Source organism: Mercenaria mercenaria, chromosome 15 (genome assembly GCF_021730395.1).
Source record: "Mercenaria mercenaria strain notata chromosome 15, MADL_Memer_1, whole genome shotgun sequence".
NCBI classification, from domain to species: domain Eukaryota; kingdom Metazoa; phylum Mollusca; class Bivalvia; order Venerida; family Veneridae; genus Mercenaria; species Mercenaria mercenaria.
The window spans coordinates 55,997,625-56,069,713 of NC_069375.1; the positions used below are offsets into that span (position 1 = coordinate 55,997,625).

Here is a 72,089-nt window from a genome sequence, read left to right on the forward strand (position 1 = left end):
TGTTGAAGGAGATGATGAGATTAAAGGTATCTTATTGGAAGACAAAGAAGTCTCGGATATACGAACATGTAGATACAGCAAACATATTATTGAATAAAAGAATATGGCTAAAGGCGACTAGCTAGTAAAAACAGAGTCTTCGTTGGGTTTTCGATCTCCCAAATGTCTTATATATTTCATTGTCATTCACAATCATCATCAAGTGTCATGTGACGTCCTTAAATTGTCGCCTTGTTATCATTCTGCTTTATTCATGTATGACCTTTAGGCAAGAAGGTAAAAAAGCGATTAGTCCAAAAGAGGGGAATTTATCTCATAATCAAATTCCTGAGCATAAAAAGCAAAATGAAAAAAAATACAACAATAAAACGAATGTATGAATTTTGTTATTTTATGTTGTCAATAATACCAAATATAAAAATATATACTTTTCGTAACCTACGTATCAGATATTTGTATCCAAGTTTACGCCAGTCACGATTTATTAAGGCAAAGTCTTGAAAATTTCGGCTGTAATGGTACAGCAACTATATATATATGAATGATTATGCAAGTATTATTTGTTGCATAATCTTATTGATTTTATTCACAAAAGTCGAGTAATGTGTGCGAGATGTGTGCGTTATCAATACGAGGAAATAAACAATATAGGATTGTTTTGCAAAAAATGTGCACGATTCAACACACGAGAATTCTACAATATACCAGTAACTTTTTTATTACATATATTACAAATCATATTAAAACGAAATTCTCTCCAGGTAGAAATCTGCGTTCTGATTTTGCAAAACATCACAAAAACATGTAACACATTTGTAGCTGTTTTCATAACTACAAAATGTAAATTGTTATGACACATACGCTTTTAGGAAGTACTGCGTACTATTTAATATAGAAATACAGAAATATACTTAGGCATATTTGAATAATATAAGTGAGAAAACGTCACATGAGAAAACAAGTATGCACATAGTAACAACATTTTAGGAAAATGCAATTTATAGATAAGATAAAACATGCTTTTAGATTGAAGATTATTAGTGCTACTATGATACATCAAAGATACAAATTATTTTGATGTAATAGAAAGAGCATTGAAACACGAGGGTAAACGATGTGTACGAGGGGGCGTAGCCCCCGAGTATATATCGTTTACCCGAGAGTTTTAATGTTCTTTCTGTTTTGTATCATAGTCATCCATATATCGTAGTTCCACATTGCCATATACAGCAGTTCAGTGAGTACTTAAAATCCTTGTTTTACAAATGTGTAAAGCCCAGCTAAAATAAACCAATGCTATAGCAGAAAATCAATAAAATATACTTCGATGTCTTCTGTTCCAGACACGCTGGCATACTTTCCTATCCAACAGTGCGGTAACTAGCGTGCGGGTATTAAATACCTGCACACTTTTAGTACCGCACTCTGTACTCAATGTATACGAATTACCTGCACCAAATTTGTTAAGAAAAAACACCGAGATATGATACAAATATCATTTAAACAAACAATAAAGTGATAACTACACAGGATTTGTCATTTACATACATTTGATCTCTGTTAGGAATATGTTTTCTCTATTCGAAAGCTTTTAGTTTGTATCAGCTCATTGTGTGCTTGATAAACTATACAGAATCTGATATTATCTTATGTGATTAATTTCGCCTTTGGTTGACCGCTAACAATTATTATAAGCGTAGCAATTAATGCTTACAATGACCAGAATATTACCCACTGATTCCCATGATATCACAGTATCACTAATCTGTGTATGAAACATTGTTTAATACTCACACACGGAAGTCATTCATTGTATATTCCGTGGTTTATATCTTCTGGTGGAGTTGAAATGGTAATATTTTTTCCTTTATAGTTTACGAACCTAGCAGAATACATAAATTGAAAGTTGACAGTTAAAAATCGAGTAATTGACCGTAATACTGGTCTGCGTAACTAACCTAAACTACTATTCCTCGGAGCGATACTGGACTATCCAAGTAGTCTTTTATTGATTAAATGTACCTGGTTATCCTGAGCCTCTTGTAGAGATTACATGTTATGGGCCATTCTGGCCCTGTGTCATTGGCCATCCTGAAAATCATGTATTAATCTCATGTTATTGGCTATTATATAAAAGGTAAGAATATTAGAAAGTAAGGAACCAAATTTAGGTTGATATATTGATTTAGCAATTGAGGTACACATGTATGTGCATATAGTATTACGCAAAACCACTACAAACATAAAAGGTCGTTTTTATTATAACTGGTCCCTGGGAATGTCTGTTTTCATAAAATCTGAAGCTTTGTAATATAAAAACCTATGAAACATTCCACTGACAGTGCGTGTGATAATTTGCGTTGAAAAGTAAGATTAACAGACGTTGAAAATCTCCAAAACTATATTTTGATGTAAATATAAGATATCCACACGCACTTCTGTGTAAAGTTTATGTTTAATGTTCAATGAGACAGGTATTCATACTTAGTCTAGTACTATCCAAAAGCGATAAAAATATTATAGAGTACATGAAAACCAACTCATTTAATTACTTTCTAAACTAATAAATACGCCATATAAAGCATGAATAGCATTAATATACTTATCTGTTAAAGTGCTGTATGTAAGTAAACTATTAAATTACAATAACATATCAGAAAGACCTAGGATTAACTTCTAGAAAATTAAAGAATGTATTTCAAGGGAAGGAGATTTTTTTTTCTAAAAAAAAAAAAAGAAGTTCGTCACTGTGAGAGATATCATATGAGAGAAATATCTTAACGAAAATTTTAAGCATATTACCAGTTAGCTTAAAATAAAGTCAGACAAGGCCTAGGATAAATTTCTACCTTTAAAGTCATAAGAATCATTCTGTATTTCATATTGAACATAATGTCACATTTTTGCATGCAACAAAATGTCACATTTATGAACTGGAGTTATTGTAGTACTCCAATGGTACGATCAGTAAAATTTGATATGCAATTGCATTGATCTATAGAAGCTATGGCTATGTCATTCTTTCATGGGTTGACCTTCCCTTTCTTCGCAAGAACTTAATTTAGTAATCAAGGTTGGTTGATGACGTCATTCTCTTGAACATATAAACAAATATTAGTTGCATAGATGGAGATTTATTTACTTGATCTGATATTCCATAAACCGTTAGAATCATATATTTACTTTACATGATGAGATTATAGATCATGTCTGACCTCTCCTATTTAAAACGTTAGTTTTGTTATGCTTAAATGTAGCACGGTATCTAGAGACTGTTGCTATCGAAACCCGATATTATGTCCACAAAATAATATTTCAAAATGAAGCAACTATTGTTCAGTTGTAGCAGACGATACATAATTTTAAGGGATATTATAGCTGTAAAAATGATAGTTTTGCACGCACTCAATTAGATGACACACCATTAATTGAAAGCGACTTTTTCAACATTGTTTTCAGTCATATAAACGATGGTGTCTTTTGTCTACTTGAAACAGTGAGGACTATGCCCAACTTTATAGCGATGCCTAACTGCAATATTACTAGAAGACACGTAGACATAATACCCAACCTGGTCACATTATACTGACACTAGGCATGACACCGGGCAGACCAGTCCAAGAACTTATCCTGTAAATAATGAGCGGTTGGCAAGGGAGCTACTAGTACAGTTTTTAGATCTTTTGTATATAGTGGCCAGGGACTGAACACACGTCCTTCGAAACTATACATTTTAGTGGGTTATCTACTTCTAAGCTATTTGAAATGAGTATAATTTTAGTGCTGGACTATAATTGGTCTAAAAACTACCATATTTATTTGAACGATACTTTCAACCCAATTATTTACTGTACTTTATTTTAAGGCCATACATACTAGAACATTGACGCCAGACAGTGCTTAGTCTGTTATTTGTTGACACTGTCTCAATGACTCAAATATTTTAGTCAATCAAAACATGAGCTCCAAAGGAGGCTGATCGATGCATATCAAAGTTATGGCCGTGACAGGTTCTGGAATGACATGTTCTTCATTTATGACTACTTTGATTCTTGATAAAGGGACCTGGAGTTTGCGGTACTCATTCTATCTCATTGAGGTTACACATTTATGCTAAGTAAGAAGCGATTGCTCCGTACATATCAAGATTATGGCACGGACAAGAACTGACATGTTTTTACCCCTAGCGTGAACGTTACCTTTGAGATAAGGATAAGAGGTTGCACGCGACACGCCGTCTCATTAAGATTAACATGTATGCCAAATAAAGTAACGAATGAGGCATACATATCAAAATTATGGCCGGGAAAAGATCTGACATGACCTTTGAGCCCAATGTGTGACCTTGACTAAAATCTTTCACAAAGGGATCGAAAATATTTTTTTGTAAAAAGAACTAACTTTTGGCCAAAAATGCTATACCAGGAGTTTTTCTGTAATGCTTTTTGGGGCTATTAAGAGGTACATTTAAACTTTCTGTAACAATATAATTAATATTATGTCCTATTCTGGATGTTGGTTCTTCTAATAACTAAGAGCCGATTATGATAAAAATAACAGGCACCCCTTTCCTGTATCTTACTTAGATCACTGCATCTCTTGCATACTCTTCTAAACTGTGTACTTTACAATTATAATTAGGACTTGGACGACTGGTTTACAAAGGTAACAGTTGGAATTATTATAGGCAATTATTTGACAGCACAGCAAGCTCTCGCGCTAAGATATTTAATTTCACATATACTTGTAAATGTACATATTCGGGTCTCTATTGAAACCATAGTTTTCTTACGAAAAATCAAGGGGAAGTGACTCATAAGTCAACTACTTTCTGCCCTGAACACAGTACTATACAAAATTATTCTTTCACTGATGTATAGCTATTGCTTAATCTCTCTTGAAGTGAAAGAATTACTCAGCTTTCATTTATTCGTTTGTTATTATTTTTTGACAGGATATTCTAATCAGTGTTTCATGTCATTGAAATTGCGAAATAAACGTTACCTTAATCAGGGATATTGCGCAACTTTTTCTGAGGTTGGAGGCAGTAAAATAATTTTCTGTGATTTTGCGTTATCACCGTGCCAAGGGAGATAATTAGGAAGTATCTTTTACCAATGATGTTGGCTAATGGTTACAGAAATAGTCAAATGCCGTTTAAAGTTCTTAATGAAGTGGTGGTATATGTATATGTTTACACCAGTGAAACATGCAAGTACCGTATAGCGGGTTATTTCTGCGGTCAAAATATTCTGCGTTTTGGTCCAAAAAATTGTGAAAGAAATTTCTGCATGTTTAAATTTTGCGTTTTCATATAAAAGGAAGTGAAATTTCTGCGTTTTCGATATCAAGGAGGAGGTTGTTCCCCACATGATCGAACGACGTGAGAATGATAGCGTATGAAAACAATAAACTAAATTAACGGTAACTGCTGTTTAATAGCTTAGCTTTTAATGAATACATTGTAGGATATAATCATATGTGAATTGAATAATCATATGTGATTTGAACAAATATAAGTAAACAACAATTGTACATACTACAACTGCACACGACGGTATATCGGCATAACAGTTACACAAGTATAAAGGTTACTAAGGTATAGCTCGGAAGATTATCATAAGGAATTAATAAGAACAACTCAAGTGAAGTTCACTCAGTTTATTACATTCACACAAAAAAAATCAAACAAACAAACAAAATTACAAAAAAAAAGAAACGTTTTCTGAGGGGTTAACAGTTAGGATTTTGATTGACCATCACACCTAATTATACCATTATCGGTAATTGTTAGATGACGACGGTAATTTCATATAACTAGACCATGCCATTGTGAACTTATGATTATCTCGGGTAACATATCGTGAAACAACCATAATGAAAAAATGCAGATATTTTTGCGTTTTAATTTTTTGCTGGATGAATATTCTGCTGGTAATATTTTTGCGATTCTGCCGAGACACCGCAGAAACGCAGAAATATTCCCCCCGCAGAAATAACCCGCTATACGGTATGCACTTAATGAATTGCTTTTCTTTGTAAATGATGTGTCTTTCTAATCTGTTGCTTGTTTTTAAATAATAGGGTATGGGGAAAAGCCGATTGCAGCTGAAAAGAAATCCTAAAATTGCAGGGAAATTAATATAACAATGGGTGCATGTAAGAAAATGATAGTGTTTTTGCTGTTTCTCAAAAAGTAGGTTTGCCGGCTGAATACCACAACAATATATAAGTACATTCTTATTACAAATAAGGACAATTAAGCAATTTTCGATGTTTTCTTTTTCATACCCCTAAAGAATTAACAATCTTATTTTCGAAGTAAACGTACATAACATGCATAGATAAAAGACCTTAATTTCATATTGATATTTATATGGAGGAACGGGGCCTCCGTGGCCGAGTGGTTAATGTCGTCACTTGTCCCTCATCGATGCGGGTTCGAGCCTCACTCGGGGCGTTGAATTCTTCGTGTGAGGAAGCCATCCAGCTGGCTTACGGAAGGTCGGTGGTTCTACCCAGGTGCCCGCTCGTGATGAAATAATGCACGGAGGGGCACCTGGGGTCTTCCTCCACCATCAAAGCTGGAAAGTGGCCATATGACCTAAAATGTGTCCAACCAAAAAAGACCAAATTGTTAAATGATGATGTCATGACACGACAGCAACCATTTACCTTGTATTGCATACATGTTGATATAATACAAGAAAGTGATCAGTGCCTAATGGCCTGACAAGTTAACCGAAACCGCAGTGTCACCCCTCAAAATGTAGATCAGACCAATCTCATCAACAACATACCTTCAGTTGTAGAGAGGTGCAAACAGAAAAGCCACAGCAGCCGGATATTAAAACATGCTTGTAATGCGATATCTATATCAAAATAATGCAGCGTATAGTAACATTAGCTCTGTAAATCTTAAAATTTCTCCATATTGATACCGTCACCCTGTCCTGACCAGTGAACCGAATCGGCAGTGTGCCCCCTCAAAATATAAATCAGACAATACAATTCAAAGACATATCTTCAGTGGTAGAGAGGTGCAAACAGAAAAGCCACAGCAGCCGGATATTAAAACATGTTTATAATGTGATTTATATATCAAAATAATGCAGCGTATAGTAACATTAGCTCTGTAAATCTTAAAATTTCTCCAGATTGATACCGTCGCCCTGGCCTGACCAGAGAACCAAAGCTGCATTATTCTGATATAGAAATCGCATTACAAGCATGTTTTAATATTCGTCTGCTGCGGCTTTTCTGTTTGCACCTATCAACCATTGAAGATATGTCTTTGAAGTGTATGGTCTGATCTACATTCTGAGGGGTAACACTGCCGATTCGGTTTACTGGTCAGGCCAGGGTGACGGTATCAATTTGGAGAAATTTTATGATTTACAGAGCTAATGTTACAATACGCTGCATTATTTTGATATAGAAATCGCATTACAAGCATGTTTTATTATCCGGTTGCTGTGACTTTTTCGTCTGCCCCTCTCCATTATTGAAGATATGTCTTTAAGGTGTATGGTCTGATCTAGATTTTGAGGGGTCACACTGCCGATTCCGTTCATTGTTCAGGCCAGGGTGACGGTATCAATCTGGAGAAATTTTAAGATTTACAGAGCTAATTCGCTGAATTATTTTGATATAGAAATCGAATTACAAGCATGTTTTAATATCCGGCGGCTTTGACATTTCGGTTTGCACCTCTCTACCATTGAAGATATGTCTTTGAAGTGTATGGTCTGATGTACATTTTGAGGGGTCACACTGCCGATTCGGTTCACTGGACTGGCCATGGTGACGGTATCAATCTGGTGAAATTTTAAGATTTACAGAGCTAATGTTACTATACGCTGCATTATTTTGATATAGAAATCGCATTACATGCATGTTTTAATATCCGGCTGCTGTGGCTTTTTTGTTTGCACCTCTCTACCAATGAAGATATTTCTTTGAAGTGTATGGTGTGATCTACATTTTGAGGGGTAACACTGCCGATTCGGTTCACTGGTCAGGCCAGGGCGACGGTATCAATCTGGAGAAATTTTAAGATTTACAGAGCTAATGTTACTATACGCTGCATTATTTAGATATAGAAATCGCATTACAGGCATATTATAATATCCGGCTGCTGTGTCTTTTCTGTTTGCACCTCTCTACCATTGAAGAAAAGTCTTTGAAGTGTATGGTCTGATCTATATTTTGAGGGGTAACACTGCCGATTCGGTTCACTGGACTGGCCATGGTGACGGTATCAATCTGGTGAAATTTTAAGATTTACAGTGCTAATGTTACTATACGCTGCATTATTTTGATATAGAAATCGCATTACATGCATGTTTTAATATCCGGCTGCTGTGGCTTTTCTGTTTGCACCTCTCTACCAATGAAGATATGTCTTTGAAGTTTGTGTTGTGATCTACATTTTGAGGGTCAACACTGCCGATTTGGTTCACTGGTCAGGCCAGGGTAACGGTATCAATCTGAAGAAATTTTAAAATTGACAGAGCTAATGCTACTAAAAGATGAATTATTTTGATATAGAAATCGCATTACAAACATGTTTTAATATCCGGCAGCTGTGGCTTTTCTGTTTGCACCTCTCTACCATTGAAGATATATCTTTGAAGTGTATTGTCTGATCTACATTTTGAGGGGTCACACTGCCGATTCGGTTCACTGGTCAGGCAAGGGTGACGGTATCAATCTGGAGAAATTTTAAGGTTTACACAACAGAAGTAAAACCCACTTATATTTCTTCCGCAATATATAATCTTAAAAGTGAAAACAAAATAGAGAACTGATACAGCATATAATTCAGTATTTTTTGTCTAACTCTACCCCTTCTGTTTCAGAGGTAATTTCACCTTGAACAGCAAGAAAATGGCTTATCAAATGAACCTTTTCCATTTTTGTACAATAAAACAATAATAAGTCTTGTAAGAAGTAACGACTTACTAGATGAAAGGAAAAAAGAGGGGAAAAAATGGAATCTACTCCCCCTCCCTCCAATCCCTCGAAAATTGCAGCAAAAGTAGGTTTATGGAAGGAATTGAATACTCTTCAAAAACGGAGGTACTCTATTAAGGGTCTACTACCTTATTTATAGAAAGATCCAAATTATTCGGTATAAGTTATCGAGCAGATTATGGCAATAGAGACGCAAAAACAAAACTTTTAAAAGTTGTCGTCAAAATTCGTACAATTGTTTTATTAGGAAAATCGGTTGAAAATAAAAAAAATGAAGATACATTTTCGCATATGCTGCACGCGAAGTTTAGTAAAATATATAAAATACCATCTGAAATCATCATCAGGCATCAAGTAGGTAAAGGTATGGTTGCAAATAAACGAGAACAATTAGATGTTTGAATAATTTATGTAACTGCCTGGATAACAGGTAGATTCATATTCTTGCGAAAGATTGTTTTTGTTTTGTTGTCTTGTTGTATATGGAGGTCATAAAACTTAAAAAGTAAGCTAACAGGAAAACATTATGTATAGATTCCAAAAATAAAATATCTCTTTAACTCCTGTAATTATTTTTGTTTCTTTTTCATAATATCCGTTTTAATAAAGGATTATTTTTCGGAAATATTTTTAAAATCAATCTTTTAACTTGTATATCCTGATAGATCTTTAGGTTAAAATGACATTAAAATTGGGGAATGGAAGAGACAATATTGCAGATAGGAACACGAACGGAAAGCTTGTTTGCACGTGATTAAATCATCACGGAGAATTATGTATGGATTCCTTGTCTTAGTAGTTCTAATGGACTATTTTACACATTCTTATATTTCACTAAATTTTTACTAAATCAAACAAATTAAATTAACAGCTACATTGTCAATAAGAGTGTTTACTAACAACAAATGAGGAAAATTAAAGAATATAGAATGATTGAATGGCAGATTTAAAAGCTACATCTAGTGAAATACATTCTTATAATTTACAATATTCGTCTTCTGTCGAAATTTTCATTGTACTTTTATTCACTAGTCTTTTGTGTGTATAAATGCATTAAAGAGTAAATCGGGTTATTTATCCCAATTCGTGGAATAAAAACAATAATTTTTCTAACATTATGTAAAACAAATTAGTAAACAAATAAAATTTTAACGAGTATCGCATAGATTTAAGTATTGATCAAATATTCTATAAAAAATATTATAGACACAGACATGTTTTATCAAGTGCTATTTACCTATTGCGATAGATGTCTGACCTCAATTGTCTTCAATATCAATGTCGTTAATGGGAAAAACGGCATTTATGAGCTGCTGTTGCGTAAAGCGTAATCAGTACTTGAGAAAATAACCTTTCCCAAAGCTGCACCTATCGTTCAGCTGCAGAAAATAAACATTGCTGCAATTGTACGAATCCAACTTTTTGCTTATCGGGGTATTGTCGACTTTGCTGAAGGGGATGATGAAATTAAAGGTATCCTATTTGGAGACAAAGCAGTCTCATATAAGAACATGTGAATGACCGTAAGCGACATAACAACAAAAACAATTTAGAACGACAGAATATATCTAAAGGTCACTAGCATTTAATTTACTCTCATGTAAAAACTCAATCAAACAGAGTTTGTAATTATATTTCTTCGTTGGATTCTATCCTTCTAAAGGTCTTCTTAAATATGCTATTTTCCATTACAACATCAGTCATTCAGCGTCACGTGACGACTGTAAGAGGTCGCCCTACTAAGATTCTGTGTTGTTATCATTTCTTGTGTCTTAGTTATTTGTTATAATCAATTTACAGTTGCAACTTCCGTCCATGCACCTTTGAGGTGACCCGGTTGGGTTGACGAGTGGTAGCACGCTTGACAGTGCATTCAGAGGTCTGGGATTCGAATCCCGGTCCAGGAACTGGGAATTTCTTAGATGCTCTTTAATGTCTCCTGCTGAGAAGCCAGCACTAGTTCTTCTCAGGTAAGAGGTTTCACGTGTATCGATACTATACATCGAACACGTTAAATATTTGCAAAAAGCTAGGCTAAGTAAGTTGGACAGGCTTGTATCTGCAAAAGGCTTTGTTTCTCTCTGTCCCTCCGGTCAGATGGCTCTGTGTTTGTACCAGTAGAGGATGTACTAGTTTAGATGGATGATCGGGCGTCCATCTCCGCTTTAGTTTTATAAAACTCAAAGGGGCACATAATGTCGAGAGACTTGGACAGGATCTTTGTTTTTTTTTTTTTAAATAAAAATTGTAGATGACATTGTTTTACATGTTATATATAAAATCGGGTCGAGTCTTTACATAACAAAGTCACAATTAAAACTGAGTATAGGTTAAAATCATAGGAAACCATTGTGAACATTGAAAATACCTTATCTTCTACATAATTTGTCATGAAATTTGGTCAGAATATTTGTTGTCTTAAAATCTGAAAGATATTTAAAATTTAGCTAATATGAGGTAAAAACCTAGGTCACTAGGTTTACTCTTAGATAAACTTCCTTAACACTTAAAATGCCATTTTTTCCTTGATCAATACGAAGCCTTTTTTATGAAATATAAACCTTTTTTTTTCAAAAATACGCTTTATTAAACCAGGTTGTTTATCGGGATAACATTATGTCCATTTTCAAATAAAAAACTAGGTCTTTAGCTAAAACCATATAAAAAGGTTTATTAACATTGTAGAAGCAATATTTACGCCTTATTGAAACCTGGTGTTTTTATCATATAGGATTTACGTCACTATGTCACTAAATCAAGTCATAGATTAAATGACTGTTAGCACTCTTTCTTTATTTTTTTACCGTTTTGGATGAGGTTTTGGGAACAAAGTTCCCGATATTTATAATGTAGAATTAATAGCTGTATCCTGTGGCGGTTTATTGGCAGTTTGATGTTTATAAATCAATTGACAAGAAGCTACATAATTTCCCAGTCACAAATTCAGAAGGGAACACAGCTTGTAAGGTGATTTGATTTTGCTGTTGATAGACAATGCCGCTGTGTCAGTGTTTGCTCAAATGCTATGCTATCACTGAAATGATTCAGAGGTAACTTCCGCAACTGGTGCTTTGTTGTGGTTAGTTCATTGTCAATTTAATACTTCCCAAAGGAAGCACATAATTACTAGCAACAATAATTGACATTTTTACGTCTGTTGCAAATACTAGAAACCTTAACAGTTTACTTAAAATATTCACGGTTGCCATGCTCTTTCAGGAAACCTATATGAAACTATTGTAACACTGTTCCATTTATGAAATCTTTGAAGGACAGCTCATGTGATGTACGTTTGGGGTTAGATTGACAGCACTTTAAGAAACAGTTTTAACTGTAGATAACATATATAATAATGTAATAAAAGTTTCCACTTAAAACGTGAATATCGTAGTAACTAATACATGACTATACTTACGCTCTTGGATTAAACTGTTGCAGTACAATTTAAATGAAAGTAATTAAATAACAATAATATCTATAAGCGTATCATAAAAACCTCGAGTTAACTTCTAAATTCATAGTCACATGCATCATCATGAGCATATAGAAACAAAAAATTAAGCCGATATATTATTTCCCAAAGTAGAAGATGTGGAAACTCCACAGGTCGCTCAACACGACAAAAAAGGAAATGTAGGAGACTCGATTTGTTTGAGCCTGTTTATGGAAGGTGGTGTAAAGGCATGCTAACATCTAGGCCCTCTAGCCTCGAGTTGAGCAGAACTCAACATTTACACATGCTACAAGTATAAATCGAATTTAGAGACATCCGCAGTCGCGTCCAAATTCTTCGAAAAACCAAAACATATTTTTGTAAACGTAAAATTAATATCACCCTTGTTTATATTAGAAATTTATTATTTTTAGATATTTTATATACATGTGTTCGCAAAGAATGAGAATCCTTGCCTCAAGTATGTAGGTATTCATCATGCATTTACAGTGGTATAGTTATGTCTTACTTTTTGTCCTTGCACTTTCGCCATCGATAGGAAAAAGAAAATTGTTTGAGACATAATGTAATATTTTTCCATAGAAAGACAGTACGAATATATTGATATGTGTATCACATGTTTTTGTCAGCTCATTGCCAAAAAGTAACTTGAAACAGTTCGACAATTAAGCGAAAAGTCACTTAGTACTTCAAAATGAAGATGATGTCACATTTTGCTTGTAGCAAAACGTCACATTTATGAACAAACTTTATAGTACTCCGCAAGTGAATTTAGTTAATCCGTAGAACGTATGGCTACGTCATAGCTACAAACAGACCATCCCTGTCAATGCAAGAAGTTATTTTAGGAGTTAAGGTTGGTTGGTGACGTTATTCTTTTGATCATGTAAACACATATAAATTGTATAGATGGAGATCTATTTATTTGATCTAATATTCTATAAACCATTACGAAATCATATATTTATTTTACATGATGAGATTATAGATCATATCCGACCTCTTCTGTTTATAACCTTAGTTATGTTAATGCTTAAAACAAGCACGGTATCTAGAGACTGTAGCTATCGAAGCCCGATATTATGTACACAAAATAGTATTTCATAATAAAGCAACTATTGTTCGGTTGTAGCAGACGATACATAATTTTAGTGGATATTGTAGCTGTAAAATTGATAGTTTTGCACGCACTCAATAAGATGGCACAACATTAACTGAAAGCCACCTTTTCAACATTTGTTCAGTCATATAAACGGATGTGTCTTTTGTCTACCTGGTCAAATTATACTGACTCTGGGCATGCCACAGGGCAGACCAGTCCAAGAATTTATCCTCTTAATAATGAGCGTTTGGCGAGGAAGCTACTATTACAATTTTCATATCTTTTGTATGTAGTGGCCAGGGACTGAACACACGTCCTTCGAAACTATAGTGGGTGATGTACTTTTGCTATTTGATATGATCGTTTCGAGGTATACTGTTCAGACACTGGAAAATAGCCGAACCGAGAATTTTGCGCGTTTGATATTTTCTTCCAGCAAGGTGTTTTTGAGCCTCGGAAATAAGAAAAAGTCACAAAGGGCAAGATCTGGCGAATAAGGAGGGTGAGGAAGCTCGACAACTTTTTCCTGTTTCAGGTATTCGCGTACAATGGCCGCTTTGTGTAACGGAGCATTGTCATGCAACAACCTGACACACCACGGAGACCAGTTGCTGGTCGACAGTTTGCGAAATATTTCTTTAATTTATGAAGGACCTTGCCTTTGTAAAACTTGGCAATTGCAGATTTACACTTTCGTACGACAATTTGAATAACAGGACATTGATTTGTAAAGAAATTTACATACATTACCTTTTTGACGCTCATAGTGCATTTTTCTATGCAAGGTCTTTGGTTTCATTTGGTTGCCCATATTTTGTTCTGTATCTTTCGCTTGGGCTCATAAAAGTGAACCCACGTCTCATCGCCAGTGATGATATTTGCCAAAGATCGATTGCTGTACTGTTTCAACAAATGTTTGGCGATTCTCACCCGAGCAAGTTTTTGCTCTTTTGCAAGGAGATGTGGTATCCATCTGGCACTTATCCTTCTCATTTTAAAATCACGTCTGAGAATTGTATGGGCAGCTCCTATGAGATACAAACGCATTTAGCTATATGCTTAGATGCAAATCTTGCACCGGTAGCAATCAAATCCTTTACATTTTCAACTATTTTTGGCGAAGTTGCAGTTTTCAGACGGCGTGCATGAGGCGCATCTTTTACTGAATCTACACCACTTTTAAATTTCTTACACCACCGTGTGACAGATGAAAAAGGAAGATCATTGTTCTCATAAACACGACATATGTCATTAGAAATGTCTTTCGCCTGTAATACCAAGAATACAGCGGTTCTTGATATAGGACCGTATTTGGTCAGTGAAGGGAGACCTTTCCCAATCAGTTTAGCTTAAGTGTACTCGAGTAGATAGTGTTAATCGAGCTATTGTCAAAACTGGGCTGAAAAGATTTTAACATGTATTGTATCAATGGAGAGCTTACACAACCCTCTATGCAATACATGTACCTATTTCGTGCAAATCGTCGTTTAAAACGAGATTTTGGTCTAGTTGCATTCATATTTGAACACCCTTCGTACCAGGTGTTTTTCTGTGATGCTTTTCGGGGCTATTAAGAGGTACATTTAAACTTTCTGTAACATTATAATTAATATTATGTCCTATTCTGAATGTTCGTTCTTCTAATAACTAAGAGCCGATTATGAAAAAAATAACAGGCACCCCTTTCCTGTATCTTACTTAGATCACTGCATCTCTTGCTTACTCTTCTAAACAGTGTACTTTACAATTATAATTAGGACTTGGACGACTGGTTCACAAAGGTAACAGTTGGAAATATAATAGGCAAGTATTTGACAGCACAACAAGCTCTCGCGCTCAAATATTTAATTTCACATATACTTGGACATGTACATATTCGGGTCTCTATTGACACCATAGTTTTCTTACGAAAAGTCGAGGGGAAGTGACTCATGAGTCCACTACTTCCTTCCCTCAACACATTACTAAGCAAAATTATTTTTTCACTGATGTATAGCTATTGCGTAATCAGTCTTGAAGTGAATTAATTACTCAGCTTTCTTTTATTCGTCTGTTATTTTTATCATGACAGGACATTTAAATCAGTGTTTCACGTTATTGAAATTGCGCAATAAACGTTACCTTAATCAGGGATATTGCGCAAACTTTTCTGAGGTTGGAGGCGGTAAAATAATTTTCTGGGATTTTGCGTTATCACCGTGCCAATGGATATAATAAAGAAATATTTTTTACCAATGATGTTGGCTAATGGTTACAGAAATAGTCAAAGCCATTAAAAGTTCTTAATGAAGTGGTTGTATATGTTTACACCAGTGAAAGATGCAAGTATGCACTTAATGAATTGCTTTTCTTTGTAAATGATGTGTCTTTCTAATCTGTTGCTTGTTTTTAAATAATAGGGTATGGAGAAAAGTCGATTGCAGCTAAAAAGAAATCCTAAAATTGTAGGGAAATATATAACAATGGGTGCATGTAAGAAAATGATAGTGTTTTTGCTGTTTCTCAAAAAGTAGGTTTGCCGGCTGAATACCACAACAGTATATAAGTACAATTTATAACAAATCAGGACAATTAAGCAAATTTCGATGTTTTCGTTTTCATATCCCTAAAAAATTAGCAATCTTAGTTTTGAAGTAAACGTACATAAAATACATAGATAAAAAAAACCTTAATTTCATATTGATATTTATATGGATGAGTAAGACCAAATTGTTAAATGATGATGTCATGATTTGACTGTTAACTAGCAACGTAGATAGTCACCAAGGTGCTCCGAAAGTGTGACACAGAAACAATGACAAATTATGTTTTCCAATGATTATAGTTGTATAAAAGTTTACTTCGTATTGCATGCATGTTGATCTAAAAGAAAATGATCAGTGCTTAATGAATGACGATGCTAGTTTCTAAATGACATTTTCTTAATGAGATGAACATGTTACATTGCAGAAACAAGTCTTCTGGAAAATGTAATTGACACGTGTATATGTAATTGTAACCATCCTGTGGTAACTTGATTATATTGATCTCCCCTGTTTCCAATATCGCTTTTATCGGCCTGCTAAAGCTGCTGCTTTGAAAATAATATTAATCTAAGCCGGCAGTTGGGGTTTTGTATTTTCGAAGGGTACGATTCTCTTAATGTGCTTTCGTTGTATCTAGGCTTGGATATATCACTTTATACACGTGTTTGACCACAGGGCTAAAGCAAATATTGACTCGCATTATATTGATGGAAATAAGGCGAAATAAATTTTGGCTCTTAGTTGCAAACCAGTTATTTCAAAAAGGTATGGACCAGATTAAACAGTCAGCTGCAGCAGATATTTCGGAAGAGGAACAGAGAAAATTGAGAGTCTGAAAGAAAATCTGGTGATATTTATTTCTGCCTGAACAGACCTATTATGGTTTAAAGTTTGAAGATTCGTGCAATTGCCATTTATCTATCACCGATACTTATAGATTAAAATGATAAAAATGTTGAGGCACTTGCTATGAAATCTGCGGATAACCTTTGTGCTCAAATGGAAAACAGCACAGAGAATAATGACGAACTTCTACGGAAAGCACAATGGGGAATTTTTATGAGACTACTACCTGTCACGGTGACACTGTGGACACTGGTACTTATTGGTATTACTGGTAACATTATTACTGTTGTTTTCTATGTTAAAACATGTAAACGTACAACACCAGTAATCTTGATAATATGTCTAGCTGTTGCTGACTTAGCGACCTGTGTTACAGCAATTCCAATTATTTCCGAGATGGCAATAAATGTTAGATATTCTCAAATCATCCTTTGTAAACTGGCACATTTTGCTGGACTATGGGCTGGTGCTTGTTCATGCTTCATATTATGGACAATTTCGATTGATAGATATAGAAAAGTTTGTAGTCCTTTAGGTAAACAGATGACAGTGACGACTATTAAATATTTAGTCATTGGAATCATATCATTTTCGTTACTGCTTTCTGGTAGACTGTTAGTAACATTTGATACTGTGAATGTAAATGTCACCGTTCCAAATATGGACGTGACTGTTTTTGGGAGCTACTGTGCAGCACGCCAAGAACAGGAGTATAAACTGGTCGGGCTAGTTTTCTATCTTATTGATTTTATATTGATATTAATGATTTGGATAACTGTAGTGGTAACATATTCAAAAGTTATATATACCATAGTCAGGAGAAGAATTTCAATGGGCAATGGTTCCATACGTTCACAAAGAGGTGAAAGAAGAATAGAAACAAGGAAAAGGAACGGACAATGTTCTGTAGATGATGACGAAATAACAAATTCAGGACACTATTTTAGCAGAGACATTAATAGCTCACATTTTGATGACACATCAATATCTGATAGTAATACACACAAAACACAAGTGTATGCTATAGCCAAATCTAACGGTGAGCAAAGAAAACAGCAAGTAAACAATTCAGCCAGCCAAAGAAAGAAACCAACTTTTGAATTTACGAGTGCCAAGACACCTTCAGAGGTGAAACTGACCCTAATGATGTTTGCAGTGTCAATGATTTTTATTCTTTGTTTCACCCCTTACTTTGCAATAAGAATTTTTATAAGAATTGTTCTTGTCACCGGAAATGAGTATGATTTTAGTGCTGGAATTCAGTTTGCTTTAAAACTACCGTATTTAAACAGCGCTTTCAACCCAGTCATTTACTGCATTTTCAATCCAAAATTTAGGCGTTACATAAAAATGTGGTTTGGTAAATGTTCCTTTGGCAAGAAGTCAGTGTACGTAATGAAATAGAGTTACAACAAATCATTATCTTTTATGTGTTTTCTTATTCCAACTTCTTTGTTTTTGAACATATTTTGTACAATTTGGCCTGTTTCTAGTATAGACAAATAAAATAACTTGCCAGGCCAAAACTATTGCCCCATAGTCGAAGGCGATTTCATCATTGACCGGAAAGCCATTCAAAAAGTATCTTATTGCATGGCATTATAAATAAATTTTCATATCTTTTCTTTAAATTTTGTCTTAAGTCCAGTAAAATTTAGCGCTGAACTATAGACCGTTCAAAAGCACATACTATAGACCGGTGATTGATATAAGTAGTCATGTAAATAAAGAAGATCAGTGTACGATATATTTCATATATTGTAGTCATTAACAAATTAACTTCCATGGAGACAAATTTAGTCGTTAATGATTTTGATATGTGAATAAAAAACGACTTATAGTTCATCAGTGAAACTGAATGTAAATTTTGGCAACCGCCATTATTTTCGAGAGTTAACTTAGAAACATAGGTTTATATATGAAATTTCTCTGCTTCATGTAATTGTGTATATCCAGTATTACATATATTTATCCATCTGTTACCTAACCATCTAACCATGTGCATGTGTACTTCTACATAATAACTTGTAGTTTTAGTGAGATTTTTTTTCAACCCGTTCACATAAAATAATAAAACAGTTGATTCTCGAAAGCTTAGTCACAAACAATTTTCTGGTATTTCTCTGAACACAATTCACAAAATTATTGCGCAATCTATTTTAAAGGCACCGATTAGCTAATTAAAAGTGACATTTACTTATATAATTTATATAAAACTAAAGTAATTGTTTACCTAAGCCTGTTATTTCAAATGCTTTTTTTTTGCTCTTTATGCATCTTCAATGTTGACATTTCATCTATATCAGAATTATATATGACTATTTAAAACACAATACTTTTGAATTTTACAGAAAATAAAGTATTGAAAAAAGATATAAACTTGAGCAAATACTTAAGTTTGTTATATCATGTTTATATAGAAATATCATATTTGGGTGACTAAAATAAGTACTACAGGCAAATACTACTTACCGTAGTACACGTTAGCTGTTACTTACCGTAGTATATTTTAGCTGTAAATACACTGTTATAGAAACAATCAATATTAAAAACAATGATTTAAGCAAAAGCATGATTTTAAAATAACAGACTTAACTAAGTAACCACTTAAGTTTTTTTCGTGAAATTGGGGCTAGTGATTCAAATTTCGATACAGGCACTGTAAATTTGCTAGATGCTTTTGTGTGTCTCCTGCCTAACTGAAAGGCTAGTACCTGTGCTTCCCAGGAAATATGTTTTAGCATGTATCGGTGCCATACAACGGGCACGTGGAAAGAACCTGACTGTTAACTCGCGAAGAACTAGTCCCGGTCCGCTAGATAGTTATGCATGTACATGTAATGGATTTTTATTCTCTGTTTTGGAGTTTTCTCTCGTTCTGTCCCTGTGGTCAGATTGCACTAGAGGATGAACTTGGCAACACTTTGTAGTTGCCTTTGTGCTAGTAAAGCGCCTTTTAACTTGTTTATTATACAATTCTGTTCATATATATAATATAATAAAAAATCGATAAACACCTAATTGTCGTGAAAACACGGAGTTTGTCGTTACGGAAAACTGAACATAAATTCCCTCGACACGAAAGCATTTTAGTTTCTATTATCCTAATGTTTATTTGAAATAAGTTAGAAAGAGTCTGATAATATATAATGTAATTAAAGATGTCTTTGGAGACTTGTGAACAATTAATTTAAGGATAGAAATAATGAGATAGCAATTAATGCTTACAATACATATAACGTTACCCATTGGTTCCCCTGGTGATAAAAAGCCTTAAAATGTGAATCGCATACTGTTAAGTACTTTTCTAAAATCGTTCTGTATAATTGTGGAGATCAACAAATACTTTTGGGTCAACACATGTTGAAATATTGTCAGAATCACACGAATCAAGTCTTTTAACAGCTACTGTTTGAAACAGCTGGATGAAAGACATTAATTAACAATTACTTGGGATACATGCAAAAATCATGTGTTGTTACTCCGATGACAGCATGACTTGAGATACGAGGTATTAACCTGTACATAGTAAGGTAATCGATATTGGGCAATACTTAACCAAGACCGCTGTCCTGAGCAGTATGTTTAACTAGGTATTAAGATCAATCTTTACTATTACAACCATTATAACTGATTATTAAGTTTCATAATTTGGTTTTTAAATTCAAAGTATGTATCAATTTGTACGTTATAGGCATCACCCTCTTCCAACACCACTACCTCTGATCTAGTTGTACACTGAACAGAAGTATAAAACTTAAATGATCGGAATTTTGAACCCATTTCCCAGTTCTGGGCAGTCCTAATGATAGAGTACTTGGAACATAGTAGTAAGATACCAAAGATTCTTGAATGTACATATGATACATATAGTATGAGAAACTAATGTTTGCATTATATTTAATCTAGTGTATGGAGTGGCTGTTATTCAGTCTCTGAATAATGTTTACAGGTTATAATTGGATTGCTATGAAGACAGCGAACATTTCAAGGTGCTGCGTAAAATAAACGTTGTGTTGTGAATTATATTATCTCTATCATAATGTACTACTAAAACAAACATGTAGGGCAACGGATGAACATGCTGATTAATTAATATACTTTTGAATTACTATGTTCACTTAGCTTCCCAGCAATAGTGCTAATGTAGGTCTGAGAGAGCCATAAGGAACGAACTACAAGCTTTAGCGTCCAAGAACTAAGAGGGCCAGAATTAATAACCGTCAACATTTAGCAACCCAGCAACAGTGCAAATGTAGGTATTTGAGAGCCAGAGCGAACGAGCTACAAGCCTTAGCGTCACAGCAATAGTGCTTATATAGAACTAGGAGAACCAGAACGAAAGGGCTACTAGCCTTAGCGTCACAGCAATAGTGACTCTATAGAACTAGGAGAACCAGAACGGACGAGCTACATGCTAAAGAGTCACAGCAATAGTGAGTATGTTGAACGAACTAGGTGGTGGGGGCCATAACGGATGAGCTTCAAGCCTTCGCATCTCAGAAATGGTGTTTATTTTGAATTAGGAGGACCAGAGCGGAAGAGTTTAGAGTTTTGGCACCACATTAATAGTGCCTATGTATAACTAGTAGAGCTAGAAATGATAAGCTACACGTTTTAGAGTCATAGCAATAGCAACAGACGAGCTACAAGCATCAGCGTCACTGACATTGTGCAAATGTAGTTACAGCTGAGCCAGAGTTTTCAAGCTCACCGCAATAGCCAATACTGCTTATGTAAAACTAGGAGAGCTAGAACGGACGAACTACAATTTTTAACGTCACAACAATAGTGCTTGTTTAGAATTAGGAGAGCCAGAATGGACGAGCTACAGGCTTAAGCGTCACGGCAAAAGAGCTTAGGTAGAACTAGGAGAGCCAAAACTAATCACGTACAAGCTTTAGCGTTTCAGCAACGCAACAGTGGAATGGTAGGTATAGGATGACCAGAGCGAACGAGTTACAAGCTTTAGCATCATAGCAGTAGTGCAGATGTAGGTCTTTGAGAGCAAGAATGACGAGCTACGAGACTTAGCGTCTCAGCAATAGTGCAAATGCAGGTATAGGAGACCATATACGAACGAGATACAAGCTTTAGCGTCACACCAATAAGGTAAATGCAGGTATAGCAGATCATATAGAGCGGGCTACAAGCTTTAGCGTCCCAGCAATACTGCAAATGCAGGTATAGAAGAGCATGTACGAACGAGCTACAAGCTTTTGCGTAATATCAATAGTGCAAATGCAGGTATAGGAGAGCATGTAGGAACGAGCTATAAGCTTTAGCGTCACAGCTATAATGCAAATGCAGGTATACTAGAGCATGTAGGAACGAGCTACAAGCTTTAGCGTCATGGCAATAGTGTAGATGCAGGTACAGGAGAGCATGTAGGAACGAGCTACAAGCGTAAGCGTCACATTAATAGTGCAAACGTAGGCCCTTTTAATTACTCGTTAGATCTGTAGTTTAATTCAATGTTATTTCCAGTTTTAGGTCACTAAGTTTTCACTTGAAAGTTGTTTTTGTTTAAGTATATTGCGAAGCTATCACATTTTCCTAGTAAAATGAAAAAGAGAGAAGCTTTTATTTAAATCTTGTGGAAATAATTGCGCTAGGTTAATGTATTCGGGTTAAGTATTTGTAGATCGTGTTTTACTCTTTATCCAGTGACTGATTTTTTATATATCAACTACAGTTCAATTTGAATTTAGTTCGAGTTTTTACCTAGAACAGAAATGGAACGTTAATAAAAAAGAATATTTGAATTACAAAACAGCAAATTTTATTCGTAGAAATAATGACATAAATGCCTTTTCACAGAAACTAACAACGGACAGTGAAAAAGAAATCAGAACTCAAGAAAATACCAATTATAAGTATAGGAATACTTCAGTCACATCATTTATTCATTTTGTCATTTCATAATAGTGCGCCTTTTGCGAGATTATAATACACTTAATACTCTTAGGAAAATAAAGAACATAAACCCCATTTAACTTAATGAAATGTATTTCATTTTGCAAACCAATATGTAAATGTTTTGATATCCATTCATTAGTATTCATTAAATATGCATTGAATACGACCTTTTGTGATACGTGAAACTTGCTTATTATCTGTGCATGCACTTTGGAATCATAATCCAAACAACGTAAATACAAAAATCACGAAACGCCTACTGTTTGATATTTCCCAACTTATTTGAAATGTAGCTTTATGTTGGTAAAAAGTGACACAATTTCTTGTCAGAAGTGTCTCTCAAAGGTCCTTTTGTAATATAGTTATTACGCCAACATTAAGTTGTTCTGGTATGGGAGGGTGTCGCAGACGGCAGAATTGGGTTCCTCATGTGATATCATCATTTGCATTTTTTTCTATAAGAAACAATACACCTTTTTATTATATACCTATTTAAATTCTGTAAGAAATCGGCTTGTATTTCACAATTAAATATAAAGAGACAGACAAAAATTCCGTATTGTGCCTTTTAAATTCCGTATTGTACCTTCCGTATTGCATGCTGCCGGACTATTTTCATTAATATGCATGATCCGACACATTACTATAAATAGCGCACATAAAAACTTCAATAAGTTCGGTCCATTTAATATCGATAAACATTGAAGATTTCGTTCAAGAACAAAACAAGAATCAAAATGGTAAAGATATATAATAAAAGGGTCATTATAACAGTAGCCAGATCTGGGACTTTGTATTCGGCTCTCGTGGATTTTGCAAGGTCGGATCACACTCGGCGCTTGCGCGCCTCGTGAGATCCGATCTGGCAAAATCCACTCGAACCGAATACTGCATCCCAGATCAAGCTACTGTTATAATAACCCTATTACACATTCAGTAAAAGAGATGATGTGACTGCATACTTCCCACTAAATTATTTCTGTTTAAAATGTCCAATATAAATATTGTGTCCCTTTATGTTTTTTTTAAATTTTGCTAGCAAAGTCCTTATCAAAGTTCTGTTATTATTTATTTATTTTCAATATATGTATTCTTCAACCAGTTAAAGGTAAACAGTTTTTCGGTTATAACATATTGCATGTTAAACAATACTCAATAGCAACTGAAGTGCAGTTTAAAAACAGAACGTAAGTATTCTTTTACACGAGATTCCATAAAACACCTGTTTCGAAACTAAATGAAGACAAATCCATTGAGTTTTGTCCTTTAGAATATAGCAGACATGGCCACAGCTTCAAGGAAAATAATTCATCTGGTTATTCGATCATGTTTTTAGTTTAGATTATTCACCCTTGCTTATATTTACCGAGCTGAGATCACGTTATAAATCATTTCACTGGAATTTCAATACATTCCAAATATTGAGATGCGTATGTTTTATATTTGACCTAAGATTTCGATGGATGTTGATTTGCTCTGGAGTTAGTGTTCAAGCTCAATGACGCACTTGCTATGAGAATGCTTAATTTCGGCTAACTATGCAGTTGTAAATGAGAAATGTAATTCAATAATTCTTATATTCATATCATTCCCTAAGATAAGTAGTTTTATCAAATTTATCTTTATGCTAAAATAAGTCTATCTTGGTTGGGCAACCAGGATGGGAAAATCAAATTTGCAAATACGTCTTGTGAAAATCTCATATCAATTAAGCTCCCAATGGACAAAAAAAATACATATAAATGATCAGACCTTTATGGTTTGACCAAATACATTATCATGATTATTTGAACATTATTTTACTTCAACAATATGATTTTAAACAACATATTTGGTTAGGTATACACATGTATGTAAGGAATGAACGAATCGCGTCATTTTGCCAAAAATGGCAGCTCTTTTATTGTGATATTATTCTAGGTAGTTCTGCGCGTTGAGAAAATTTTTTTATCTACAATGCAGAATTTGGTTTAACCCTGTTTTGGTTTTTGAATTTTAACAACATAAAAAGAATATTCGGTTACACAAATGCAAGTTAGGACTTGTTGCAAGGTTTTCGTAATTAGAGGCTATGGACAAATCCTTGTTTTGTCACAACTTTTTTTTTGTCACAAATTTTACAGCAAAAGTTTGTTTTCCTTCCAGTATCTCGGTGCAAGCTTTATTCTGTGTTATTCAGATAAAGGATTATACGTTATGATTTACGTTTTATTAAGGTAGTTCTGCACGTTCTGATAAAAATATACAATGTAGAACAATTGTCCAAGACTTCAGAATTTATTTATTACATTCCGCAAGTAAAAAGATAAAATCGTGTGCTTGATTTTTTGTTAGACTGATTTGAAAAATTTGGACTTCACACAAGTTATCAAAATGAAAGTCTATGGGAAAATCTCAATTGTATTAGTACTTTCTACTTATTGTATATGAAGCCGGGCCAGCCTAAAACCAGGTCTCATACTTCATAAGATTCTAAGGATAAACCATAGAAAACAATTGTTAATTTAGCTGTAAATGCCATATTTTTCATGGTTTTTATTAAAACTGGTCAGAATGTCTGTTTTTATAATATTTGAAAAGAGATAGAAACTTGGTAATATATGGGATAAAAACCTATAAAAGATTCGAATGACAGTTAATTTGATAATTTGCGTTGGAAAGTAAGATTATAAAACGTTTAAAAACTCTCTAAAAATATATTTTTGTGTAAAAAGCAGAACTGTTTTCATACATGTCAACTCACACTTCTGTATAAAGTGTATGCTTTCAATGAGATTGGTATTCATACTAGTAGTATAAAGTACTATCTAAAAGTAATAAAATATAGAGAACAAAAATACGAGAACATGAAGAAACAACTCATTTAATTACTTTCTAATCTAATAAAAATGCCACATAAAGCATGAATAACATTAAGATACGTATCTGTTACAATGCAATATGTATGCAAACTATAAAATTACAATAATATAGAATACAACATATCAGAAAAGCCTGTGATGAACGTCTAGGTAACTAAAGAATATATATGTTTATTTTATGCTATCTAATGAAATACTGTATTCTATAAGTTAAATATTTTCATATCTCATCACTCACACTGTGAAAATATGAAATCCATATTTTCACACTGTGAGAGATATAGCTCCGCCCCCATTCATACATTGTGTATGAATTTTAAATTATTTGCTTAAAACAGGATGAAAATTGTAGTTGCACTTTGTTCTTTATAGTATATTTCTCGATTCAAATCATTTTACTTAATGAGAATTTCATAACGTTATGCAGCAAAACATAAAATAGAATGGAACTTTATGTTGTGTGCGTCTTTTTAACGTCACAACACGTCTGACGTCATGTCTGTTTACGCGCGTCTGTTTCCCGCGCTGAGATTAAAAATTGTTGCAAAATGCACATCTCAACGTAATTGAGCATAAAAATAAAAAGAAAATTTGTTTGTTTTTCGTGAATATGGAATATATCTCACCTCGAAGTGAGAAAATGTTCACATTTTCACTCGCGCTACGCGCTCGTGAAAATATTTGAAATTTTCTCACTTCTCAGAGAGATATATTCCATATTCACTCAAAACAAACAAATATCCTCTATATATATATATTTCAAAAGAGATATTTTTTTTTCTGAAAAGAAAGAAGTTTGGCACTGTGACTGATATAGAGAAAAGTCTCACTAATAATTTACAGTACATCACCAGTTGTAATGTAATGTGAAGGAAAGCCTGTGATTAACTACTAATTTTATAGTCATGTGCATCATATAGAGATAGAACCTAAACGTTTCAAAGATAGAAGCACTGGAAATAAAGCCTAGAAATCTATTTCCAAGTACTTTGAAATAATGACAAACATTTATTTTAAATTTGTATTTTATAACACATTTTATGCCAAAAAATGAATGTTGAGATATTTTCCCAAGCAATGAGAACTCTTGCTCAAATAAGTATTTATTAAGGCATTTACAAGGAAAGTTATCGATTACTTTATTTTCCTTGAACTGTCTTCATCGAGTGGAAAATGAAAACGTTTTTAGAACTAACAGAATCGTTTGTTTTCATAGCAAAGACAATAATGGTACTATACTCTTATGTGCATGATTAACCTTTGATCATTGCATCAGATGTTTTCTCATATTTTTCGCCTAAAATTAACTTTTTAAATTTCGACAATTAAGCGAAGGATAACTCTGGATTTCATATTGAAGATAATGTTACATTTTTTTGCTTGTAACAAAATATCAGATGTATGAACAGGTGTTATTATAGTATTCTAATGGTCAGATCAGTAAAGGTGTAATTACAGTAATTAAGGTTGGTCAATGACGCCATTTTCCTGAATACGTAAGCAAATATAAACTGTATACATTGAGATCTATTTATTTGATCTAATATTCTATAAACCATTACAGAATCATATGATTACTTTACACGATGTGATTAAAGATCATATCTGAACTCTCCTACTTTTGCGTACAACTAGGTAAGTGTTATACAAAATATAATCATCGGAGCCCGATATTATGTCCGCAAAATAATACTTGCAAACGAAGCAACTATTGTTCAGTTAAAGCAGACGAAACACAATTAAAAATGATTTTTTCGGAGTCCATGGGAAATGATCTGCGAATCCGATTCATGTTTAATTTGCCGACCCTATTCTGTCGTTCATTTTGCATGAACCCTGAAAAAAATGAGTGGCATTCAAATGATTTGCAAAACATATATTTGCATTATATTTCCTTTTCATTTGTAAACAATGCTTCTTTATATAAATTTAACATTACGGCGGCACTAAGCAGTGTTAACTTTGTTGCTTTTTCCTTGTGCGGTTCAATCAAAGTCGCCATATGACCTATCATGTGTCGGTGCGACGTTTAATCCAACCAAAAAAAAAAATCAAACAGTATGGGAAACTTCCGTTCGTTCGGAAAGTCATGCCACCACTTAGGTTTTTACTACTCTCTAAACGGGAAACTTGATATTAAATAAAGTAGCTTGCTTCCGGTTCGGAAAGTAAAATCATTAATTCAAAAGGTCAGGTGCATGAAAATATATAGGTATCATTAGATGAAAAACACCACTATAAACTTGAGAAATATATCTAAACTACTGTGTTTTACATATCCTAATAATTTTATTCAACATTGAAATTACTTAATTTTAAAACTTCCCGAACAATCGGGAAGCTCATTAGATGCTTATCTTTCATAGAGTACTTAAGTGACACAAATAAGACTAATAAAACATTTTTAACATATACCTACTCGAAAATTTCCAAAACAATATAATATTTCAAGATGCTTGAACACTTATTTCTGACAAATACACAGTTTATACTCATACACAAACATTTCTTGTTTAAAATGGTATGTTGTTTAAGATTATTCTGGCCGGAAATGATTTTATGCAGTATTCTAACAAGATATGGTTCGTTTTCCTATTAAACAAAGAAGGCTGAAAACAGTGAATTATTATACAACAGTTCACTGTTCTGACGTCACAATTATTACGTCATAGCGTCAAACGGCATAGCGGCGCGCTGGGAAAGAAACCGATTGAAAACGGGCCAACATTTAATGAATGCCGTCAAGGATGTACTTTAAATTCCTTGGTAACGTGTTAGAATCGAAATAATATATCTCACTTAGTAATTTGCTCTTCAATAAAATCATTGTTTGTCGTTCAGATGCGTATTATTATATTAATATAATTCCTTAGAATCTGAACTCTAAACAATGATTTAGTCAGCGACAAATCACTAGATGAAATATATTATTTCTTAAGTATACATCATTAAAAGTTTTAATACGTGCCTAAACAAAACCCTGAAAACCAAATAAAATTACATTTTCTGAGTGAAAAAGGGGTTTTAATTCTGGCTGAATTCAATTCAATGTAAATATACATATCTGTGTTTCCCGGGTGGGACGTTACCTTTCCTGCAGGAAATTTGAAATTCAGGTATATGAAAGTTAAATAAAATTGAGGCATTAAACAAGATTTAGATAAAGTATGTAAGTTCAAAATGGCATTTTTCATTTAATGACACCATGAATAGTCTTATGCACGAAACCTTTTGATGGAAATAAGTCAAGAAATGACATGATTCGGGAAGCAAAGTACTATATTTAGTAACAAGTTTCCCGTTCGGGAATTAGGGAAAACCATCAATTATGATTTGATTTCTCGAACTGGAAGTTTCACCTACTGACAAAATGAACGCCATAATTTTCAATAGAACGAATGGGGGAATGTAAATATTTTTAGGTGAATATTGAAGCTGTAAGTTTGATTTGCGCATTCAGTTAGACGGCACACAATTAGCTGAAAGTACGACATGTGTGTGTATGTGTGCGTGCGTGCATGCGCGCGCGTGTGTGTGTTCGGGTTTGGCGTCTTTTTCAACATTTTTTTCAGTCACATAACAGATGGTGTCTATTGCAGCGGTGAGCGCAATCGATGCCCTACTTTACAGTTAAACCTTGCTGGAATATCATGCCGTAGACATGTTACATGATATTCCACCTGGTCACATAATACTGACACTGGACTGACTAGCCCTAGAACTATCCTCTTAATGAACTGCGCCGGGCGAGGAAACTACAATTACTATTTTCAAGTATTTTGCATGACGCGGTCAGGAAGCGAATCCATGACCTCCAATCCTGAAAGCGGGAACTCTATCACTAAGCTATTTGAAATGAGTATGATATTAGTGATGGAATATAATTGACTTTAAATTTTCCATACTTATTTGAACGATGCCTTTTACTGCATTCAGTTCCAAGATCCAAGGGTTTGCGTATCAGAACGTTTTTTCCAAAAGGGCAACAATGTCTAGCCTGCTGTTTGTTGACACTGCGTCTCAACAACTGAAATATTTCAGCCAATCAAAACATGAGCTCAGAACAAGACTGATCCCTTCATATCAAAGTTATGGCCATGATAAGTTCTTGAATGACTTTGACCTCAAATTATGACTTTGATCCTTGAGAAAGGGACCTGGGGTTTGCGCGCAATATCCCATCTCATTAAGGTTACTCTTTATTCCACGTAAGAACGATTGCTCCATACATAACAAAGTTATGGCTCGAACAAGAAATGACATGATCTTTGATCATAGTGTGACATTGACCTTTGAGATAGTGAGCTAAGGTTTGCAATTAAGGGGTGCATTTAAACTAACACTATTTCGTCTTTGGATTTTAATTTTCCCTGATAATTGAGAGCCGATTTAAAAAAAGTTAAATCTCTTTGCTGTAGCTTCAAAAACAAGAAAGTAGGTCAGTAGTTCAGGGTTTATAATATTGAAGATGAGTATTGAAATCTGTATCAAAAGTTCTAAATGTGGTCCAAATTTCCATGTTGTATCTTCAAAAACAAGAAAGTATGTCAGAAGGTCACGATTATGACTATTCAAGATGAGTATTGAAATAAATATGCATAAAAATATACAGGTGGACCAAATTTCTATACTGTGACTTCAATAACGATAAAGTAGGTCAGTAGGTCATGATTAAGACTATTCAAGATGAGTATTGAAATCTGTATCAAACATTAAACATGTGGTCCATATCTTTTCGCTGTAGCTTCAAAAACAAGAAATGTAAAAACTTGGACCCCGGGGCGGGGCCTCATTTCACCCCGGAGCATAATTTCAACAATCTTTGTAGAGGACCACTAGATAATGTCACACACCAAATATTAAAGCCCTAGGCCTTGTGATTTTTGACAAGAAGATTTTCAAAGTGTTTCCCTCTATAAGTCTATGTAATACATGTGACGCTCAGGGCAGGGCCATATTTGACCCTATGGGGATCATTGGAACTGTCTTGATTGACCACTAAATGATGCTACACACCAAACATCATAGCCCTAGGACCTGTGGTTTTGGACAAGAAGATTATCAAATTTCCTTCTATAAGTCTATGTAAGCCATGTGACCCCCAGGGCGGGGCCATATTTAACCCTAGGGGGAAAATTTGAATAATCTTGGTAGAGGACAACCAGAGGATGCTACATACCAAATATAAAAGCCCTATGAACTGTTGGTTTGGACAAAAAGAGTTTTAAAGTTTTTCATTTTGGTTGCCATGGCAACCAGAGTACTGTATGGAATTCAATTCTTTGAACAATGGTTAAAGACGCTCACCCATGGAACATCTCTGTGAAGTTTCATCAAAATTGGCTAAGAGGTTTAGGAGGAGATGTTGTTTAAAGAAAAGTGTGGACGGAGGAAGGACGACGGACGGACGGAAGGACGGCGGGCAGTGAACGATCACAATAGCTCACCTCGAGCACTTTGTGCTCAGGTGAGCTAAAATTACAGAAACGGTCTAGGATTACTTTTTTGTAGATAATAATCGTATAAAATTTAACTTTCATCCAGTGGTAACTAGATTATGCTGGCTCGCCTCCTTGAGACAGTATTACGATAGGATTTTACTGTGAAAACTATCTAAAACGCCGAATATTTTCAATTCCTGGCTGCCAGCCGTTGTCTTCAATTACAAGAGCAAGCCAGCAACCTAAAACACAATGTCAGTTCGTTTATTAAAAGTGAGGAATCAAAAGCTGGTTTACAAAAGCCATACTGCCCTATTAGGTCGCGGTCATCTTTAATGAACAAAAAAGAGCTATATGACACGCAAAGGACCAATCTATCGCAAGTAGAATTTTGCATCAGTCACTTCTACCTAATTAAACGAGCTTAACAGTTAGGGAAACTTTGGGTAACTCAGCAGTTAAAAGCTAGAGTATTAAAAACAAATGCTACTAGGATATCTCAACACCGGAAATATTCCAGGGACTGGATACATGTTTATATTCATTTTTAGGCTTGATGATTTAGATTGTTTCTTTAACTGGTGGTAATAATGAGTGATGACAAAATTTGCATCGAGACTATGTGGACACTTGTCTAAAATTGAGGAAGTACTATAATGCAAAAAAATGGCATATCACTTTGGGCTCCATACCTGCTCTCTCATAACAATTGCCAAGCGAGCCACATTCTAGCTTTTTTTAAAAAAACTATACTTGTTTGATCTCCCTCCTTTCTCCTTGTTTCCAGTATCGGTTTATCAATCGGTTTGCTTCAGATGTTTGTGTGAATATAATACGAATCTAAGCTGACAATTGAGATTTTGTATTTTAGAAGAGTACAATTTTCTCAATGTTCTTTTCATTGTAACTACGCTGGGATATATTTGACAATAACGATTATTATAAGCAAATATTTGCTTGAAATAAGGCGAAATAAATTTTCATTCATAGTAACAGACAAATAATTTCAAAAAGGTATGAATTAGATTAAGTAAACAGTTTTCTTAAAGATTATAAGAAATATTCATTTTGCATTAACACCTTTTATCATTTGAATAGTGAATGTTGGCGCAACTGTCATTTATCTATTATTCAGAGATAAAAAGGATATAAGTGTTAATGCACTTCAGATAATCTTGTGTTCAAATGGGAAACAACACAGAGAATAACGATGAACTTCTACGGAAAGCACAATGGGGAATTTCTATCCGGCTACTACCTGTCATGGTGAGCTTATGGGCGCTGATACTTATTGGCATTATTGGCAACATTCTTACTATTGTTTTCTATGTTAAAACATCCAAACATACAACACCAGTAATCTTGATAATATGTCTAGCTGTTGCTGACTTAGCGACCAATGTAACGGCGATTCCAATTATTTCCGAGATGGTAATGAATGTTAGATATTCTCCAATCATCCTTTGTAAATTGGCACATTTTGCTGGACTATGGACTGGTGCTTGTTCAAGCGCCATATTATGTACCATTTCGATTGATAGATATAGAAAAATTTGTAGTCCTCTAAGTAACCAGATGACAGTAACGACTGTACAATACTTAGTCATTGGAATCATATCTATTTCGTTATTGCTTTCTGGTAGGCTGTTGGTAACATTTGATACTGTGAATGTAAATGTTACCGTTCCAAACATGGACGAGACTGTTGTTGGGAGTTACTGTGCTGCACGCGAAGAACAGGAGTATAAACTGGTCGGTCTAGTTTTCTATATTATTGATTTTATACTGATATTAATGATTTGGATAACTGTGGTGGTAACATATTCAAAAATTATATATACCATAGTCAGAAGAAGAATTTTAATGGGTATTGTCTCCAATCGTTCACAAAGAGAACAAAGAGTGACAGAACCAAGAAAAATGAACGGAATATGTTCTGTAGATGAAGACGAAAATACTAATTCTGTAAACTATTATAATAGCAGAGACATTAATACTTCAAAATTTGATGACAGGTCATTATCTGATAGCAATACACACGAAACACATAAGAATGTTATAGCCAAATCTAACGTTGAGCAAAGAAAACAGGAGGTAAACAGTTCAGCCAGCCAAACGAAGAAACCAACTTTTGAATTTACGAGTGCCAAGAAACCATCAGAATTGAATCTGACGCTAATGATGATTACAGTGTCAATGATTTTTATTCTTTGTTTAACTCCTTACTTTGTAATAAGAATCTTTATAAGAATTGTTCTTGTTACTGGAAATGAGTATGATTTTAGTGCTGGAATTCAGTTTGCTTTAAAACTACCGTATTTAAACAGCGCTTTCAACCCAGTCATTTACTGCATTTTCAATCCAAAATTCAGGCGTTACATAAAAATGTGGTTTGGTAAATTCTCCTTTGGTAAGAAGTCTGTGAACGCAATAAAAGTATAGAATTATTATCTTCTCTTCTGATATGTATAAATGTTAACTGTTGTAGCTAATTTGTTTGATAACTGTTACTGTAAGATGTTTTAATAATCCTTTTATCCGGGCTCCCAATAGGGATAACCCCATTTTTTATAAGGTATTAACATTTACCAAACAATAGCCATAAAAAGAAGACGTTAAAACCAATTAAGACGAACATATGAATAATAGATTCAATGATATCTTGAACACAACAGTTTCTTCGCCAGTGAAATAGAACTTGTTCGAAAACGAAATGGCAAGTATAATTTGACGAAGTTTCTTTTTTCTTGTTGTTGTTAAACTTATAAATATTTTATTATACACAATATTGTGAAACATTATATGTCTATATATGTATCCGACATGGATTCGATAGCTTTTAATAACTGTATTTTTCATTATCGGTACTTTGCTATTTATTTGTTCTTTAAGTTTTCTATCTATTTGTTTATAAAAACTTCTTATTGATTGATACTTGTTGTTGTATTTAAAATTGTTTCTATATTTCCAAATTTCCCATTTGTTTCATATATATACGTATTAATCTATTTGTTTTCTTGCCTGTCATCATAATATCCGAAACAAACAGTAAATTTAAAAGCAGAATCACAGATGTTGACATATTTAAACAATTCGTTCAAGTTCATATTTTAAAGAGTCCCTATTTTGGGCAAAATAACACTCTCACGCTAGGTGCACTAAAGTTTCATTGTGTTCTTTGCATATATTACATATTCCGTTTGATAATTTCATAAGACTGTGTCTATGCTCTGTAAATATAACGTTGTGTAAAAATTTCCATTGAAACTGTTTTGCTACTGTTGAAGAAAAAGAAACTGAAATTTGAAAACAATTATTCAATTTTCCATGGTGATCACGTGCAAACAAGTTCTCCCATTTGTTTTCTGTTTGTAATAGATTTTTCTTTCTTATCCTAACAGATAATATTTGTGTTTCAAATGTGTTTGATCTAATATTTTACGATTACTATTCATCAAATATAAACTAGACAAAAAATTCGTATATCTTTTTATTGCTATAGTAGTTTACTTTAAGAGCTTTAATGTACTTCAGAGGAATACTAGCTTTGATAATATGGCACTCGGATATCCGGTTTTGCTAGTATTTCAATTTTGAAAGTAGATGTTCTGCAGTAATAAAATCATTCAGAATCGGATCCCAGATATCTTTCAACGAAATAATATCACTTTTTAAAATGATTTAAAAATATAGGTTTCCCTCGACATATTATCTCGTTATGTCCAAATAAGAACATATATTTTATATCAGAAATAGTTGTGGGGCGAAAGTTTTGTCTGAATTTTACACATTCATTCAGCGCTCGTTTATAGAAATCGCTAATGTTACATGATTTTAACATTTCCTAAAGATGAACATTTACAAAGCAGAAAAGTGCAAGTAGTATTTTCCAGACGAATTCCTGTTTTGTAATTCCGAGTGAATTATTCTAAATATTGTTTTTATTTCTAAACCTGCTTAAATGTTTTTGTTTTGATGCTACACATAATTCAAAACCCCGTTTTCACGATCGATCTGTCATGTGATACTTGCTGCCAATGAATGCCATAATTAGTTCAATTTCTTTATTGTAATTATCCAGAATTCCTCTGATCTCTATTTCAAAATTTATTTTTGATAGAACATATGCTTTTAAAATGAGGATTTTTCCGTTAAGAGTGTTTTAATAATCTTAAATGAAACGAGTTTTATCACCGTTCAAATTCACATTTTCTTTCAAATATTGTATTTAGATATTTTCTCGGGTGACGCGTCCTCGCTCTCATTATAAAAAAGCAGTATTTCAGATCTATATGTGATATTTCTCTCCTGCATGCAATTATGTGTTTCAAGTATTACTTGGTTATGTAAACTTATACGCAGTATAAATTGAAAGGACCTCTGGCATGTTAACACGAAATCTGCCTAATTTGTTCTAAGGCTTGTAAATATGTCGCTCATATCAGTCCGAATTACATATATTTTGTTCCATAAAAATATTTTCACCGATTCAGCAGTTAATTGGCAAAATACGGCACATTTTGATAAAAAGATTATAGGTCATTTTTATGAAAGTAGATTGATATAGTCCTATTTCCGTTTAAGGTAACATTTGGATGCACATGTGTTCTTACATCAAATACAGTGAATGTTGAAATCTACTAACATTTCATTTTTAAAAGAAATATTTTCGTTTTACTTGATAAATCCTAAATTTGTTTTCAAAACATCCAGTACTTGTACTTTTTATATGAGCATCTCCTAGCTATGTTACTTTATAATTTCTTTCTCGAAACGTATAACACTAAGTTTTGTCCTCAAAAATAACATCTTGATTATTTATTGTACAAAAAAAATATTATTACTATTAGGAATCTAAAAGCTTATTGTACTTGCTTATTGTTATTCTCGTATATCTCGACAATTTAATTTGATCAAATTCTCAGGCATACTCATATTAAAACCGTCTCTGATCCTTTCATAACAATGTCTTTAAGAACATCGCTTTCGCAAGAAATGGTAAAATATCAAAGCATTTAAAACAGGTAGCCACAATTATGCCAGTAAAAAAAAACTTTCTTAATAACAAGTTTGTTAAAAAATCTTATATCTGCTTAAAATCCAGTAGGATGGCCTGGTCGTCTATGTGTTAGCCATACCCGAGGGTTTGCATAAGTGCACGTGATCGATGTATTCATATATTCGGGTTAAGTATTTGTGGGTCGTGTTTTACACTCTACCCAGAATTTTGATATTTATATGCTAATTACAGCTCATTTTGAATTAGGTTGAAGTTGAAGAACGGTAATGGAACAGTAATGAAAAAAAAGAACATTGAATTACAACACTGCAAATTTTATTTTTAGAAATAATGACCATAAAAGCCTTTTCACAAAAACTAACAACGAACTGACTGTGAAAAAAATAAATTAGAACTCAAGAAAATACCCATTATAGATATTGGAAGATTTCTATCACAACATTTATTCATTTCGTCATTTCATAATATAATGCGCTTTCCGCGAGTTTATAATACACTTACTACACTTGGGAAAATTAAAAAAACCCACAAAATCCATTTAACTTTATGAAATGTATTTCATTTTGATACTAGTATGCAAATGTTTTCATATTCATTCATTAGTATTCATAAAATATTCATTAAATACGACCATTTTGCGATCAATATCTTTGTATGCACTTATATCCATTAGTATGGACTAATAATGGAAACAACGTATATACAAAAACCACGAAACACCTATTGTTTGATATTTCTCAGCCTATTTAAAATTAGATTTAAGTTGGTAAAAACTAACTTAATTTCTTGTCAAAAGTGTCTCTCAGAGGTCCTTTTGTAAAATCGTTATTACGTCACTATTAAGTTGTTCTCGTATGGGAGGGTGTCGCAGACAGCAGAATTGGGTTTCTCATATGATATAATCATTTCCATTTGTTTCCTATAAGAAACAATACATTTTTATACATTCAGTAGAAGCGATGATATATAGTCCATTCAACTTTTCCAATCTCCAAACTTTTTGTTCAATATATTATAGGGGAAAGATATTTAAATTATGTTGCAGTACAACTGCACACGTCCCACTAAATTATTTCTGTTTATAATCTCCAATATAATCCAGTTAATTAATATAAAATAATTTAACTCGACCGGTTTCACCCGTTTACGGGATCTTCAGGAGTAAAACTGTACTGTTGACGTTGGTAACGTCGCTTGGTAACGATGTCGCTTCATTGTAATGAGGGACGTTTTTGTCAAGGGACGTCACTATGACTTTATTGATGCGTTATTTTGCATTCAGTTCTGGACAAAAATTTTGAATTAATAAGCTTTCTTTTCTCCTTCTTTTGGATATGTCTGTTTCTTGTAATTTATAAATTGGCATTATCATGAATTTTTTAACCAATTCCTTTGAGCATTCTACGATGTGACGACTGACTGGTAGAAGTGAGTTTTCCGGATTCCTTATATGTTGTTTATGAGTAACTTCACAAGAGATGAGATTAGATTTTGTAAGCAAAGTCCTTATCAAAGTTCTATTTATACTTATTTATTTTCAATATTTATATTTTATAACCAGTTGAATCAAACAGTTTAACAGTTAACATGTTAAAACCGTACTCATCAGTTACAGAAGTGCAGTTTAAAAACAGGACGTAAGTATTCATTGCCTTTTATACGAGATTCCATAAAACACCAGATTCGAAACTAAATGAAGACAATCACATTGAGTTTTGTCTTTTGAAATAAAGTAGACACGACCACTGCTTCAAAGAAAATTATTCATCTGGTTACTTGATCATGTTAATCCTTTAGATTATTCACAATTGCTTATATTTACCAAGTAAAGATTACGTTATAAATCATTTCAATGGAATTTCAAATCAGTCTGCATATTGTGGTGTGTATAATTCCTATTTGACCCATATTCAAACTTGACCTAGATTTTATCAAGGCTATCATTCTGACCAAATTTCATGAAGATCAGTTGAAAAATACAGCCTCTATCGCATACACAAACTAAATGTTGACGGACGACAGACAGACGACAGACGGCAGACGACAGACAGACGACAGACGACGGACGCCGGACATCGAGTGATCAGAAAAACTCACCTGAGCATTGCTCAGATTAGCTAAAAACATGTTAATCTAGCTGTAAAGGCCATGTCTTTACATGATTGCTATTAAAGGTGGATAATCAGATTTTGGCCATGTAACGGATTTGTTCGAAACTTTAGCATCTGATCATTTACACTCATTTATGTTCACTTAACACTTAATACAAATTAGATTTTCACTGGAGGTATTTTTAAAATTTCATTTTCCTATCCTGGTTGCCCAACCAAGATAGAGTTATTTTATCATAAGTATAAATTTGATAAACATACTTTGCCTAAGGAAATGTATAAATATTAGACATATTGTAATATATTTGTAAAATATTTGCATTAAAAATTATGTATTTAGATGGAATTCATTAGAAACGCAAGTTTGAAAAATTATTATTACCTCCCTTTGCCTATCTTGGTTGCGCAACCAAGATAGATTGGAAATAAATGAATTCAAATGCTACACACAGCTTTTAAACTTGCATTTTGGTTCAGATTGTTCAATAGTTGATATGTCTATCAAATGCAAATGTAAAACTAGACATTGTATCGAAATAAAAAGAAATACCCAGCTTTTTATATATTTTCATATTAAAGGGGAGTAATTACAAAATTTTATAAAAGTAATAAAATGTACATTTCAAATAGGAATCTAACTCTATGTAATCGGTCTTTTTGTTCCTTAAATAATTCTCTACCAGAATATACAAAAAGTAAAAAATGTCATTAAATGTTGTTTAAATGTGATTGACCACCTTTAAAACTGGTCAGAATGTCTGTTTTCATAAAATTTTAAAAGAGCTAGAAACTTGGTAATATATGGGGTAAAAACCTATGAAAGATTCGAACGACAGTTAATGTAATAATTTCCGTCGGAAAGTAAGATTATAAGACGTTTAAAAACTCTGCAAAAATATATTTTTGGTGTAAGTATCAGAACTGTTTTCTTAAACTCACACTTCTGTGTAAAGTGTATGCTTGCAATGAGATAGTAGTGATACTAGTAGTATAAAGTACTATCTAAAAGCAATAAAATATTGAGAACAAAAATGTTGAGAACATGATCAAACTAAACATTTAATTTCTTTCTAATCTAATAAAAATGTCACATAAAGCATGAATAACATTAATGTACGTATCTGTTACCATGCAATATGTATGAAAACAATTAAATAACAATTGTATATTAGAAAGGCCTGTGATTATCTTCTAGGTAACTAGAGAATATATATCAAGGGAGATATTATTCTGAAGAAAAAAGGAAGTTCGGCACCGTGAGTGATATAGAGAAAAATCGCACTGACAATTTTCAGTATATCACCAGTTAGCATAAAAAAGTAATGTGAAAGTAAGCCTGGGATTAACTTCTAACTTTATAGACATACGCGTCAAATAGAGATAGAACCTAAACCTGCTGGAAATAAAGCCTAGAAATCTGTTTCCAAGTACATTAAAATGACCAACACTTCTTTTTGAATTATATTTTTTAACACATTTTTTTTATGCCAAAAATTGAAGTCTTGCGATATTTTATATACCATTGTTACCAAGCAATGATAACTCTTGCCTCTAGTAAGTATTTAAGGCATTTACAAGGAAAGTTATCGATAACTTTATTTTCCTTGCACTGTCTCCATCGAGTGGAATATGAAAACGTTTTTAGAACTAATAGAATGGTTTGTTTTCATAACAAAGACAATAACGGTATACTCTTATTTGCATAATTAACCTTTAATCATAGCATCAGATGTTTTTGTCATTTTGTTTTTGCCTAAAATTAACTTATATAACGTTTCGACCATTAAGCGAAGGATATATCTTGATTTCATATTGAAGGTAAGGTCACATTTTTGCTTGTAACAGAATGTCAGATGTATGAACAGGTGTTGCTATAGTACTTTAATTGTCAGATCAGTAAAGGTGTAATAACATAGCAAGAAGTTAATTTAGTAATCAAGGTTGGTTTTTGTCGCCATTTTCCTGAATACGTAACCAAATATAAATTGTATACACTGAGATCTATATATTTGATCTAATATTCTATAAACCATTACAGAATCATATGATGTGATTAAAGATCATATCAGACCTCTCCTACTTTTGCGCACAACTAGGTAAGTGTCATATAAAATATAATCATAGGAACCCGATATTATGTCCACAAAATAATACTTGCAAATGAAGCAACTTTTGTTCAGTTAATGCAGACGAAACACAATTTAAAAATGATTTTTTTCGGAGTCCATCGGAAAAGATCGGCAAACCCGATTCATGTGTAATTTGCCGATCCTATTCTGTCGTTCATTTCGCATGAACCCTGAAAAAAAATAAATGGCATTCAAATGATTTGCAGAACATGAATTTACATTATATTTCCTTTTTATTTGTAAACAGTGCTTCTTTATATAAGTTTTAATTGTATTTAACATTACGACGGCACGTTGTCACTAAGCAGTGGTATTGTAACTTTGTTGCCTTTCCTTTTGCGGTTCAATCAATTAGTATTGGAAACTTCCGTTCGTCCGGGAAGTCATGCAACCACTTGGGTGTTCATTACTCTCTGAACGGGAAACTTGATACTAAAGAAAGTAGCTTGCGTCCCGTTTGGAAAGTAAAATCATCAATTTTTGACTTGCCTCATTCAAAAGGCCCGGTGCATAAGAATATGCACGGTATCATTAGATGAAATACAACACTATAAACATGAGAAATATATCTAAACTACTGTGTTCCTACATATCCTAATACAAAATTGATTCAGCATTGAAATAACATAATTCTGAATTTTCCCAAACGATCGGGAAGCTCATTTGATGCTTCTTTTTCACAGACTACTTAAGTGACACAAATAAGACTCTGATAAAACACTTTTTAACATATAACTACTTGCAAATCTCTAAAACAATATAATATTTCAAGATGCTTAAGCACTTATTTCTGTCAAATACACAGTTTATATTCATACACATACAATTCTTGTTTTAAATGTTATGTTGTTTAAGATTATTCTGGCCGAAATTAATTTTATGCATTTGTATGCATCATTAAAAATTTTCATACGGACCTGAACAAAAACCTGAAAACAAAATAAAATTAAATTTTCTGAGTGGAAAAGTATTCTTAATTCTGTCTAAATTCAATTCAATGTAAATATACATATTTGCGTTTCCCGGCTGAGAAGTTACCTTTCCTGTTCAGGAAGCTTTGAAATTCAGGTATATGAAAGTTAAATAAAAAATAAGGCATTAAACGAAATTTAGATAAAGTATTTACATGATTTTTGAAGTTTCAAAATAGCATATTTCATTTAATGACATCATGTATACTCTTATGCACCTACATAAATGATATGATTCTGGAAGCAAAGAACTATATTTAGCAACAAGTTTCCCGTTCGGGAATAAGGAAAAAAAACAACATAAATTATGGTTTGATTTCTCGAACTGGAAGTTTACCCTACTGACAATTTTCAACAGAACGAATTGGGGAATGTAAATTTTAGGTTAATAGTGAAGCTGTAAGTTTTATATGCGCATTCAGTTAGACGACACACATTAACTTAAAGTACGTCATGTGTGGGTGTGTGTGTGCGTGTGTGCGTGTGTGCTTGCGTGTGTGCATGCGCGCATGCGGGTGTGTGCATGCGGGTGTGTGTGTTCGGGTTTGCCGTCTTGATCAACATTTTTTTTCAGTCAAAAAAACGATGGTGTCTGTTGTAGGCGTGAGCGCAATCAATAACCTACTTTATAATGCCACATTGCTGGAATATCATGCCGTAGACATGTTATATGATGTTCCACCTGGTAACATAATACTGACACTGGACTGGCAAGTCCTATAACTATCCTCTTAATGAACTGCGCCGGGTGAGGAAAGTACTAGTACTATTTTCAAGTATTTTGCATGACGCTCACAGGAAGCGAATCCATGACCTCCGACTCTCAAGGCCGGAACTCTATCAATTAGCATTTTGAAATGAGTATGGTACATATGTATTAGTGATGGAATATAATTAGCTTTACAATTTCCATATTTACTTGATCGATGCCTTTTACTGCATTTTATTCCAAGATTCAAGGCTTTGCGTATCAAAACATTGTTGCCAAAAGGGCAACAATGTCTAGTATGTTGTTTGTTGACACTGCGTCTCAACAACGGGAATATTTCAGCCAGTCAAAACAAAAGCTCAGCTCAGAACAAGACTGATCCATGCATATCAAAGTTATGGCCATGATAAGTTCTTGAATGACTTTTGAGCTCAAATTATAACTTTGATCCTTTAGAAAGGGACTTGGTGTTTGCACGCACCATCCCATCTCATTAAGGTTACCCTTTGTTCCAAATAAGAACGGTCAAAGTTATGGCTCGAACAAGAAATGACATGATCTTCGACCCTAGTGTGACATTGACCATTGAGATGGAGCCCTAAGGTTTGCACGCGACGCAGTGTCTCATCATAATTAACATAACATTTTATATGCTAATAAAGGAAAAAAAACACCATCCATATCAAAATTATAGCCTGGACAAGATCTGACATGTCCTTTGATCCCCAAGAGTGACATTGCCCAAATGCTTTGATAGAGGGGTCGGACAATATAGTTTTATAAAAAAAGCTATATTACCTACTTTTGACTGAAAATACAGTATCGGGTGCAGTTCAGGATGTTTTTCGGGGCTATTAAGGGATGCATTTAAACTAACACTATTTCGTCTTTGGACTTTAATTTTTCTGATAATTGAGAGCCGATTTAAAATATTTTTAAAATTCATTTAAAGTATCAGTGTACGAGAAAAAAAAGCTGATTGCGACTGATAAAAAAGGGGAAATTCATATAGTGGACGCGTGTAAGAAAATGAAAGTATTTTTGCTGTATCTTAAAATGTATATTTCGTTGGCTGAATACCACAACAATATATAAATATTATAGATCACGTCTATTTAGAACAAACGTTAAAAATTACAGAAACGGCCTAGGATTACTTTATTTTGCAGTTTATAATCGTTAAACAAATAACTTTCATCTACGCATGTAGACCTACAAAATCGTGATCAGTGTTAAATGAATGGCGATGCTAGTTTTTTAATGGCAATTTCTTAAAAAGATAATCATTTTACATTACGGAAAGAAACCTTTCAGCAAGTGTAATGGACAAATGTACATGTAATTTCAAACATCTAGTGGTAACTAGATTATGCTGGTTCGCCTCAGCGAGTCTGTATAACGACAGGATTTTACTGTGAAAACTATCTAAAACGCCGAAAACCTCCAATTCATGGCTCCCAGATTTTTCCTTAATTACAAAGGGCAAGCCAGCAACCTAAAACTCAATGTCGGTTCGCTTATGAATAGTGAGGAATCGAAAGCTGGCTTACAAAAGCCATACTGCCCTACTAGGTCGCGGTCATCTTTAATGAACAAAAAGAGCTAAATGACACGCAAAGGACCAATCTATCGCAAGTAGAGTATTGCATCAGCTATGTGGAAACTTCTCTTATATTAAGGGAGTACTATAATCGTTAATAAACCCTTTTCATTGGGTCTAATAACAAGAATTAAGCGAGCCACTATCTAGATTTTTCAAAACTTATATATTTACTTGTTTGATCTCCCTAGTTTCTCCCATGTTTCCAATATTGGTTTATCAATCGGCTTGCTTCAGCTGTTTGTGTGTATATAATACGAATCTAAGCTGACAATTATTATTTTGTATTTTGGAAGGGTACGATTCTCTCAATGTGCTTTTCATTGTATTTACGCTGGGATATATCACTTAATACACCCGTTTGACTATATCGATAAAGCAAATACTTGCTTGAAATAAGGCGAAATACATTTTCGTTCATAGTAGCAGACAAATAATTTCAAAAAGGTATGAATCAAATTAATACAGCTGAAATACATTTTGCATAAGAGGCAAAGTGATTTTATTTGGGGAGAGAATATTGAGTTTCTTTAAGGTAATATTCATCTAGGCATAAACGCACCTATTATCATTTTAACCGTGAATGTTCGCGCACCTGTTATTTATCTATTGTTTAGAGATTAAAAAGGATAAATATATAAATACACTTCAGATAATCTTTTGTTCAAATGGGAAACAACAGAGCGACTAACGATGATCTTCTACGGAAAGCACAGTGGGGAATTTCTATGCGACTACTACCTGTCATGGTGAGCCTATGGGCGCTGATACTTATGGGTGTTATTGGCAACATTCTTACTATTGTTTTCTATGTTAAAAGATCCAAACGTACAACACCAGTAATCTTGATAATATGTCTAGCTGTTGCTGACTTAGCAACCTGTGTCACGGCGATTCCAATTATTTCCGAGATGGCAACAAATGTTAGATATTCTCAAATTATCCTTTGTAAACTGGCACATTTTGCTGGACTATGGGCTGGTGCTTGTTCAAGTGCCATATTATGGACCATTTCGATTGATAGGTATAGAAAAGTTTGCCGTCCTCTTGGTAAACAGATGACAGTAACGACTGTAAAATATTTAGTCATTGGAATAACATCAATTTCGTTATTGCTTTCTGTTAGGATGTTAGTAACATTTGATGCTGTGAATGTAAATATTACCATTCCTAACATGAACGAGACTGTTGTTGGGAGTTTCTGTGCTGCACGCGAAGAACAGGAGTATAAACTTGTCGGGTTAGTTTTCTATCTTATTGATTTTATACTGGTAGTAATGGTTTGGATGACTGTAGTGGTAACATATTCAAAAATTATATATACCATAGCCAGAAGAAGAATTTCAATGGGTAATTCATTCATTCGTTCACAAAGAGAACAAAGAGTTAAACAATCAAGAAAAATAAAAGGAAAATGTTCTGTAGAGGAAGACGAAATCACTAATCATGGACGTTGTTATAGCAGAGACATTAATAGTTTACAGTTTGATGATACGTCATTATCTGAAAGTAATACAGACAAAACCCATAAATATGCTATAGCCGAAACTAACGGTGAGCAAAGAAAACAACAAGTAAACAACTCATCCAGCCAAATGAAGAAATTAACCTTTGCATTTGCGAGTGCCAAGAAACCATCAGAATTGAATCTGACCCTTATGATGTTTGCAGTGTCGATGATTTTTATTCTTTGTTTAACTCCTTACTTTGTAATAAGAATTTTCATAAGAATCGTTCTTGTCACCGGAAATGAGTATGATTTTAGTGCTGGAATTCAGTTTGCTTTAAAACTACCGTATTTAAACAGCGCTTTCAACCCCGTCATTTACTGCATTTTCAATCCAAAATTTAGGCGTTACATAAAAGTGTGGTTTGGTAAATGCTCCTTTGGTAAGAAGTATGTGAATGCAACAGAATTATAGAATTATCATTTTCAATGTGTTATTCTTATCAACATTTCATTGTTTTTGTACATTTTATGCACAGTTTGGCCTGCTTCTAGTATAGAGAAATTGAATGACTTGCCAGCCAGAAGTATATACTATTGCCGTAGGATCGAAGGCGGTTTCGTTATTGACCGGAAGACCATTCAAAAAGTATGTTTAATCTATTACATGTCATCAGAAATATATTTTCATATCTTTTCTTCAAGTTTTGTCTTAAGTCAAGTAAAATTTAACGCTGAGCTATAGACTTCCCAATAGCACAAACTATGGACCGGTGATTCATTAACAGTGTAGAAACGATTGAACAACCAAAACGGAAATAGCGATGTGATTTCAATCATTTGTTGAAATATGATAAACGTGGTCTAACTTTTTCGATTGATATTTGGATAATTGTCAAATAAAGGTATGTTTATTCCTTGAGATGTGTTTCGAAAGGCATGTTTCAAGACGTTCCCAGTCAATATAAGTCCAGAATGACTTATATGAGCGGTAGGTAAGGTGAAATCAGTTGATTACACGGTGAATGTTTAGATAATGCATACCAACACTGAATGAGTTTTATCAAATATAAAGCAAATTTTCTGAATGCATGTTACATTATAAGAATTTAGTGTATTTTCTTTTTCACTGATAACGATTTCAACCTTAATTCATCCGTTATTTGGTTTTAAACACAAATTTGCGGTGCTTTTTATTGTATTGTATTGTACGCCTTATTGAAATGATAGTGAACGACTTATTTCGATTTTACACACAAGATTGTACTACTTATTGCAAATATTATGATACGATTTTGTCCATATTGAACGGCAGATTGTTATTACAAATTACGATTAAATTCTGCTTTCTGTCTGTTTTATGTACAATAAAGCAATATTAGTGTTATTATTGCAAAGAAACGACACCAGACTTTGAAAACATAATTAAACACAACTTTATTCAAAACTGACGAAAACATACAAATTAAAATCGAAACACACGACAACATTGAAAATAAGAAAGTTTTATTCACAAAAGATTTCCAAGTAATCCCAAAAGAAGTTAACAATAGCAATATAATGATGATACCAATTAAAGAAAAAACAACAATAAAAATAAAAAAGAATCCGCTAGTAAATTAGAATCGCCCTTGAAAAAAGTACCAAATAATAATTGTGCTCAGCAAACGAATACAGAGGCTTAAGCAAGTTTAGCAATCCAAATTTAAAATAATGACACTGGAAAGAAAAAACATTAAGGAGAAGAATTCTGTAAGATTGTGTGTTTCATTCTTATCCTTTCCTAATTATCTTGTTCAAACTACGATGTATGTATTTAATCTGTACATGTATTACTGGGAATAAAATATGTGAAAAATGAGAGGCTTAGGCAAGTTTTTTTTTTTTTATTTAACGTCGCACCGACACATGATAGGTCATATGGCGACTTTCCAGCTTTAATAGTGGAGGAAGACCCCAGGTGCCCCTCCGTGCATTATTTCGAGTGGGCACCTGGGTAGAATCACCGACCTTCCGTAAGCCAGTTGGATGGCTTCCTCACATGAAGAATTCAGCGTCCCGAGTGAGGCTCGAACGCACATCGATGAGGGGCAAGTGATTTGAAGTCAGCGACCTTAACCACTCGGCCACGGAGGCCCCGCTTAGGCAAGATATGCAGTCTAAATTAACAACACTTGAACAAAAGCTGCTTAGTCAGAATAACATGAGAAAAGGAAAAAAGGTGAGAAAGTGTTTTAAAATTTCTTAGAGTTTTAAAATGCTAAGCATGATGTATATGTTGTAATACCACTCATAATGAAGGCTATATTACACGAGAATGAGGTAGTGCCAGCGTTTACATTGCGTGTTTTCGTCATTAGACAAAAATATTAACCTAGGAAGAGAAAGAATGCCACTTATTTATAGCCCTCAACCTAAAACATGTGTTAAAAAGATTAACCCGGGAAGAAAAAGAAAGCCACTAAGCCCTCATCCCAAAACAAATAGCCTGATGACAAACACACAAAATACTGTCTCATAACAAAAATTGTGGAAGGTAATGGACTTAAAGCACATAAATGTATCCGCAGTTTAAACATTTCAAAACTCAGAAGGTAGTCAGTTGCCTGTTGATAGAATTGTTATTACCGGTAAGATTGTAATGAACAACAAAATAAAGTGAACTAGACGGCCGAAAAATCTAATTGAGATTTTGTTCTTACATATTTAGTAAACAATAACTATATCTAAACTATACCCAACATAATCATGAATAATTGTCACTCAAACCAAACAGCTGCCAAGTTTCAAACACATATTGCACAAATTAGTTATTGTATGTACATTTGTATTTGCTAAAACTGCATGATAAGTGTTTTAAGTTCTTTCAGGTCCAATACCACTGGCACTGTCTACAAAATCTCTCCAGTTTCAACAGTTAAATGAAAAAGAATTACTATAATTACTCCCAGTTAATCGCTATAAATTTTCAATAAAATCGCAACAAATCGTTCACATCATTGTGGGCAGTTTTCAATAAATCGTTCAATATGAAATGACACATTGACTACAGAAATCGGTATATTTCTACGCAAATGATAAATACCTTGTAACGCATGAGTTTAAGAACAATTTATTGACAATGCAGGACTTCTTTAATATGAATCTTATACACGTCCATTATCAACTAGAAGGGAAAACTTTGTTTATTCGTGTGACACTTTCTGAAGTTTCAACAGAAATCGGTGATTACTTTTGATTACGGTAACATAACGACGGTACTTAACAAACTTACTGATCAAATCTAAGACGAATTATCTCTTCAATGTATAATCTATTGACTACTTACAGATAAAGACGCCTAAACTCCACTATAGTGTAAAATTAAATGAAAATAGCAGCGGCGTGTAAACCCAGATACTGTGTATGTCTTATAATCACATCGCTATTTCCGTTTGGGTTGTTCACTGTTTCTACACTGTGATTAAAGGAGCCATGTAATGAAAATGGTTAGTGTATATCATATTTCATAGATTGTAGCCATTAACAAATTAACTCTTAGTCGTTAATAATTTTAGTGTGTGAATAATAACCGACTTATACTCGCAGTTAATCAAATGAAACTGACAATAAGTTTTGGTAACTTCCAGTATGTTCCGAATACATGATTATTACATGATTATATTTTCTAATGAATTCACTTACCAAATATTGTGCCTCTCATCGCACTGACATATAATCTGGTAAAATCTTCATACGTTTTTGTTGCTGATTTGATTCTTAGACTAGTGAGAGGTAGATTAAGCTATAAGTCAGTGAGACCATTTATTCTAATATCATATAACTGTTATATGATAAGAAAATGGTTTGATCTTTCGGTATTTTTATTGTTTTTATTTGCCATTGCAACAGAAAAGGTTTCCACTAAACATGCTTTTGAAAAACAGTAAAGTTCTAATTCTTCTCCGGATTTTATTAAAATATAGTATTCTCCAACTGCATAGATAGATAGATTTTATTTTCAAAATGTCGAAGGCTGAGTGCAAAACGTTCGTTACATACATACGCAGAAAAAGTAGATACTGATATGGACTTATCCGATTAGACGTTTAACAGCTGTTAAAGCATCCAAAAGCAGCATAGGCCATTGGTCAAGCTCTGCGCGGTTGGCGTTTCTGAACAACTCGCTATTACTATCTGCGTCAGGAAGCAGACTTTTTGCATAGTTGGGTAAATACACTTACTTTTTAAAATTACTTACAATTAATGCTTTCTATCAAAACTTCTAATTTATCGTACAGTTTTGGCTATTCTTCTCTTCATATATGTATAAATGTTAAATGTTATAGGTCATTTGTTTGATAACTGTAAGGTGTTTTTTTCCGGACTCCCAACAGTGATAACCCCATTTATTTTTTTCAACATAAACATTTACAAAACAATAGCCATAAAAAAAAGACGTTAAAGCCAATTAAGACAACAGTTACTTCGCCAATGGAATAGAACTTGTTCGAAAACGAAATGACAAGTAAAATTTGAGGAAGTATCTTTTTTCTTGTTGTTGTCAACCTTATGAATATTTTATTAAACGCAACATTGTGAAAAAATTGTATGTCTATGTATTCGACATGGACTCAATAGATTTTAATAACAGTTTACTGTAGTTTTTCATTTTCATTACTATGCCATTTTATTTGTTCCTTAATTTTTCAAGCTAGTTGTTTATAAAAGCTTCTTATTGACTGACAGTTGTTATTGTGTTTAAAATTATTTCTGAATTTCCAAATGTCCCATTTTGTTTCATATATAATCGTGTTAATCAATTTGTTTACTTGCCTGTCATCATAATATCTGAAGCAAAGCAGAATCACAGATGTTGACATATTTAAGCAATTCGTTAAAGTTCATATTTAAAAGAGTCCATTTTGTTTGCAAAATAGCAATCCCACACCAGGTGCACTAAAGTTTATCTATGTTCTTTGTATATATTACAAATTCCGTTTGATTTTTCCATAGGACTTAAGTTTATGCTCTGTAAATATAACTCTGTGTAAAAAAAGCCATTAAAAGTGTTTCCAACTTTACAATTGGAAGAAATAGAACCTAAGATATGACCCCATTCAATTTCTAATAGTATATCACGTGCGAACAACCTTTCTCATAGGTTAACTACCTGAAACAGATTTTTCTTTCTTTTCCAAACAGATAATATCTGTTTCGGTTTCAAATTTGTTTGATCTAATAATTTACGATTACTATTCATCAAATAAAAACCAGACAAGAAAATCGTATATTTTTCATTGCTAAAGTAGTTTCCTATAAGAGTTTTAATGAACAATGCCATTCAGATATCCAGTTTTTCTTTAAATTTTCTATTTCTGCAGTTATAAAACAATTCAGAATCGGATCCCAGATATCTTTCAATGAAACAATGTCACTTTTTAAAAAGAGGTTTTTCTCGACATTTTATCTCGTTATTTCCAAATAAGAACATATTATTTACATCAGAAATAGTTGTGGGGCGATAAATTTGTCTGAATTTTACCAATTCATTCAGCGCGCGTTTACAGAAATCGCTAGTGTTACATAATGTTTAATATTTTCTAAAGATGAACATTTACAAAGCAGAAAAGACTGCAAAAACAAAAAACAACAACAACAAAAAAAAAAAAAACAATGGATAGAGAGTTTGAAAATAATAGGTTCCAACTGAATTCCAGTTTTGAAATTATGAGTGAGTTATTCTAAATATTGTTTTTATTTGTTAACCTGCTTAAATGTTTTTTTTTTTATGCTACACATATTCAAACACCCGTTTTCACGATCGAACGGTAATGTGTTACATGTACTTGCTACCAATGGCTTTTTGCCGTCCCAAAGAAAATCCTGAATAATTAGTTAATTTGTTTGATGTAGTTATTCGAAATTCCTCTGATCTTTATTTCAAACTTTATTATTGATATAACATATGCTTTTAAAATGAGGATTATTTTATAAATAGTATTTTTTTGTGAAACTAGTTTAACTACCGCTCAAATTCACATTTACTTTCAAATATTGTATTTAGATCTCATTATTAAAGCAAGAGGGCCAAGATGGCCCTTGGTCGCTCACTTGAGAAACACACCATAACAGTGTAAACATGTTTGACCAAGTGATTTCACAGAAACAAATATTCGGACCAACTTTAATAAGGATTGGACCTAAAATGTGTTCTCTTGAGTTTAAACAAGTATTTTCTTAGATATGATCCAGGGACTTTGTTTTTGAGCCCAGATAACCCATATTCAAACTCGACCTAGATTTTATCAAGGCAATCATTCTGACCAAATTTCATGAAGATCAATTGAAAAATACAGTCTCTATCGCATACACATTTTTTCTTTGATTTGACCTAGTGACCTATATTTTGACCCCAGATGACCCATATTCAAACTCGACGTAGATTTTATCAAGACAATCATTCTGACATAAATTTATGAAAATCAATTGAAAAATACAGGCTATATCACATACACAAGGTTTTTCCTTTGTTTTGACCAGTCTCTATCGCATACACATTTTTTCTTTGATTTGACCTTGTGACCTATATTTTGACCCCAGATGACCCATATTCAAACTGAACCTAGATGTTATCAAGGCAATCATTCTGACCAAATTTCGTGAAAATCGATAAACAAATACAGCGTCTATTGCATACAAAATGTTTTTATTTGACTAGTCTAAGACCAAGTGACCTAGGTTTTGACCCCAGATGACCCATATTCTAACTTGACCTAGATTTTATCAAGGCAATCATTCAGACACAATTTCATGAAGAGCTATTTAAAAATACAGCCTCTATCGCATACACATGTTCTTTCCTTTGCTTTGAACTAGTGGCCTCCATTTCGACCCAGATGACCCATATTCAAACTGAACCTAGATTTTGTCAACAATCATTCTGACCAAATTTCATGAAAATCAATAGAAAAATACAGCCTCAATCGCATACACAATGTTTTTCTTTGATTAGACCTAGTGACCCAGTTTTTGACCCTAGATGACCCGTTTTCAAGCTTGACCTAGACTTTATCAAGGAAATCATTCAGACCAAAATTCATAAAGATCAATTGAAAAATACAGCCTCTATCGCATACACAATGTTTTTCTTTGATTTGAACTAGTGAACTAGTTTTTGACCACAGATAACCCATTTTCGAACTTAGCCTAGATTTCATGGAGGTAATATTCTGACAAAATTTCATGAAGATCAGTTGAAAAATACAGCCTCTATCGCATACACAATGTTTTTCTTTGATTTGACCTAGTGACTTAGATTTTTATCACAAAAGACCGATTTTCGAAACTGAAAAGATTACATCAAGCTAATATACTGACAACATTTCATGAAGATCAGTTAAAAATAAAGCCTCTTTTGCATACACATATTTTTCTTTGATTTGACCTTGTGACCTACTTTTGACCCAGGTGACCCGTATTCAAACTGGACCTAGATTTTATCAAGGCAATCATTCTGACCAAATTTCATGAAAATCAATAAAAAAAAATACAGCCTATTGCATACAAAATGTTTTTCTTTGACTAGACCTAGTGATCTAGTTTTTGACCCCAGATAACCCATATTCGAACTTGACCTAGATTTTATCAAGGCAATCATTCAGACAAATTTCCATGAAGATCAATTCAAAAGTACAGCCTGTATCGCATACACAATGTGTTTCTTTGATTTGACTTAGTGACCTACTTTTTGACCCAAATGACCCATATTCAAACTGGACCTAGACTTTATCAAGGCAATCATTCTGGCCAAATTTCATGAAAATCAATAAAAAATACAGCCTCTATCGCATACGCAATATTTTTCTTTGATTAGACCTAGTGACCTAGTTTTAACCTCAGATAAACCATTTTCAAACTTGACATAGGTTTTATCAGGGCAATCATTCTGATGAAATTTCACAAAGATAAATTTAAAAATACAGCCTCTATCGCATACACAAATTTTTTACTTGATTTGACCTAGTGAAGTAGTTTTTGACCCCAGATAACCCATTTTCGAACTAAGCCTAGATTTCATCAAGGTAATATTCTGACAAAATTTCATGAAGACCAGTTGAAAGATACATCCTGTATCGCATACACAAGGTTTTTCTTTGATGTGACCTAGTTTTTAATATCACATGACACATTTTCGTAACTGGCCTAGACTCCATCAAGGTAATCATTCTGACTAAAATTCAAGAATATCTTTTGAAAAATACAGTCTCTATCGCATACACAATGTTTTCCTTTAATTTGACCTAGTGACCTACTTTTTAATTTCAGATAAATCATTTTCGAACTTGGCCTAGATTTTATCAAGGCATTCATTCTGACAAAAGTTCATGAAGATCATGCAAAATACAGCCTCTATCGCATACACAAAGTAAATGTTGACAGACAGACAGATAGACAGACGACAGACAGAAGACAAACGACAGACGCCGGACATCAAGCGATCACAAAAAACTCACATGAGCATTGCTCAGGTGAGTCAAATACAGTACTTCAGGTCTATATGTGATATTTCTCTTCTGAATGCAATTATGTGTTTCAAATATTACTTAATACTGTACATGTAGTATAAATTGAAAGGATCTCTGGCAGGTTAACATGAAATCTGCCTAATTTGTTCTAAGACAGGCATGTCCGTCCGAATTACAGATATTCTATTAGCAGTTAATTGGCAAAATATGGCACATTTTGTTAATAATATTAGAGATCATCTTTTCGAAAGTAGATTAATATAGTCCTGTTTCCGTTTTAGGTAAATTTTGGATGCCCATGTGGTCTTACATCAAATAGTTGAATGATGAAATCTATTAAAATTTAATTTATAAAAAAAATATTTACATTTTACTTGATAAATCTTAAATTTGTTTTCAATCCTTCAATACTTGTACGTTTTATGTGCTAATCTACCAGCTTTGTAATTGTATAATTTTTCCCCGATGGCACTAACGTTTAGTCCTCAAAGATAACAACTTAATCATTAATTGTACAAAAAACGTTTAGAATATCTGAACAATATAGTTTGATAAAAATTCTCAGGCATATTCATATGAAAACCATCTCTGATCCTTTCATAACAATGTTTTTATTAATAAGTACATCGCTTACGCACGAAATAGTAAAATATCGAAGCATTTAAAAACAGGTATCCACAGTTATGCAACTGAAAAACAACTTTCGTGATAAAAATATGTTAGTATAACAAATTTGTTAAAAATTTTATGTCTGCTAAAAATCCAGTAGGATGGCTTGGTGGTCTATGTGAAAGCAAGAAGAATAAGTTCATACCAAAGGGTTTGAATAAGTGCACGTGGTCGGTGTATTTATACATTCGGGTTAAGTATTTATGGGTCGTGTTTTACTCTCTTTCAAGCATTCTTATCTTTGTACACTTACAGCAGTTCATTTTGAATTATCTCGAGTTTTTAACTAGAACGGTAATGGAATAGTAATGAAGAAAAAACATTGAATTACATCATTGCAAATTTTATTCGTAGAAATAATGAACATAAAAGCATTTTCACAGAAACTAAAAACGAACTGTGACAAAAGTTATTCAGAACTCAAGAAAATACCTGTTAGAGATATTGAAAAATTTCTATCACAGCATTTATTCGTTTTGTTATTTCATAATATAATGCGCTTTCCGCGAGTTTATGATACACTTACTACACTTAGAAAAATTAAAAGCAAAAAATCCATTTAACTTTAAGTTAATGAAATGTATTTCGTTTTGAAAATAGTATGCAAATGTTGTGATATTCATTCATTAGTATTCATTTAATATTCATCAAAGACTTCCTGTCTGTGATACGCGAAACGTATCATTGCCTATGTATGCACTTGGGACTAATAATCCAAACAATTTATTTACAAAAATCACGAAACACCTATTTTTTATTTTTCCTACCTTATTTCAAATTTACCGCCTCGGTAGCCTAGTAGTAGAGCGTCCGCTTCGAGAGCGGGAGGTCGTGGGTTCGATCCCTGGCCGCGTCATACCAAAGGGGTAAAAATGTTACCAGCAGCTTCCTCGCTTGGCGCTCAGCTTTAAGCGGATAGTGCTAGGACTGGTAAGCCCGGTGTCGGTATAATGTGACCGAGTGGGATATCATGCCACGTGTCTACGGCGTGATATTCCAGTGAGGCTGCACTATAAAGCTGGGCATTGTACTCACTGTTTCAAGTAGACACCATCGTTTATATGACAGAAAACTTGTTGAAAAAAGACGTTAAACCCGAACACACACACACTTATTTCAAATTTAGCTTATATATTGGTACAAAGTGATTTAATTTCTTGCGAAAAGTGTCCCTCAGAGGTCCTTTTGTAAAATCGTTATAGGACAGATCGCCGTGACGTCATGCATAAACATCTGTTTATCTGGTGGTGGTCGAAACAAATATTTTACATCGGTTGTGTATGGGGTCGGAATTGTTATTTTTTTATAACATTTTCGGTCATTTATGGACTTTAAAATTCAAAAAGATTTTAAATACTTGCAGTCTTCATATTTTCATATTCAAATATCATTTTAAAATGAATAACCGTTTTGAATGACATATAATTTTAATAGCGCGCGGTCGTGATGTTTAAAACTTTTAGAAAAAAAAAACACTGTAAGTTAAGCGTTCATAATTAATCCATTTTATTTCGTAACAATAATTGAAAGTAATTAACAAATTGCTTGTTTTATAACCTTTCCATTGATTAAAAAATATTGATATAATTTGTGATTTTAAGAAAGTTTGGGCCGTTATTAAAACATCATACAAAAACATTGTCGTTCGTCAAATGCCAGCCCGATCGCTGTTCCAGAAATAGAAAATACGACGGATTTGTAAACAAGCACGGTCTTTCCTATTACGTCACAATTAAATTGTTCTGGTATGGGAGGGTGTCGCAGACAACAGAATGGGGCTCCTCATGTGATATCATCATTTCCATTTGGTTTCTATAAGAAACAATACATCTTTATACATTCAGCGAAAGCGAATGTATATAGCCCATTCAGCTATTCCAATCTCTTGTAAAATAAGATGAAAGATATTTAAATTCTGTTGCAAACGACTGCACACTTCCCACTAAATAATTTCTGTTTATAATCTCCCATATAAATAATGTGTCCCTTTATTTTTTTAGATTTTGTAAGCAAAGTCCTTATTAGAATTCTGCACATACTTATCTATTTTCAGTATTTGTAGTCTGTAACACAATTGAATGTAACAGTTTAGCAATAAAATATTACATGCTGAAATCATACTCACCAGCAGCATAAGTGCAGTTTAAATATAGAACCCATTTCTTTTACACGAAATTCCGTAAAACACTAGAATCGACACTGAAGCTAGACACGACCAAAGCTTCATGGGAAATAATTCATCTTGTAATTCGATAATGTTGATCGTTACGATTATTCACCTTTGCTAATATTTACCGAGTGAAGATCACGTAATAAATCATTTCAATGGAATTTCAAATCATTCCGCATATTGAGACGCGTATGTTTCATATTTGACCTATTAGTAATATTTTGATTCTGGGATAATCTGCACCCAGTAAGTTTTCGGGCTCAAGGACGACCTTACTTTGGGAATGCTTAATTTCGGTTAAATGTGCTGTTGTAAATGACAAAAAACAATTCAATAATTCTGATATTTATATCATTCCATAAGCTAAGTAATTTTATCAATTGTATCTTTATGCTTAAATAAGTCTATCTTGGTTAGACACTAGATAGAAAAATGAAATTTGAAGTTACGTTTGGTGAAAATTTTATATCGATTAAGCTCCAAATGTACAAAAATGAATGTAAATGATCAGACATTTATGTTTTGACAAAATATATTGTTTAAAGATTATTTAACTTAAACAAGTTTATGTATTAAAAGACATATTTGTCAAAGTCTATGTAAGAAATAAACGAATAGCGTGCCAAAAATGACTGCTCTTAAACTGATACTATTTTATGTAGTTCTGCTTTTATCTACAATGCAGAATTTGATTTAACCCTGTTTTGTTTAAATTAAAAATAACAATATAAAAAAAAACATCCGGCCACATACAATAATAGACAGTGTCGAATGCTTAATGTTTTGTTAGTTAGGACCTTTTGCAAGGTTTTTGGTAATTAGAGGCCACGGACAAATCCGTGTTTTATAACATTATTGTTGATTCTACAGCAAAATTTAAATAACAACCAGTCAGTTTTACATAACTTGAAAAATGTCGTAATATGTTCAGGAAAAATAAAAAAGTTCTGCCATAGAACCAGATGTCAGTCTATATCGACAGCAGTTTTCGGTGTGCCTTATTACATTTTTTTTTCAGATGAGTCAATAAGCTCAATATAACTGATAGTATATTCGCTTAGAGCCATATTTTGGGTCCCGTGCGATTGGAAAAAAAGATTAATGGCGACATATACGAATCTGTTCCGTAATGTCTGAAGTTTATTCTAAGCCATGTCGCCTGTGTAACCTCTGCGACTGGAGCGAGTTATGACGTCATCAAAATGGCGGCCATTTTTTTAAAAATTAGACCTATCATCAACTTCAAATGATTGATAGAGCTGTATGTTTTTGTTTTACATCTTTAAAGAGACGTGACATAAAGGAAAAACTTTGTTAAAGTAATTATAGAATAAAAGGGTATATCTACTCTTTCTTTCACATTTATTAGTTACTTTCTACTTTTCGTTGCTGTTGGTGTGACATTCATGTCTTCGCTATTAATCCATTCAAATTGATGTGTCGTCGCCAAACCCTTTAACCATGAAATATCACTCTTCCGTAAAATATACACAACATTCAGTGAAAACTGACATGATGTCTGTGGAGCACTTACAATTATTTCAAAAAAGAAATGTTTGAGCCGCTGCATGAAACACATCAACGAATTTGCTTCTAACACTTTCTTAACAATGTTTTGAGATATGTTCGTTAATATCTTCTCAATTGTTTTATACCTGTAAATATGTATCAAAATGTCTGATCACAACAACATTAAGCTCTAGTAGCACAACTTTGCACGATATGGAAACTATGCACGGGTATTTTTTGTTTTGTTTTTGTTGGGTTTAACGTCGCGCCCACACATTTTAGGTCATATGGCGACTTTCCAGCGCATTATTTCATCACGAGCGGGCACCTGGGTAGAACCATCAACCTTCCGTAAGCCAGCTAGATGGCGTCCTCACATGTGAAGTTGAACGCCCCGAGTGAGGCTCGAACCTACATCGATGAGGGGCAAGTGATTTGAAGTCAGCGACCTTAACCACTCGGCCACGGAGGCCCCACTAATCACGGGTATGATATATTAAACATACAGTGGTAAAATATGCCAAAGCGCGTATGCACCAGTCTTTACTACCATTCGAGAATGCATTTAGTATGATGATCGCAATTTCTCTGACATAGAGTGACTTTGCATCTTGGTAAAGGGATTGTGATAGAGCCGCGTCAGTAGGGACACTATGGATCGCTCTAAAATCAGATACGATTATTGTTGCAAAAGCAATAGATTAAAATTTGACAGATGCTACAGGGACATGGAACCGAAACATTTTGCTGTAAAATGTTTATTATATGATAGACTAAGATATGTAACAGAGAAAAAGTTATGTAACGAAGGGCAATGATTATATAACTGATATATTCAGCTCTTTATTTCAATGGAAACTTAGCAATGAGCATTTTTACATTTATTTTTTTAACAAAAAAGCATTTATCATTGACAATTACCGTTCGGAAGCCAATATTTGAAGTTAAGCAGTTCGTAAATAGAATTTTCATTTTGCATTAACATTTTTGCTGTTACCATTGCGCATTGACCTTCTATAGGCATATCGCATTTGGTATATTGCATCTTATATAAAGAATTTGGCATTTTGCATTAAGTGATTGGTATTTAACATTAAGTATTTGGTGCTTAGCATTAAGTTATTTGCAGTTTGCATTAAATAATTGTCATTTAACATTTCGCTATATTCATGGCGCACCGGCCTTCCGTACATATCAAATGCCATATGCCATATCTTTTGTGCTAAATGCCTATAATTATTGCCAAATGACAAATGCTACTCGTCAAATGCTTTAACTTTGTGAGTTAATAATCTGTATCCCTTACACTAATGACTGTTACTTTTAATCAAGTAAACACATACGAAGTTCTCTCAGCCTGATTTGAAGCAATACCATGTTCTAAGGGTTTTGAGATGACATGATCGAAACTTTTCACTCTAAAATGTTAAGAAATATTATTAATAGAGACAAAGTAATGTTACAAAGGCCAATGACTATTTACAAGATGCATTTATACACTGCTATATTCAGCTCTTTATCTGAATAAGTACTTAGCAATACGCATTTGGCAGTTATTGTTTTGTGATTGCAATTAGCAATTATCATTGAGTTTTTGACAATTACAAATGTACCATTTCACAGGCAATATTTGACATTAAGCATATAGCAAATAGCATTTTGCAATAACTGTTTGTCATTTAGCATTTGGCAATTAGCATGGCACACCGATTTCCATAGCCTTCAATAGTACTTAATAAATGTCATTTCGTTTTCAAAATATTTTTCATAAGGTGTTTGGCATTTAGCATTGTTATCTGATATTTAGCAATTGACAAATAACATGGCGCACCATGTTTCCATATAAACATGTACATTAGCATCACTTTGGTAGAACCGTTCTACACACACTGGAAGTCTTTACTCTAGGCCTAGTTTACTCCCATTATTGTACCGCTAAATTGTGGAGAGAAGTCCGGTAATATAATTAATTATTAAAGTGATAGAAGTATGAAATCTAAAATACTTGAATTCGTAACAGTAATAGTAAAAATATCAACGAAAATGAGATCAATTTTATGCATGCGTCATATCTTAAGCGTGTCTATACAATACTGACAAAAAAAAAACAACAAAAAAACACATAGTTTATTGACATGTTTTCCAACAATAAATTTGATAAACATTTTTTTCATATTATATATATTAAATAATTATTCCAAGCAAAGATTCAACTAATTATTCCCTAACTTCATTGTCCATGTGTAATGAAAAGGGAAGCGAATGAATAATGTATATGGCATGCAATCCGCTGCATTAATATATGAAATAGTCTGAAACTGACGTATCAAAATTTTTAGGATTTTGATTGCATGCGTATAATACAAAATTTTTAAGCCGAATATTAGCCAGAGTTGTAATTAAGTCCAGAAAATATTTTCTGATTAAAAGAGGCACCTTGTTGATTCACAACTGAATGCACGTGCTAATAACTAAAATTGCAAGTGCTGACGACAATTAAGAAATTTAATAAGATGTTTAGAATATAATTACTGCAAACAATAGGTACTTATAACTTGATAAAAACTTGAAAAAATTAAGTTTCTTATACCATTACTTTTTGAAATATGACAAAAGAAAGATTTTTAGTTTCCGCGATTATCAGCTTCAGTAGCCATTTCCATGGTTACGGCACACCGCTAAATTTCTACAACCTCATTTAAAACCTCCATTTGTTGCTGAAATGTATTCTTATATAAGTGAAAAAAGTTTTGTATGTTGGGTAAATTAAAATCCTTACGGAGAGCCCGTACACACGAAAGCTTCTTCAGATACACACTCAAGACCGACCAAGAATCTTTATGTGAGAAAGTTGCGAGTCTAGTACAGGATATTTCCTGGAGAAATGGTAAGGTCTGAATGTATATGGCTGAGATTCTCTTGAAACACGGCGTTAAACCTAAACTTAGCCAAAATATACGTCGGTAGGAATGACCGTAATTTGTGTTTATTTTTGTCGGTAATTTCTAACTTTTTAGAGAGCGTTTCATTATGACTATAAGATATGTTGCAGTTACTCCCCTTACCTTAATCGACTGCAATTTTAAGTGAAAAGGCATCAATACTAATATAAAATAAATGTTCATGTCTTTATTACAAAAATGTTAAATTAGACTACCCATTAAGATTTAGAAGTACGGTGTTTCAACATACAGTGTACGGTTAAAAGTGTAAATTATACCTATAGTTTCCTACTGCCCATTTTAGCACCTGTTTTTTTTTTACAACTGAAAATTGGTAAACTGGACTGTTTGCCATTGTTAATCACGCACGTGACTGTGACTGACTTTCGTTTATTATTGTTAACATGAAATACCCTAATACATGTAGCTTTAGTACATAATTTTGATTAAATATAAATCTGCTATCTTCTAATACTTGGTAAATGTTAATGATGCTATTATTAAATATTCTTTTTATCAAATCCATAAATATCATAGAAATGAAATAAATAATTTGTGTTTATTCATGTTCATGAAAGCGCGTTAAAGAGCTGGCGTTACTTTAACGTCATCTGCGATTCTGCTGTTTATTTTCGGTTTTCAATTATTTTTATTCTTTATGTCGTTCGCTATAACCGAGGTGTTTTCCATTGAATTTTGTACTTTGGGCCTGGAAAAAGTGTTCCTTATAACCGAGTTACCTGTAACCGAGGATTTTTACATTGAATAAAGAAGGAATCAGATCGGGGAATTGAAAACTGTTCCTTACAACCGAGTGTTCCTTATATCCGAGTTCCTTATAAGTGAGGTTTACTGTACATGGTTTAAATAATCTTCCTGTGACATCGTTAGCGCTGTTCTGATTAAGCCAAACTTAACTACGTGTGCAAGGTTAGGATCATCTTTCTAAAATATCATGTCCTACTTTTTTTCTTTTTTCAGCTGAACTTATCTTAAAATGATTAGATTCTTGAATCGACGATTTGTCACACATAAGCGGTAAATATATGTAACTTTTGGGATTTTGTTTGTGAACTGTAGGTATAGTGTATTCTGTCAACATGTACACCATTTGAGAGTAATTGCTCAGGTAAATGACTTCCGACATTAAAAATGGTGCCCAAGTTTGTGCAGCACAGTAAGGTTGTCAGTGGTCATGGCTCTAGTAGCTTGTAATATATATACAATCATGTAGTTTAGTGGAGATGCTGAATAATGTCGTTCTGGAACATAGTAAGGTCAACCTGGTTTTTCATTAGCGCATATTTAGTTGAATAATTTTTCTGTATTTAGACTGAAGTCCCTCAAGGATTTGTTCTTTTCTGAATGGTGCTCTAGCTGGATCCGTATCAGCTACCGTCTCCAAAACCTTTGAATTGAGTGGAATTTAAGGCGGGAAACAAACATGTCGTTTATGTGCCTGTTGGTTTTAGCCTAGGTTTCTTTAACATAGATATCTTATTTGTACATTCTTAAATGCCTTTGGTGCATTACCTAAAATGAAATGTATTTACACATTTTGCTATTAATGGTTAGAGTTCCTCCATGGATTTCTTAAAATATCATGTCTGCATCTTCTAATGCATGAGTCAAATCAACACAATAGTATGTTTTAACATGACGTTCTATAACATTTAGAGTCTAACCAATCTGATCTTAGTTATTTGTCTTGTGTAAGTGTGTTGAATTCCGTATGTTTTCGGATTTTTAGATACAAAGAGTCGCTAAAATTCTATTCTGTGCAAGCTCCTTTGCGGACAACTCAAACGGAATAGCAAGTTTGTCTTGGGTTAAATGCCGTTTTCAACTGTATTTCAGGTATATAGCGGCGGGCAGTTAACCTTTAGAATCAGTGCTCCTGGGTTTTGTAACACTACAAACCTGTTCTCTGCACCTTACTGCCAATTTCCCCACATGAGTAAGAGGTGGAGGAGGAGTGGTTTTAGACACAATGTCTTTTTTTTATCAAATAGTCACGAGAATTAAACAAACAACCATGTGATCCATAGATTTGCACTCTCTCTATTGAGCTAGGCCGACGGGCTAGATGACTACTGTCTCCCTACAGATTTTGACATCTGGAAAAGGCGTATGCAGAGTAATAATAAATTCGATCCTGATATTACCCATCACATATTTGATTATTCATTGTGACTTAAAATGTACGCGACTTACATTCAAGCTTTGGCCTTGTTGTTTGTAATTAGGTGCAAATTGGTTGAAATACGACCATTTTACATGGGCAAGTCGGTAAAAATGAACTGTTTAAATACATAAACACTCACTAGCTTATCAACATGAGGCTTTGCATGGCACATGCATATTATAAGAGGAGTCATAGTTTGATAAGAATGACTAGGATAATTAACTGCATACACACTGGAAACACAGTAGTCAAATTCCTACGTAGGTTTGCCTAATAAAATAGTGTATTTAGCTAGACATTTGCGAGTGATGTTAATGTCTTCACACATGCTCTAGAAAAGGCAAATATTACCTCATCTGCAAAAATGCAGTAATTCTGTGTATAGCTATCTGCCAATATGGTTTTAATTATGACAACGGCTGATAAACTTATAAAGCTGGATAATAAACATATACTATTTGCATAAATTTGCAAGGTACATAGCTAAACAGTAATTTAGTAGGAATCAAATATGTATATATTTTTAAAAAGTTTCTTCGACTGTCTTTACAAATTTTTAAATAAAACAATTTTGTCAGGTCAGTTGCTGAAATACGCTCAGCAAAATGGTTTTGTGTCTTTATAATCTTTCCAATTTAGATATGATAAGATTTGTTTTTATTTATTTCTATTTGAAATTCATCTTCATGATCAATATTTTCTTATGAAGTTTCGTCAAAATCCAGCCAGCAGTTTGTCCTGTGAAAGCCGGACAAAAATTTTCTATTTTTAGATCTGACCGCCATTTTGTGAAGCGAAGCGGAACGTGCCGGCGATATGCACAATTAGATTTGGTACTGATCACTCCTGGGTAGATACTTCGAAATCCGGCCGGCAGTTCGACTCATGGGAAGATTCGTCGAAATCCGGCTAGCAGTTCGACCAGTGAAAGCCGGACAAGCTTAATGTGGACAGACGGACAGACGAACGGCAAAGTCAAAACAATATGTCTGCCCCTCATAATTAGGATATGTTCCTTTTAACATCAAAATTTACAATTTTAATAGCAATTTACATTAATCTCAACATCATATAATCAGGTATTATGTTTCTCTTTCCTAAGATTTCTTAACGTTTACAAAGTATGTAAATTAGTTTACTTTTATCCGTTTAAAAGTGGTTATACTTACCCAATATATGCATTCAAATGCTATTTACCTATATAACTAACTGCCTACATGTATCCCTTAATTTAGAAGTTACATCATGAAAGATAGATCTGAAAAAAAAATCTGCTACATATTTAAAGAATGTTATATTAAATAAAAGAATATTTGTGGCAGTTAACATTTTACTCTACGCATTATTAACGATATACTGGTTTTGTCTATGCAGTTTATAAAAATGGAATACAGTTTTAGATCTATAGGATATATGCAAAATAATTTGTGTCATTTAATTTTTTATGCATAATTCATTCTTTATGGACTGTAGTTGATATTAATTAATCATTCTATCGGACTGCAAACCCCGTTAACATTTATATAGATCTCAGTGTTTTGTTTTTCATTAGGCATATTATCTCTGGGTGGACCTGTTTCTTAACTTCCTCATTTACTTTAAAAAAATAAAAGCATGCATAATGCTATTGCTGACTGTTAACAAATTCTGTTGGAAGATACTGTTTAAGAAAATCAACCCTAGTTTATACCTGTTAACTAGACATTATAATAATTATATATATTCTTTATAAAGATCACCATACTTTGAAAATATGTTAAAAGATAAAAGATAAAAGATACAGCTGGTGTATAATGTACGCGGAAGGTAATCTTTGAGAAGTACCGTTTACCCTTTCGGGGAATGTAACAAAATATGTTTACAATGTACATTTATCTTAATTCAGTTACGTGTTTATAAATAACATTTCCTAGTATAAATGTTGCCAGAATTCTACGTTTCAGTTTCTTCCAGTTTCTAATAATAGGGAAATCTGACACCAACTCAATAACTGTTAAATTTATATATGTTTCCTGGGATGCAGTAATTTTGTTCACGAGTGGGAAGTACACTGTTTCGAACCAGTTTGAACATGTTGCAAATATGCTTAAATTTAACACAAATATCGTAGAAGACGGCGATTTCATACGGAGTTGAAATACATTACTATGCTATTAGTTTTGAACTCACTTCAGCTCGATAAATAAACATACCCTGTCACATAAAAACAAACAATAAACAAAAATCAATGAACACCACTGCATCTTACATGAAATGTTTTCAGAGATGTGGATCAAATTTAAATTTATTTCGGGCAAAAGTATTGTTAGACTAGATATTCCAAGTACCTGTATTTTAAATTGTTTTCCATTTCAAAGTTATTAGTTTTTCGTGGTACTGCGCACATGTACCATTCATGGAATTTCATAATGCACTATGAAATGGTGTAGATCATTTTCCTTCCCACACCGATGTAAACTTTGTAACACTCCGCTGCGTTGTATAACTTATGGCTGTGACTAAATACAGAGTTGGTGCGCCCGTGATATATTACAGACTCCGGTATATACCGGATTAACTAAATTTGAACAAAAATAACTTAAATGTATATATTTTGTAACCATGGTGATTCTAACCGTAACCTTTAGTCAGTATATTATGCACATTATACACTAAATGCGTGCGGACATGCAAAAAAATGAGTATTTTTGCCGTGCGTTCCATTTGATAATAATTCTGCACCAACTCTGCAATGAGAAACATTCATAACTTATACGATTGTTTACGAAATTGAAATACCGCTTAGTTATTGCGTGTTGGCTATTTTGTAGTTTGTTTTATTTTTTGACGACACATTTATCAGTTATATGGCAATTTTATAGCTTATGGTGGTAGAAGAAGCTGCCAAGGGCATTCCAGCAGAATTGATCATTTTTGTTTAAGACTGTTTTAACAAGCTTTGTTGTTAATCGTACGACCGATACAGACTTTTTTCGCAATGATCTAGGTTTGAATACACCAATGTAGTTCTGCATTGCATGGCGTGGCATATTTCCCTTGATCTTTACATGCTAAATATGGCAACATACAATCTAGAAAACAAATATGCTGTTATATCATAAAACTGCTTTGTTACATATCTGAACGCCTGTCCTTCTTTCTTTCACACTAAAGTCAAATATAAAAAGGTTATTATAAAGTTCATGCTACTACCTAAACATATGCCGATCAAAGATATTGTGATTTTATTAAAAAAAAAAACAAAAACAAAAATCCATAATACATCTACGACACAGACATTTCTAAAACTGGTTAATTGCAACTAATCAAAATAATATGAAGATCTGCTGTCAGCTACCGCACATGTATTCAAACATCTGACAGGCTAAAAAAAGGCCCTGTTCGGATATTTTGTATAATTGGGAATTCTAACATTATGCTTTGGAAAGGAAGATAGGAAACATATGTTGCAAGTGGTCTTTATTCATAGGTCAAAATGAACTAAACTGTTTGATTTGTGCAAATGGTCTTTGTTCACTTATGATTTGTAGGATAGGAACGAATGCATATACTTATGTCTTTAATAACAAGTTTAGCTTTTTACGTCTGTACGGTGCGTCCCGATCTCTAGCGCCCGACGCAGCCACTGTACTACAGGGCCACCAGTGTGATAATAAATATTCATACGTTTAACAAAATTTATTTAAGTTTTAGAAAATTGGTAAAAACGATAAAAATGATCTGTCTTAACATCACCTCAGTCTATAATCAGCAGATTCTTTTTATAACGTCATATATGCGCTAAATATAACCGCTTGGGATTGTATAATTTTCTTTTCGAAATACCTCTTGATAAGCCAACCGATAAATATCTGGTTGTAAAATGTAATTAATAAATGTAGTTAAATAAAATGTCATTAATAAATGTAATTAATAAATGTAATTAAACTAACAAAACCAAATATAAATGTTCGACAATCAAGATTAACAGTTATTTGAATTGTTTGTATGTTTTATGTGGGCTTACGTGTCAGCGACATAGCTTTGTTCATATGGTGACTGCCAAGATTTAGTAACAAAATACATAACTTAAAGGTTGTTTCTGGCACAAGCAAATATTTTATATTCAAATCAGGCTATGCGTTTAAATCTTTATTAAAATATATTACACATACAGTTTCAAAAGCCATTGATATGTACATTCAAAATTATACCAGGAAAACTTTTCTCAAACGGAATTATTCTAAAGATATTCAACAATTACAAAGATGTACAGTATTCATGGGATTTTTTAAATTTTAAAATTGTAAACTGAATTGATATAGTAGGTGGCAAAATACCGCCTTAATTGTTAACACAGTAACTACGATTTGTTATATTCAAGATACTCAAGGTGTGTTTTCTTGATCGCCTGTGTCCGTCGTCCGTCCATCGTCCGTCGTTGTCTACAATTTGACTGTTAACACTCTAGAGATCACAATTTTGGCCTAATTCTAATTGAATTTGTTACCCTCAAAGAAATCTTGGACGAGTTCGATATTGGATCATCTGGTGTCAAATCTAGGTCACCAGGTCAAATCAAAGGAAAAGATTGTTAACACTCTTGAGGTCAAAATTTTGGCCCAATCTTAATAAAACTTGATCAGAATGTTACCTTCAATAAAATGTTTGATAAGTTTGATATTGGATTATCTGGAACTATGTCGCCAGGTTAAATCAAATGAAAAGGTTGTTAACACACTAGAGGTCACAATTGTGGCACAATCGTAATTAAACTTGGTGAGAATGTTACACTTTATAAAATCTTGGACCAGTTTGATATTAGGTCATCTGGGGTCAAAAACTAGGTCACCAATTAAAATAAAATAAAAGCTTGTTTGCTCTATAGAGGTCACCATTTTACCCCAAACTTGGTCAGAATGTTATCCTTGATAAAATCTTGGGTGAGTTCGATATTAATACATCTGGAGTCAAAAACTAGGTCATCAGGTAACATCAAAAGAAATGCTTTTTAACATTGTATAGACCAAATATGGCTGTGTTTTGAATAAAACTGTGTCAGAATATTAATTTAGATAATCTTAAAGTCCAGTTTAAATCTGGGTTTTTGTAGAATTAAAAACTAGGTCACCAGGTCAAATCAAAGAAAAAGCTAGTTAACACTTTTTAGGCCACATTTATGACAATATCTTAATGAAACATGATCAGAATGTTAATCTTGATAATCTATAGGTCAAGATCAAATCTGTGTCAGGTAGGGTCAAAACTAGGTCATTACAACAAATCAAAGGAAAAGATTTTTAACACTCTAAAGGCCATATTTATGACTGTATTTTCATGAATCTTAGTCAGAATGTTAACTTTGATGACCTTTATGTCAAGGTCGAATCTGGGTTATGTAGTGTCAAAAACTAGATCACCGTGTCAAATCAACGGAAAAGCTAGTTAACACTTTTTAGGCCACGTTTATGACCATATTAATGAAACTTGGTCAGAATGTTAATTTTGATGATCTTAAGGTCAATAGGCCAGGTGAGCGATACAGGGCCTTCATGGCCCTCTTGTTTGTATTTTGCCTTTATGGCCCTCTTGTTTGTATTTTGCATTAAACTCAATCTGACTGAAGTACTTGATCTTCTAAACGAAGATCTGAGAACGGCCCATTCACATACGTCTTCTGTATATTTTGGATTTCCAGTATTGCTTTTTTTATTTTAACCAATGAGATGACTTCTTAGAATGTCAAAGAGTAAGAAAAATGTGCAGTTATTCCAGGGCTCGAACCCGGGACCCCTCGATTACTAAGCAAGTGGCCTACCGACTGAGCTAACCGACTATCTGACACATTCCGACATAAGAATTGTAAATATCAAAAGTCAAGGCTACAGGTAGATTTGCTAAATTTTGTAAATTAAGCTCTGATTGGCTAGCGAAAGGGTCGTCAGAACGAGACTATGAATAGGTCGTTCTCAGATCCTATGCGTAGCGTAATAGGAGATGTACTGTAGTCAGATTGCATAAAACTTTGGAAAAGAACTGTAAGGGCAGTAAAATTTACATGAATTTTATCTCCAGTTTATGCAGTTGTATTTAAGGAAGTGAAAATTTTCCCTGTATCGTGTTCATTCCTGGAATGCATACAGATAGTATTGAATTTGGTGATGAATCAGATTGCTCGCGTGGTTGTGAAAATAGAACATTTACACTATTGATGCAAAATTTTGTTGTAGGCGGCATTAGTCATGTGCGCGCTGAATGTTTAAAAAAAGTATGTTTAATCTAAGTTTATTTGTTTGTTTTGGGTTTAACGCCATTTTTCAACAGTATTTCAGTCATGTAACGACGGGCAGTTAACCTAACCAGTGTTCCTGTATTCTGTACCAGTACAAACCCGTTCTCCGCAAGTAACTGCCAACTTCCCCACATGAATTATCAGATGTGGAGGACTAATGATTTCAGACACAATGTCGTTTAACAAATAGTCACGGAGAACATACGCCCCGCCCGAGGATCGAACTCGCGACCCCGCAATCCGTAGACCAACGCTCTTACCTACTGAGCTAAGCGGGCGAGCTTTAATCTAAGTTTAATCTGAAACAGCGATATGCAATTTATATGATATATCAGTTACAACCAGCCAGGTAAATGTGTATTACTAACAGAATCTGAAGGAATGTTTCCATTTAGAATATCTAAGGCAGTTACAACAAAACTGCTCTAAAATATACGCCTCGGTAGCCTTGTGGTAGAGCACTTCGGGTGCGCGAGGCTGTTGGTTCGCTCCCTGGTCGACGTGAAAAGGTGACACTAGCAGCTTCCTCGCCTCGCATGACACTCTCATTCATGGAATGTATAATGGTTCTAGGACAGGCCAATCCGGTGTCGTTATAACATGTCTACAGATAATCCCGAACACAAACAAAGCTCTAAGAAATAAAAAATTTCCAAGACTACTGCTCAACAATTGTAAAATGATTGTAAAATTAAAAAAAAAAACAAGGTAGATACCAGACAGGTACAGGAACGTTCTAAAAGCAGCCTTCCAAAAGCAAAACCTACAGCACGCAGACGTACTCACGACTAACATACATACACAGATATATACACTGGCATAGACAAAAGCAAAATAACACAGCCCCACACCGACGTTAAACGGTTAGTAGCAAAACCAAGACGTGCCTATTTTAATGATGTGTAACCAAGTGACTTTAAGCGCTTACACTGATCTTTCCAATTATGAAATCATAAAGTACAAAGATTAATATTTCCAAAAAAAAAAAACCTTGAATTAACCTTTGACTGGATGGTCGTTTTGTTCACATTAACCATCAACACAGGTCTTTCATAACAACACAATATCCTGGAAGTTAATTATATAAACTAGCTTGGGATAGTCACTGTAACAGCTATCAAGTTCAACAAAAAGTTAAACAGAAACTACGTATTTCATTGGATGTAAAATATTGTTCTACATAAACGACCGCTTATAGAATACAAAAGGAAATGCAATGACTATACTGATATTCAGAAGTATTCGGATGTATCTCCGGTAAGAACATTCTAATATCATAGTTATTTATATTATAATCACTGAAATATCTTTAAGATATATTTTAACGACATAACATGAACTAAATACGTTTGAAACTGTAACATACATGCAGAAGAAGGAAAAATAATAATTTGATTTAAAAAAGGAAAACCTGTGTATAATACATGTAAAAAAAGTATTATATAAGTTTATATTATCATTTAAATAATTATGTATTTTAAAATTCTAGAAAAAAATAAAGTTGTGGATATTCCGTCAATTTGTTTTAACCACTGTTTGGTGTTTTGAAAAACGTTTGTGGAACGATGAACCCTTGGTTTGGTGCATATAATGGTCAATATCGCCCTAGAGGTAAATTACTTTAGATTATACTTGGTTCACCTAATTCATCTAGTTGTCAAAGTAATTATCTAAGAGATATCTTAGAAAGCTAACTTTATTTAAATGTCTTGGCATTGATAAAAACTATTTCGAAGAAAGAGTAATAGAAAATACCACAAAAAATAGTTTCCGTCGTTCATCTAAACCTGCATAACGTATTCCTCTAAAGAGTTGTCAGATAGAGTTGAGTGCGACAACAAATATGTTTTAATGTCTTTAGTTAGAAATATTCCTATCAAATTGTAAACTATGACTATTCTAAAACGTAGACAGAAAACGTTTCTTTCTAAGTACAATTCATATCTTAGGAAGGACTAAATACACATACTTGCAACAAGAATTCTCGTATTCATCAGGACATTCTGGTGCCCCATTGCAACAACATTTAGGACCTCCAGGTATATGTAAAATTTTTAATGCTTCTTTATATTAAAACGAGTTATAACATCTTTTTTTCCTATTATAAGATATGTCCTCAACCATTTTCAGTATTTAATATTTCATCAAATATCACCAACTAAAATAACATAAGAGAATGCAAATTAGACAACAAAACATTATATTAAATAATAATAGCTTGAATACTATTCTGTTAAGAATTGGACTAGAACAGTATGTAGTATAAATTGTAGGATTTAAAGATATCTAAATATTAAATCTTAATTACCATTATAGCTATGCCACCGCAGTCTTTTGGTGAATACGGCGGCGCTCCAGGTGGTTCTTTTGAACAGGCTTTAGTTCCACTAGGTTGGGTTACAAGTCTTTCATTATTTTTATGTTATGTGTAAAACAATTATATACTAGTTCATAGTTATTTGTCAAGGTGACCAAAAGTTTGCATTTTTATCATATTTAAATTGTGTAATTAACGTTTCTTGACTATATAAAAATTGCCGAGCAAATCCTTCTGGCTCTAAACATAGGAATAAAACTAGTTGCTAAATGTTTCTTGTTATATATAATGTTTAGAAAAATTAAATATGTGGCTGCTAAAATGACAGCTGTTTTATGATAGGATTAATTAAACTTAATGAACGATTCGAAACATAATACATATTTATGTAGCCGGAAAAAATCTAAC

General features: G+C 33.4%; 2 protein-coding genes and 1 long non-coding RNA gene across 3 annotated transcripts in view; all 3 read left to right on the plus strand.

Annotated features, from left to right (window-relative positions):
- Nucleotides 1-17,056: 17,056 nt before the first annotated feature.
- On the plus strand, nt 17,057-33,566 carry LOC128548786 (alpha-2A adrenergic receptor-like). Its single transcript, XM_053524247.1, has 3 exons — nt 17,057-17,174; nt 32,294-32,390; nt 32,768-33,566. The coding sequence occupies exons 1-3, from the start codon at nt 17,057-17,059 to the stop codon at nt 33,564-33,566; spliced, it is 1,014 nt and encodes a 337-aa protein (XP_053380222.1).
- A 10,766-nt stretch (nt 33,567-44,332) lies between these two features.
- LOC123565449 (cholecystokinin receptor type A-like) lies at nt 44,333-45,586 on the plus strand. Its single transcript, XM_045359349.2, has one exon. It carries the CDS (start codon nt 44,333-44,335, stop codon nt 45,584-45,586), a length of 1,254 nt encoding a protein of 417 aa, XP_045215284.2.
- A 24,842-nt stretch (nt 45,587-70,428) lies between these two features.
- LOC128548842 (uncharacterized) overlaps nt 70,429-72,089 on the plus strand; it is a 3,915-nt gene continuing 2,254 nt past the window's right edge. Inside the window, exons 1-4 of the long non-coding RNA XR_008367248.1 lie at nt 70,429-70,621; nt 70,854-70,975; nt 71,314-71,403; nt 71,681-72,089. The exon at nt 71,681-72,089 is cut by the window's right edge and continues 2,254 nt beyond it. This is a non-coding gene — a long non-coding RNA (uncharacterized LOC128548842). The remainder of the gene's footprint in view (nt 70,622-70,853; nt 70,976-71,313; nt 71,404-71,680) is intronic.

What these genes read in the sequence shown, in the direction of transcription:
- LOC128548786 (XM_053524247.1), top strand. Translation starts at nt 17,057, where the DNA reads ATGGAAAACAGCACAGAGAATAATGACGAACTTCTACGGAAAGCACAA. An exon ending in GGTACTTATTGGTATTACTG is followed by an intron (nt 17,175 to 32,293) that starts GTAACATTATTA and finishes AATGCACTTCAG; the next exon opens with ATAATCTTGTGTTCAAATGG. An exon ending in TCCGGCTACTACCTGTCATG is followed by an intron (nt 32,391 to 32,767) that starts GTGAGCTTATGG and finishes GCTTTCTGGTAG; the next exon opens with GCTGTTGGTAACATTTGATA.
- LOC123565449 (XM_045359349.2), top strand. Translation starts at nt 44,333, where the DNA reads ATGGGAAACAACAGAGCGACTAACGATGATCTTCTACGGAAAGCACAG.